This window comes from Cynocephalus volans, chromosome 4 (genome assembly GCF_027409185.1).
Source record: "Cynocephalus volans isolate mCynVol1 chromosome 4, mCynVol1.pri, whole genome shotgun sequence".
NCBI lineage: Eukaryota > Metazoa > Chordata > Mammalia > Dermoptera > Cynocephalidae > Cynocephalus > Cynocephalus volans.
This window is the reverse complement of record NC_084463.1, coordinates 123,098,089-123,170,177: the sequence shown is the minus strand read 5'-3', so window position 1 is coordinate 123,170,177 and position 72,089 is coordinate 123,098,089.

Sequence of the window (72,089 nt, the reverse complement as noted above, 5' to 3'; positions counted from 1 at the left end):
ATTGAATAGTCACCATGTTTCTAGCAGTGTGCTAGGTACTTTAAGTATGTAATTCTATTTAGTCTATGCAATAACTCTAAGAAGTTATTGTAAGTTATTTAGTCACTATGAGTCACTTTAAAGAGAAGATAGATTCCTTTCTTACAGAAGTATATTTTTTGAGCATCTTTTATGTTTGGTTCAGGGGCTACAGTATTAAAAAAATGACAACTTCCCTGCCTTTCTGAAACATTCATTTCAGTGAATAGACAAGTATCAGACAAACTATCAAATAATTGATGACATTAAAAACAATTTTAGTTGTCACCAGCACAGACATTATTAACACTAACAATAGTTATTTAACATTTATTATAATCTAGGCCCTCTGCTATGTCCTATAGTACAATACAATAATAGTTAATACAAGGGTACTTCAAAGTTCGTGAAAAAATAGAATTAGTAGTTGAAAGGAATCCATATAGCAAATGTCTGTATCAACATATGCCAACCAAAAGCCTTTAACTAATGTTAATCTGTGAAATTAATAAAAGGAATTTGCTTATTCTGTTGAGCAGCCTCAGTAAATAACCCACTTACTTCAAAAGTAATTTATTCCACATGAAAGCAGACTGCTTCATGGACCAGTTATATTCATGAAAGTCTCTGAAAATTTGGCCTTCCTTGGAATAAAATGCAGTTTATAATTACCAGTGCAAGTCAGTTTAGAGCATAATATTTCTGTTTGCAATATTTTTGAGGCACACACAAATGTGTATATGGAGAAAAACAGTTTAATACAGAAATGTTAAATTACAAAAACAAATTGTGTGTACTGATTTTCTGACCTTTTGAGGTGGTGTTTAAATGGCATTTAAAAATCTATAGCAAGAACACTTTTACATTAAAATTAATTATAAGTATATATGCATGTGGTGTGTAGAAGTAAATAGCAAAGAGATGTTTGTCACTTACTCACAATGTGCACTGCATGAATCTTACAGACTTTCACTGAACTTTTACTATCTACAGGCACTGAACTGGTAAAGGAGAAAGAAAGTGAAACTAACCAGGAACATTTCCTCCAGAATTTCAGTCTATGGGAAGAGGCATGGTTTTAAACAAATAAATCCAGAATATGAATCTATGGAATCTATGTTTAAATAAATAAATCTGAAGAGAGCAAAGGGTGTGTAAAACAAAAATTAGCTGTCTACACACACACACACACACACACACACACAGACACACACACAGACACATACACACAGAGACACACAGACACACAAAAAAGGTGCCTTTGAATGTGGATCTTGATTAATCACTAGAAATGCAGAATGGAATCTATATCCCTCTCTTCACCTTCTATTATTTCAATGCACATTTACCTTTAAGTACAGCCATGCAAACTTCCTTGCCTACTCCCTGTGCCTAGAGTGCCCTCTCCAATCTCCATTTTCCCTCCCTGAAGGGGTCTTATATATTCTTTTAAAGCTTAAGTTAATCTTACTTCCTTTAAATATTCCATAATTCTTCCTGTTCTCACATATCATTTTATCATCATTCTATTATAAATTTTCCTCAGTCCTACAATTATTTACTTATATGCTTTTTTCCTCTAATATTCCACGAAGTACAGAATATGTGTTTTAATCATCTTTGTTTCGTCCAAACCTAGCACAATGATTAAGATTTAGGTGGTGTTTAATAATTGTTCAACAAAGAAGGAAGAACAGAGTGAGTATAGACAGGACAAGTGATGTTTACAAGCCAGATGAGACACAGTCTATGGTATCCCATGCAAGCGGGAACACAGGCAAAACCAAAGTGATACAAATGACAAACAACTAACTGTAATTGAGAAAGTTTGGAATGAGAGCTCTGAAAAGAGTCCCAAAGAGGATGTGGGGCACTTGAGTGTGAAGGGCCTCTTGCTCTTTGCCAAGGCACTTGGGTGACCTACCTAGACACAGAGGATAAGTGGAAGGACAGAGGAATGTGGTGATCAGGTTTTTGTTTCGGAGAGTTAACCAGCCAGTGGTGTGGATAAAAAAGTTTATTTAGGAGTGGATGGAATTAGAAACATCAGCTCAAAGCAAAAGTTAACTAGAGAGAAACAACTTAGTAGAAAGATTCTTAGAAGATAAAATTTATAGAACATATGGAGGGGCTAATGGCTTAGAAATTTAATTCACTTGACTATAATGTGGTCCTATGAATGGTTATTTACACCTAGCAATTTCAACTGGGTATTTTTTATTCAAATAATTTGTATTCTATCAGCTGATACAGATATTTATTATGTAGATATGTTGTATATGTAATGTATCCAAAGAGGAAAGAATGTGGTAATTGTCCTCTGTGTTGTCCTCTGTGGAGTATGCATAAAGCAAATATACTTCACAGGGCCTGATTTTCCAAAGCCTTGCAGTTTCAAATATTGACCTTGCAAAGGACAGGACATTTTCCCCAGGCTATAGTCTCTGTTGTAAGATAAAGAATTGAAACACAGCAAGGTTGCTGGCTCAAAGACAGACAGGTTACTGATTGATATGTAAAGATACTGGGAAATTGCTGTAAGAAGAGAATGTTTGCTAAAATCAAGCTCTTGTTAGTGGATTGACTTAACTGCATTATAGAATGCCACTTTGCTTGTCTTACTGAATGTTACCAGCTTCTATTGTTAAGCTTGTTAAACTGTACTTAGCAAAAATCCCACCTATGTTCTCTTCCTGTAACTTCCTGGTCTGGAGAATAAATGTGGGAAGAGAATGGCAATTTGTGGTTAATTTCCCAAATGGAAGGAATGCCTCACTCTTGAGGGTCCCGGGAGATTAACTCCTTTTTGGGGCTTCTCACTGCTCAGAAGAGATGGGCTTTGAGTAATCTTTGGCAGCTCCATAACCCAGGGGAAAAGGGATGACAAATCCATGTGAAGCAAAGCAACAGCCCTCCACTTTACTCAATCCTTTCCTTTACCTGGGCCTAATTTTTCTGGAAGATGAGGTGGTTATTAGGGCATTGGTCCAGGAGTTAAGTTCAGCTTGTTTTTATTATTTTTTTGTTGGTTATGAATATTCATGAGATGCAGAGCTGGCTGTCATCCCTCATGCCCAAGATGTGAAGGCCAGATTCATACTGGCAGCATGCTCATTACCACACATTGCATTTGTACCCCGTGTCCCCGACCCAGTTATCTCCAACCTCCCTCCCCCTACCTTACCCCCACCCCACTAATTATTATGCTTTGAGATAAACATGGCTCATTTGTTACTTATTGCATATACACAACTTTTATTTCCATCAGAAAAAATATTTTCTTCTTGTGAGAATAGGCTATACTTTATGACTCTATCTCTAGTGCCAGGTATATAGTAGGTGTTCAGCAAATGTTTTTTCAATGACTAAAAAGCATACAGGGAGTAGGGTAAAAAGCAAAAAAGAAAAAAGAATGTGCACTGTTTTCTGATTTGTAGAATGCTAATTGCAAAAAATATGTATTAGCTTGATGCTCATTAAACAAATCTTCCAAATGTTCGCTGGAAGAAAACTACTGTAGTTTTGCTGTCTCCTATGTTCTTTTATAATTTGTGGATTTTTTTCAATATCTTTTAAAATAAAAGCATGAAACAAGATAATAGTAATCTTCAAAGTTTAATAGCTACATTACTCAAATCTTTATTGTTAACTTATTAATCACACAGAATTATAATATTAAAATACTTACAAAATAAAATAATATTTAGAATACTTACATTCTATCACAATCTAAATGTTCTTTTCTTCCTATTATTAATTCAGCAAATAGTTATTGAAGAGCTCTATCCCAGGCAAATATGAAAAGACACGTTTACTGTTCCTATGTGAGGACAAAAAGATGCAAATAAAGATATAATTTAAATACAAGGTCTTGCAGGGTAGGTAGTGTAAAACATAGGACCTGGCCCACTTAAAAGTGACCAAATGATTTAGACTCAAGTTACTGAAATAGAGCAAATGTAATTCAAACAACATATGCCATTTAAATACATAGGCACAAACACATGAACATATATGCATATTTTTAGCTCTCCCCCATCGTCATAACTACTGTAACCGAAGTCATGATCATTTATACAACTACTAATAAATTTAAGGTCATAATCAGAAGTTGCTTATATGAACACAACAAACAAGAAGCTAATTGTAATGCAAATATATTTCCATAATGGCTGAGAATAATATATAGCAACATGATCTCTAGGATTTATTTCTGTTGAAAGATCAATTCTAACAGTGTTTCTCCTAGACATCCTCTTTTAGCATACTAAATGGATTAAGCAAGGTTCATTAGCCAGGTTATATTACATACTTTAAAAAGAAAAAAAGAAAGGCAAAAATGTGCTTTTTGCATTTTTTAATAAAGTCTGATTTTAAACAGAACATTTATAAAACCAAATGCAAGTACATTTATGTTTTAGAATGTGCACATGTCTATCTATCCTAATCTATATTTTTTTCTACCCAATTAAATTAGGAGTGAAAGAATATAAGGATTTTTCTATTTTGGATTATTAATCACCCGTCCTATTAACTTAAAGATAATAAAATAATTCATAAAAATTGAAAGAAAAATCTATTTCTTATACTTCTAGCTTTTGAATTTAAGTAAGAAACATTTTTAAATTTATTTTATCTCAAAATTTTCTCATATTTGAACGATCAGTTTAAAATTATACATACATATTATAATGAAATATGTATATTCGTGTTTTCTCTCTCTAAATATGTATTTGTGTATACACACACACTCATACACACAAATGAAGAAAGAAAGAGAGTACTTCTCAAAGAGTGAGAAAGGGACAGAGGAGAGTATGGAAGAGAGAAGAAAGAGTAAAGAAGAGAGGAAAAAAGATTAATGCAGACTGGGAAAATTTTGGTTTTGGGAATTTTAGAACTAATCTTCTCATTTTACGGAGAAATCGAGACTCTGAGGTTAAATAGCTCGTCAATAGACATGCAGTGAATCCGTGGCAGGCCAGATGCAGGAAATCTTCGTGTCTAGTTTCCTATTCTCCTGCATTCATGGAGATCAAAGTTCCAGGTTCGTAGGTGTGCACTGGTTTATTTTTCTGGAATACTACTGTTTCATTAATTACTATCTGCCCAATCTATATTAATCAATTGTTTTAAGTCATTGACAGTAATATCAATTTGTCTTTATTTCCACAAAGACTAACATTTGCATAACTATAAGAAACACATTGACTTGAATTGAGAAAAAAAAATAATTGATTTTTGTAATTTTTTAAAGGCTTTATTCACCATTTTAAAACTATAAGAATGGTCATTTAAAAATGTATTATAAAAAATGTATTGTAAATTATTTATTCTGTCATTTAAAATGTTTCCTATTTTGGAATTCCCCTTTAGTGTTCAAATATCTCTTTATTTTAAGATTTATATCCCTTTTCCTGATGGCTCTTTTCATTTTATTTTGAACAGATATTAAGACAAGATATTGGGCGATCCTCACAAGAGAAAATTTTCAAGGTCTCCCTTCTTCCCGTCCTGGGTAAAACGATTATTACTGATTACGTTAATGTACAAGGGAAAACAAATGTGTATGGTACCCAACAGTAGTAATTCTCCTATCTCAAGGTTACATCTTTTTTCAGATTTGGATTATAGGAAGAAGAGTTAGACAGCCAGCTAATAAATGGTCTGCTTTTACATTTATTGTTCTGTGAATCCCAACGAACTCATAAAAATTCAAATTTTAAATTCTTGGGGCAATAGCTAAAATTAATGTTGATCAGTCTATTTGTTACTAATGCAGTTGCTGTATGGTGTTATTCAATTCAGAAAAGAACAAAAATGACAATAAAATAATTATAAATAAAACGAAGTGAAAAGTTGATTAAAATTTTCAACACATGTAACAAAATACAAGCTTTGTGACATTTACAGATACATCCCTGTAAAGCAAAAACATTCACATTTGGAAAAAAAAAAAGGTTACTAGTCTCTTTTTTATGTGTCCTTGGCAATTTGTCTTTTATTCTTACTTGAGTAAGAACTAATGATGGTAGTACATAGGGCACATACTAAGAGAAAAAGTAAACAATTTTGAGGAAGTATGGACAACTCAAACAATTCTAACAAGTCATTTAAAATTTACATTTTCTTTTTCTTACTCTTATTCTCTTTTTCCTCATACTTTCATGAAAGCCATATGTGCCAAATAGTAATAATACAATGAGCAGTTTTGTTATTAGAGCTTTATGGCCTCTTTAAAGACATTCACATAATATTTTGCATTGATAACAATTCCTCCATCATTAGCATGTCCAACTGCATAAAATTCATGTAAAATGACTCGCTATTAAGTACAAAATATTGACTACTACTCAGAAATATCACCTTTTGCATGTATGGCGCAATTATTGAATCTATTTTTCTAAAGCTGACTTTACTACCAGATGTAGGAATATATGAGAATCTTCATCCTATTTAGGAGAAGCCATAGCGGTGAACTGTACCTCTTTAAACTACTCTGACCAAAAATGACATTTCATAATAAGATCAACGTTACTTTCTGATACACTAGTGCATAGGTGTATAGAGTCCCTCACATACACAGCAAGAGGCTCTTAGTATTGTTTGTGTGTAAGACACACCACAATAGATTTAGTAATGTTATCAAGTCAGAAGACAAAAATTGAATGGGAATTTTTTCTTCTTAGTTATAAAATTTCCTATGGATGTTAAGAAATAAAAACTTTTAAATAATTTATTAACAAATATGATAGCATTGTTAGCTGGGTACGTACCATGTTTCAGGTTCTGTGCTAATTGCTGTAAATACATTATTTACTCCTGTAGAAAAGCTGGTGCAGATATTTCTTATTTTACTGGTGAGGAAGGTGAGGCTCAGAGAGGACTTGATCTGCCCACAGCCAACAGTTTAATGCCTTAGAAAGTAAGGAGTTTACATGAGACCTGAGTGCTTTTAACTTTTATGCTATTATGTTCATTCTTCTCTCTATATATATGATGTTTTTATTTGTCCTCCAAGGATTTTACAAAACATCTTCTTCAGAAAAGCACTAATTTTGGGAGGAAAAAGAAAAAAAGACAATCAGTAGAAGGTTTTATTCTCCAAGGACCATAAAATTTTTATAATATACATAAAGTTTCATCTGGAAATCAATGAAATGATCATCTATTGCTTTTCTTTAGAATCTCTTTAAAATAATGTTATTACAAAATTTTGAAAGTTTCACACTGAATTATATACCCATCCATACGTGCAAGTAGAATAATTTTGTTTTTTTGTAAACAAAAACTATAAAATCTTTATCTCAACTATGCACAATGTATAATAAAATATTTAAAACATTAACAATCAGTATATCTATCTATTGATTATATTTTCAAATGAGATCACTTCAGATCAACCTTTTAATAGTTGTGTGATTTTGTCACATTCCTTATTTTCCTAGAATTTCTATTTCCTCATGTGTAAAAGGAAGATAATTCTTACTTCAAAAGCTATTTCTGTGGAGGAGGCAAGGTCCATACATAATTTGTGCATGCATGCCTGTGTATGTGTGTGTGTGTATTTAGTTCTGTGCAATTTTATCACTTGTGCAGATTCATAAAATCCACAGTCAACATGTGTAACAGTTCTACAAGGATCTTCCATATTACCCTTTTAAAATTCTAGACACTTCTCTGCCTCCCTCTCCACCTCCCTAACTCCTGGCAAGTGCTAATCTTTTTTTAGAGCAGAAGTATTTTACAGATAGTCAACTCTGTATCCCACAAATATGCATAATCAATTTTGTTTCAATAAAAAAATAAAATAAATCTAAAAAACAGCAGAAGTATTTTTGGTAGCCTTTTCAGGTTACATTGCATATTCTTTGATACTCTACAAGTGGTAGTCAATCTCTCTCCCTCCCTCTTTTTTTTTTCTTTAGATCTCCAGACTTATTTAGCATAACTGAAACTTTGTACCCTTCAGCTAGCACTTTCTAATTTCCTCCTATCCCCAGCTCCTTATAACCATCATTCTACTGTCTGCTTCTATGTGTTTGACTATTTTAGATGGTACATATAAGTCAGATCATGCAGTATTTGTCTTTCTGTGCCTGGATTATTTAACTTAGCATAATGTACCCCAGGTTTATCCATGTTGTCACAAATGGCAGAATTTCCTTCTTTTTTATGAATAAAATATGCCATATTTTTAATTTATTTGTCCATCAATGGACATGTAGGCTGTTTACATATCTTGGCTATTGTGAACATTGCTGCAATAAACATGGAAGTGCAGATATCCACTACTGAGTAGTCCTTCAATGTGCAGATACAATACACCATAATTTGCTTGTTTATTCACCTGTTGGTGGACTGGGTTGTTTCCAGTTTGGGGCTTGTACAAATAAAGCTACTAAAAGAAAACAATAGAATGGGCAAGGTGTGCAGATAAATTAGGAGTTAAGTCTTAGATAGGTTAAGTTTTAAAAATTTATGAAATATGTAAGTGAACATGCCAATCAATTAACTTGTCTAAACTAAAATGGCATGGTCATATTGAAAATGCAAATTTGAGAATTATTGGCAAAGAATGGTAGTTAAAACAATAAGAGTGAATAAAATAATCACTCAAGGAGAGAATATAGCCAGAGTATCAAAGAGGTCCTCCTACAAAACATTTCCAAGAAACATGAACATTTAAATCTTAAATAGAAAAATCAAGACCTATAAAAAGATAGAAAAGGAGTAACCAGTGAGGTAAAAGAAAAAAAATAGTGTGTTTTGTGTCTTTGGAGCCATATAAAATATAAATTATATTTCTCAAGTTAAAAACAATAACTGGGATACTGATTTCAGTGTCATTAAATTTATACTTTATTTTGGGAGGTATTAATGTGTTTGTGATTTCCTACTGAACATATGAGTGTTTTAATATACATATACATAGTGAAATTGTTACTACACTCAAGCAAATTACCATATCCATCGTATCATAATTTACCGTTTTGTAGAAAAACCACTTCAAATCTAACTTTCTTAGCAAATTCCTAGTATACAATAGAGTATTATTATTACTTTTTTATTGAAACATAATTGATTATACATATTTGTGGGGTACAAAGTTGGCTATCAATAGCCGTATACAATATGTGGTCAAAACAGGATAGTTACCTTGTAATCATTCTTTGTGCCTATTAACCAATTGCTCATTACAGTACATAATCATTCTTTGTGTCCATTAACCAATTGATCATTAATTTTTCATTAACTCCCTTCCTTTTCCCTCACCCCCTCTTCCTTTCTGTTTCTAGTAACCGCAGTTCTGTTCTCTCCTTCTAAAAGTTCAACATATTATTGTGTTCCTTGTCTCTTTCTCTTTCCCTGTCTCTTTCCTTCTTTGTTTATTTATTAATTCTGCTCCCACTTTTGAGTGAGGACATGTGGTATTTCTCTTTCTGCACCTGGGTTGTTACACTTAATATAATTTTCTCCAAGCTCATCCATGTTGCTGCAAATGGCAAAATTTAATTATCTTTTATGGCTGAGTAGTATTCCATTGTGTATATATACTAGTCATGCTTATCCAGTCATCCATAGATGGATATTTAGGTTGGTTCCACAGCCAGGCTATTGTAAACAGAGATGTGATAAACCTGAGTGCAGGTATCACTTTCACATGATGATTTCCATTCCTTTTGGTATATACTTTGGGATTGCTGGAACATATGGTAGTTCTATCTGTAGCTGTTTAAGGAATCTCCATGCTGCTTTCCATAATGGCTGTACTAATTTACAGCTCCACCAACAGTGCTCAGGTGTTCCTCTTTCTCGACATCCTCACCAGTATTTGTTACTCTCTGTCTTTTTTATAATTACCAGTCTACCTGTGTGAGTTGATATATCACAGTGGTTTTGATTTGCATTTCCCTGATGATGAGTGATGTTGAACATTTTTTCATATATCTGTTGGCTATTTGTTTGTCCTCCTTTAAGAGATGTCTACTCAGCTATGTGGCCCATTTTTTAATCAGATTATTTGTTTTTTTTTTATTGTTAAGCTGTTTGAGTTCCTCATATATTCTGGATATTAATCCCTTGTTGGATGCATAGTTCACAAATATTTTCTCCCATTCTGTAGGTTGTCTTTTCACTGTATTGATTGTTACTTTTGCTGTGCAGAGGCTTTTTAGTTTAATACATTCCCATTTATTTATTTTTTCTTTTGTTGTCTGTGTTTTGGGTCTTATTCTTAATGTCTTTGCCAAGCTCTACATCCTGGAGTGTTTCCTGTATGTTTTCTTCAAAAGGTGTGAAGTTTTAAGTATTATATTTAAGTCTTTAATCCATTTTGAGTTAATTTTGATGTATGGAGAGAGGTACAGGTCCAGTTTTATTCTTCTACAGTTTTCCCAGCACCATTTATTGAAGAGGCTGTCTTTTCCTGATTGTATGTTCTTGATGCCCTTGTTGAAGATCCGTTGGCTATAAACACATAGGTTGATTTCTGGGTTCTCTATTCTGTTCCATTGGTCTGAGCATCTGTTTTTATGCCAGTATCATGCTGTTTTGGTTACTATAGTTTTGTAATATAATTTGAAGTCAGGAAGTGTAATGCCTCCAGCCTTACTTTTTTTGCTCAGGCCTGCTTTGTCTATTCAGGGTCTTTTGTTGTTCCATATAAATATTAGGACAGTTTTTCTTTTCTATTTCTGTGAAGAATGTCATTCGTATTTTGATGGTTATCACATTGAATCTTTTGCTATTTGGATACCCTTTATTTCTCCAATACTAGATTAAATAGGAGCTGTGAGAGAAGGCATCCTTGTCTTCTTCCTGTTCTTAAAGGAAAAGCTTTCGGCTTTTCCCCATTCAGGATGATATTGTTATGGGTTTGTTACATATGGCTTTTATTATATTGAGATTCCTTCCTTCTATACCTAATTTGTTGAGTGTCTTTATCATGAAGGATGTTGAATTTTTGTCAGATACTTTTTCTGTATCTATTGAGATGATCATATGGCTTTTGTTCTTGATTTTGTTGGTTAACTATAGTCACCATGCTGTACATTAGATCTCTGGACATGTTGACCAACATAACTGCAACTTTGTACTGTTTTACCTACATCTCTCCATTCCATCCACCCCCAATCCTGCATAAACATTGTTCTACTCTTTGTTTCTATGTATTTACTTAGTCTTTCCTTTTTTTAGTTTTCCATAAGAGAGATCATGCAGTATTTTTCTTTTTGTATCTGCCTTATTTTACTTAGAGTGATGTCCTCCAGGTTTGTCCATGTTGCAGGAAAAGGCAAGGTCTCTTTTTATAAGGTGAGTGGCATTCCACTGTATGTCTCCGTATCTGTTTATACACACACATACATTGTACATGTGGTATAAATATGCAGTATACCACAATTTCCTTATGCTTTCATCCCTCAACAGACATTAAAGATTCTCATATCTTGACTATTATGAATAATGCTGCAATGAATCTGAGAACTTAGGTATTACTAGGAGGTGCTAGTTCCATTTCCTTTGAGTATGTACCTAGAAGAGGATTTGCTGAATCATTTGGAAGTCCAATCATTTTTTAAAGGAATCTCCATACTGTTTTCTTTAATGGCTGAAACTGTTTTTGTGATATTAAATATTTTAATTTAGGAGTTTTATTTTTTATCCTGACTTCAGATCAAGCCCAAAGTTACTCAAAATGTTTTATATTTTTTAATGGTCTTGTTTTATTTTAAGTTAAATTTAACACTACTTATTGCATAGTTTTTCCCACTATAGTTTAAGGACAATTTCATTGCTTTCCATTACCAACTGATTTAAAGAAAAAAATTTTTGAAAATCCACCTAATTCCAAAGTCCTCTCTCTCTCTCAATCTCACTCTCTATGCTTCTCTATCTTTATCTCTCTTTTCCTATCTATGTTTCTAGTAATATAGACTGTTCCACTTTCTAAATGTTGAATCATATTATTATTTGTAGAACTAGGGCTAGGTCTGCAGGCCACAGACCCCTTGAGACCATTTACAAACCCTTCACATGCAGGTCTATGAGCTAGATAACTGGCAAAAAGGTCCCTGGAGCCTTGGTTGAAGCAGGAATAGACTTTATTCAGCACACACACATCTAGGAGCTAGGCAGTACAAAGAGAAACTCAGAAACTCTACTGCTACTGGCAAAGTCCAAAGAAAAACTGAACACCTGGCAGCAGAGTAAACATGCTCTATTTTTAGACATGAGCTCTCTGCCAGCCAGCCTGCTTCCCAAACTGAAGAACATACAATAGCAACAAAACTAAAAAGATACATTGGTGCACATGTGCACTAACTCCACCCACACACAGCTTTTTTACAAGAAATATGCTGCTCGACCCCCAACCAGACCTGAGCTGAGGGAGCCTGACTAAATTATCCTATTTTCCCCACATTATTAAATAAGGACAATACACTTTCTTCTTCTTGACTATTTAAACGGATTATTTTATGTTTTTCTTATAAAGTACTGGTTGACTAAAACAGAGATGACTGATAATGTTAATTGCAGGTATGCCTGTTTTATTCATGCTGTTAAAAAAAATAACATGAGTATTTTATCATTAAATATGGGGTATGCTGAGAACCTTTTCTTATGAAATTTATTCATAACATTCAACATTATTTATGTTTCAGCTGGTCATCTCTGTAGTAGATTGAATTATTTCTCCCAGTTAGACACTGCCCTTGTTATAAGAGCATATACGTCTCTGCTCATTATAATTTGATTTGTAGTGCCTCCCTGTGGAAGGACTTATAGCTCTGTTTTATCCACATAGCGATCTTGGTTGTACAATTTGCTCTGGTTTATAGAACAGGATCAAAAAACATTGTATATGATGTCCAGATAGAACCTTGGCCATTGCAAGATTCTGCCAAGATTCATTTTTTCCTACTGCCATGAGAACAGTGTATTCAAATTAGACTGCTTCATCAGCCTGAATTATCAAATGTAGAAAAAACAAGGGGCAGAGTTGAGCAGAGTTGAGCAGAGTGAAGCTGAGCCACAGCTAATCCACAATAAAATGGGATATGAGAAAGAAATAACTTTTTGTTGCCACAGAGATTTCACATTTGTTTGTTACTACAAAATATACCTTAGTAAAAGTTGGCTGCAAGTTCCACAATTACCATTGTCATTAAAAAATGTTTTTATAAAGAATCTTTTGTAAACTTTATCAAACCTTTTATGGTATATGTTTATATAATTGTATGATATTTCTTCTTTAATTTATTGATTGAATGAAAACTGGCGATAATAATTTAAATAGGTCAATTTATAAAAAGTGTTGGAATGCTCCTATACTATTCCTTGGCCATATTAAGAATTTCATTTTGAAATTTATCTGAAACTCCACTCTAAATCTCTCAGTACCAATTTCCTGAAGAAAGGCTGCTATCTTCCTATTTCCCTCCAAATTCCTGAAAAATAGAAATGTCTTGAAAACAAGAAGAACACTTCAAGAACATGTGTCTTAGTCATTACAAGGCTGACATAACAAAATGCCATAGACTGGGTGGCTTGAACAGCAGGTATTTATTTTCTCACTGTTCTGGAGGCTGGAAGTCTAAGAACAGTGTGCCAGCACAGTTGAGGTCTACAGAGGACTATCTTCCTGGCTTGCAGACAGTTGCCTTCTCACTGTGTCATTATGTGGTACAGAGAGTGAGAGATATCTGTCTTTTCCTCTTCTTATAAAGGTGCTAATACCATCAATTGGACCCCAATTTACCACCTCATCTAACCCTTATTACATCCCACAAAACCCATCTTCAAATACCATCACATTAGGGGTTAGGGATTCAACATATCAATTTTGGGGGAGCATAATTCAGTACATAGCAGTAAGAAAACAATGGTTATGATTAAAATGGAAAGTAGATAATATGGCTGTACTAGAAAATTATACAAGATTATCAAAGCAAAAGGTAAAAGCAGGTCCAGGAGTGTACTATTCATGGAGAAACTAGATAGATTCAGATGAGCTGGAATAAAATTAGGCAGGCATGTTCTCCCAAACCTTGAAGACAGGGCTGAAGAAAACTTCTAGAGACTGTGCACTTCTCCTTTCTTAATTTCTCTGAAAACAAACCAGAACTCATTACATTTGGTACTGTCCCTAAGAGTATACAATCAAGAATTTTGAAACAATTGAGGAAACTAACACATAAATAAATGAAAAAAAAATCTTAACAAAAGGTAAATCTGATACCTAAAGAAAAACTTAATTGAACAAGCAGTTTCAGATTTTAAAATAAGTACAATAACAGGACGAATAGCAGTACTGGTAGTAATAATAGTAGAGATGACTGACATTGACAGAGTCCTTATTAAGTGTTTAGAACTCTTCTAAGTCTTTTACAGGTATTAATTTTATCTATATTATTTAATCACTTCAGAGAAGTAAAAGGTATACCACACCCATTCAAACTGGCAATAATGACTTACCAAATTATTTATCTTTATCAAATTTACTTTTACCAAAATGTAAATGTAGTATATCACATTTATTGACTTGCATATGTTGAACCATTCTTGTATTCCTGGGATGAATCCCACTTGATCATAGTTTATAATTTTTTTGATGTGTGGCTGTATTCGGATTGCTAATATTTTGCTGAGGATTTTGGTATCTGTGTTCATCAGTTACATTGGTCTGTAGTTTTCTTTTTTGTTGTATCTCTGTCTGGTTTTGGTATCAAGGTAATGCTGGCCTCATAGAATAAGTTTGGGAGAGTGGCCTCTGTTTCAAATTTTTGGAACAGTCTGAAGATAATTGGTATTAATTCCTTTTTAAAGGTTTGGTAAAATTTAGCAATAAAGCCATCCACTCTTGGGTTTTTCTTTGTTGGGAGACTGCTGATTACTTCTTCAATCTCACTGCTTGTTATTGGTCTGTTCAGGTTTTGTACTTTTTCTTGGTTCAATCTTGGTAGTTTGGATGTGTCTAGACATTTATCCATTTCCTCCAGGTTTTCATATTTGTGGGCTTATAATTGTTTATTATAGTCTCTAATGATTCTTTGCATTTATGTGGTATTGAAAAGATACTTGGATGATTTTGATAGTTTTAAATTTGCTGGGACTTGATTTGTGACCTAACATGTGGTGGTCTATCCTAGAGAATGTCCCATGTGCTGATGAGAAGAACATATATTCTGTAGCTGTTGGATGAAATGTTCTCTAGATATCTGCCAGGTCCAATTGGCCTAAGGTGTACTTTAAATCCTGTCTTTCTCTACTGATTTGTTGTCTCAGTGGTCTGTCCAATGCTGAAAGAGAGGTGTTCAGGTCCCTCACTATTATCATATTGGGATCTACCTCTTTCTTTAGGTCTAATACTGTTTGCTTCATATATCTGAGTGCTCCAGCGTTTAGTGAATATATATTTGTGATTGTTATGTCTTCTAGGTGGAGAGATCCCTTTATCATAATATAGTGGCCTTTTTTGTCTCTTTCATGGTGTTTGGTTTAAAGTCTATTTTATCCATTATGAGAATAGCTACTTCTGCTCACTTTGGGTTTCTATTTGCGTGGTATATCTTTTTCCATCCTTTCACTTTTAGTTTGTGTGTGACTTTACAGGTGAAGCAAATCCCTAAAAGACATTATATACTTGGGTCTAACTTTTTAATCCAGTAATTCAGTCTGTGTCTTTTGAATGGGAAGTTTAACGCATTTACATTTAGGATTGTTATTGACAAGTATTGTCTTACTTCTGACATTTTATTGCTTTTTGTTTAGATATTTTAAATATCTTTTGTTCCTTTCAATGTTGCTGATTTTCTGAAATGGCAAGATTCAGTTTTTCTTTCTCTTTCCCATTTGAGTTTTTACAGTGGGTTTTACTGTGTTTTACTGTTGGGTTTTGTTCTGTTCGTATATTCATGACAGTGATTATCATTTTTTGGATTCCAGATGCAGGACTCCCTTGAAAATTTCTTGCAGGGCTACTTGTGTGGTGGTAACAGTAGTTTTTATTTGTCTGGGAAATATACTATTTCTCCCTCTTTTCTGAAGGACAATCTTGCCTAATAAAGTATTCTTGGCAGGCAATTTTTTTCTTTTAGTCTTTTGAATGTATCATCCCATTATCATCTGGCCATGTAGTTTCGGTTGGGAAGTCTGCTGTTAGTCTGATAGGGGCTCTCTTATAGGTGACCTGACACTTTTTCTTGCTGCTTTTAGAATTCTCTCTTTGTCTTTGAGCTTTACCAGTTTGAGTATAGTGTGTCTTGAAGAGGATCTTTTTGGATTCAATTTGTTTGGGAATTGTTGATTTTCCTGGGTCTGAAGGTCCAAGTCTCTCTCTACATCTGTGAATTTTTCCATTATTCTTTTCATTGAAAAGGTTTTCAATGTCTTTTCCTTTCTCCTCCCCTTCTGGAACAGCCATGATTTGGGTGTTTGTGCACTTAAGGTTGTCTGCTAGCTCTCTTAGATTTTCTTCATTTTATTAATTCTTTTTTTCTTTTTCTTTTTCTGTTGTTTTGTTTTCTTTCTTTCTTTCTTTCTTTCTTTCTTTCTTTCTTTCTTTCTTTCTTTCTTTCTTTCTTTCTTTCTTTCTTTCTGTCTGTCTGTCTGTCTGTCTGGGTTATTTTGAAAAAATCACCTTCAAGATCTGAAATTCTTTCTTCTGTTTGCTCTAACCTGCTGTTTAAGCTCTCAGTTGTGTGTTTGTTATTTCATTGAATGAATCCTTCAGTCCCAGGAGTTCTGCTACATTCTTTCCAACATATTAATCTTTTTGTAAATTTTCTCTTTTATATCCTGAACATTTATTCACATTTCATTGTGTTCTCTAATTGAGTCTTCTCTTATCTATTAGAGTCTTTTTTAAGATCATTGCTAAGAATTCCTTTTCAGTCACTTTAAGGGTTTCTCGCTCTATGGGGCCCGGTACTTGAGAATTACTATATTCGTTTGGTGGTGTCATATTTTCTCATTTATTTGTATTTCTAGTATTTCGCTTGCCTTCTGTTTGGGTGGGGAGAGGGCTCCCTAGGAGAAAACCTAAACTCATCACTCAACTCAACACAAGGACTAAATCATTACTTATTATTTACTCATACATGTTTAACATTTCCCTTACCCCAATATCTCCACTCTTCAGAGAAAACCATCATTTTGAAGTTTGTATATAACTCCTTTGCATTTTTTTTCTTTTTATACACACATCCCCTAAACAATATATTGTTTAGTTTTGCCTATTTTAAACTTAAAAAGGTAATCATATTAAATATTACCACAAGGTTCTTGCATTTCTTTACTTAGCATTATGCTCAAAGATTCATCATGTTGTTATATGTAGTAGTTGCTCATTCTGTATTGCTGTATAACATTCTATTGTGTGAATATAACATAATTTATTCATTTCTTCTATTGTCAACATGTGGTTGGTGTAGATAGTTTTAATATTATATTAATGCTGCTAGAAATATTATTGAACACATCTATGTACACATTTCCTAGGAGTTTAATTAAGGAATATTATCATGTATGTATTTTCAGTTTTACAAAATAGTGACAAATTGTTTTCCAAAGTGGGTGATAAATTTATACTATCAGCAACAATATCAGCAACAAACTCAGTCAAACAAAATCTATCCAACATTTACTATTTTCAGTTTGTTTAATAATTCCTATTGAGTGATTTAAAAATTGCATTTCATTATGCTCTCAATTTGCAATTCCCTAATTTCTAGTGAGATTGAGTATCTCATTTTGTGTTCCTACTTTTATGAAATGCTTATTTTTATATCTGCTTTTTTTGCCTTTTTCTTATAGACTTAAAATTTTACATTGTATATTTATGATATCACTCATTTGTAAGTGATAGATATTGCAAAAATGACTTCCTGTTTATAGCTTAGATTTATAGTTGCTTTAAGGTATCTTTTAAGGAACAGTGTTTTTAATTTTAATGTAGTCACATACATCAATAATTTTTGTTAGCACATTTTTTATCTTTGCTCATTACTGTAAATTTTAATATCAAATTGTCAAGTTTCCCCAAAATTCTGTTGACATTTTTATTCACATAGCATTCAATCTATAAATCACTTTGAGGAGAGCTGATAGTAATGATTATATTGGTCAGGTTAAGCTAAGTTTTACTACAGAAATATGGATGATAACACAACAAAATTTTCTTTCTCTGTTACAGGCTTAGATACCTCTTCAAGACTGCTGACCTCTGTCCAGAATTCAGAACTCCAGGCTGCATTTGTCCTTGTGACACCTCAACCTCAAGATGGAGTTTCAAGGTTCACCAGAGTAAGGAAAAAATAAAAGAATAGAAATTGAGTACCAGCACTTAAGCATTTAATTCCTAAAATAACACATGTTACTTCTTGCCTTTTATAATATCTTTAATATAAGATAATGTAATAACATTATGTGCATCTATCCAACTTTGAAAGGAAAAGGATAAAGTAGTACTCTGTATTTCCAGGAGCCAGAGGACAAAAGGAAATATTAATGAGTACTACTACCATCTAACAGGATGATATTAAAATATACTATAACTAAATAAGATTTATGACCATTAATTTTGGTTCCTTTAATGTCATTCAGTAAGTTAAAGCAGAATTTCTGCAGGTTTGGGGTAGGCACTATTATTCTTATAAAGCTCCCCAAATTATTGAAATATGTAGTGAGAATTAACAAATATTAAGTTTGTTATGTAAGGGGTACATAAGTAAGGAATGGCAGTATGAAGAGCTTTAAGAATCCTTATTACAGCAAAACAACCCTAATTGGTAAAAATTAAAACAACAAAAACAACCAATATTTAAAGTCTCTGGAAATTGTTCCGAGGGCATTTATTCAAACAAAATACTAAATCTAGGAAGGAGCAGGGAGTTTGTGATACTTGTGCCATGACATGTTCTCCTCCTCCCAGGTTCAGTGTAATGTAAATTTTACTCTGGGCAGGAGGTACCACGACGTTGGAACTCCGTCTCCTCCCAGTTACTCGTCAAGAGCTGTGGTATGTCCTCAGGAGGCACAGACTGTCATCATTACTCATCCTCCTTTTCTTGTTTTAGAGGTTAAATTCCAGGCAAGTAAGAGTAAGAACTGAGGGGCTCCCTTTTTTTACTCTGTCTCTACTGGTATGTTGAAGGATCCATCCCAACAGGCTGAGAATACTGGGGCCCCAATTGCCCATGCCCAAGCTCCCTGATAGTGTGGACTTTCTACACCATACAAAGCAAGTCAAGAACACCAGAGGTTGCTGTTCTACCCCGCACCCTAATTTGTAAAGTAAAAGTGTTAGTCTGAGAGAAGAGGGTCATTGCTTGGGCTCCCAAATCCAGAATAGTCACCAAGGAAAAGAGGCAGACCATAAGAACAGAGATTCACAGCTTTCTCCAAAGAAACTGATTGTTTTGCCACACAGTGTGAGAAGTTTAAGTCCAAGAGCACTCTCTGAAATAATGGAGGTTTTGCTGGTAAGCAACTATGAGAAGACTGGCTAATTCATGAGAGCAATAAGCTAGAGCCAACTAATTCACCAAGAGAAACAGGGAAAGAAACAATTAAGAAGAACTCAGCTAAAAAAAACCCAAAAACTAAAAGTTGGCCTCAAAAATTATCCCTGCCAACAGCCCAAATTTAATATGATCAGAATATTGAACAAATTATGACCCAGGATATTGTCAAAACAATAGAGCAAGTAGCTGGCAATGATGGAGGCTAACAACTGAGTATAAATACTTGGAAAGGCAGACAACATAGAGATCAAGAAAAGAGACAGGCTGGCTAGTTAGCTCAGTTGGCTAGAACATTGTGCTGATAAAACCATGGTCAATGTTTTAGATCCCCATACTGGCCAGCCCCACCCCCCACCCTCACCCCCACCAAACAAAAGAAAAAGTGACAAAGAGAGCCCTGATACAAGCACTGTCCTCCCACGATGACTCTGCACATACCCAAGACTGCACCCTCTGAGCAGCAACATCAGAGGCTACACAATGTATGAGGATTAGACTTCACTGAAATAGCCCAGCAAAGTCACTAAACAAATCATCAAGCAAGCAGCAAAAACAAGCCCTGAGGAGGTGGGTATCAGTATCCAGGGTTGTTAAAATATAGTATAAAAAAGTCCAGTGTGACTGATTTACAGAAAGAAAACGGGGAACAGAAATCAACGTCACATCAAATAGAGATCAGAGATGAAGCCTTCTGTTGAAGTGATGAAGCCACAAGTTCTAAGAATCATCAGCTGTTTAACTACTTCATTAAGGACAGTTGCCCTGTAAAATCACTGGGAGCCACAGAGGTGCTTGCATACATGGAAAATATATCTTTGCTACATTTGTTATTCTTTGGTTATTTATTTAATGCTGCCGAAAAGCCCATCCTAATTACTTTAAAATTCATTAAAACACAACAGGGAAAAAAACAAAAATATTTGATAACTAAAAGTAGAAAATTTCTCAATTTATTTTGTATTGTTTACACAAATGCATAGAAATAAGGATTATGAACATCATGTATATTTAAACACACAGGATAGAATTTAGATTGATTTTCTGCTTAATATTATTAAATTTGAGATTTTTGTTTGTTTGCTTGCTTTATTTAATTATTTCTGCACTAGTCTTTAGATTTTTCTATATACAGGATCATGTCATCTGCAAATAGGATCAGCTTGACTTTGTTTTTTCCAATCTGGATGCTGTTTCTTCTTTCTCTTGCCTGATTGCTCTGGCTAGTACTTTCAATGCTGTGTTAAATGAGAGCAATGAGTGGTCATCCTTGTCTTATTCCTGCTCTTAAGGGAAAAGCATTCAGGATGATATTGGCGGTGGGTTTGTCATATATGACTTGCTTTTATCGTGTTGAGGTACTTTCCTTATATACCAAATTTGCTGAGAGTCTTTAGGGATGTTGAATTTGGTCAAATGCTTTTTCTGCATTTATCCTAATAATCATACAGTTTTTGTCCTTGATTTTCTTGATGTTGAACCATTCTTGAGACTCTGAGATGAATCCCATTGATCATGGTGTATAATATTTGATGTGTTGCTGTATTCTGACTGCTAATATTTTGTTGAGGAATTTTGTATCTATGTTCATCAGAGATTTTTACCTTGTTTTCCTTTTTCGTTGTATCTTTATCTGGTTTTGGTATCAGGGTGTTTTTGCCTCACAGAATGAGTTTGGGAGAATGGCCTCTGTTTTAATCTTTTGGAATAGTTTGAAGAGAATTGATATTAATTCCTCATTAAATGTCTGTTAGAATTCACCAGTAAATCCATCTAGTCTTGACATTTTCTTTTTTGGCAGACTACTGCTTACTGCTTCAATCTCATTACTTGTTATTGGTCTGTTCAGATTTTATATTTCTTCTTGGTTCATTTGTGGTGTTTACATGTGTCCAAAAATTTGTCCATTTCCTCCAGTTTTTGAAATTTGTTGGTGTATAGTTTTTTATAATAGTCTCTAATGATTGCTGTATTTCTGTGGTATTTGTTGTAATATCTCCTTTTTCATTTCTGGTTTTTGTTATTTGGAATTTCTTGCTTCTTTTCTTAGTTAGCCTAATGGCTTGTCTATTTTGTTTATCTTCTCAGAAAACCAACTTTTTGTTTCATTGATCTTTTGTATTGTTTTTTGTGGGTCTCTATTTCATTCAGATCTACTCTGATCTCAATTATTTCTTTCAATCTACCAATTTCGAGATTGGATTGTTCTTGTTTTCTAGTTCTTTAAGGTGCAGTGTTAGGTTGTTTGAAAATTTTCTATCCTTTTGATGTAAGCATTTATTACAATAAATTTCCCTCAGTACTGCTTTTGCAGTATTGCACACGTTTTCATATGATGTGTCTTTATTTTTGTTAGCTTCATAAAAATTTTTATTTCCTGTTTAATTTCTTCTTGGACCCATTGGTTGTTCAGGAGCCTGTTTTTTAATTTCCAAGTATTTGTATAGTTTCCTGAGTTTCTCTTGTTATTGATTTCTAGTTTTAATCTGTTGTGGTCTTATAAGATACTCGAAATGATTTCAATTTTCTTTTAATTTGTTGAGACTTCCTTTGTGACCTGGCATTTGGTTTGTCCTTGAGAATGTTCCACGTGCTGATGAAAAGAAGATATATTCCGTAGTTGTTGGATGCAATGTTCTATAGATATCTGCCAGGTCTAGTTGGTCTAAAGTGCATTTTAAATCTAAATCAATACCACATTGAGATATCATCTCATGCCAGTTAGACTGGCCAATAACAAAAAGACAAAGAATAACAAATGCTAAATAGGATTTGGGGAAAGGAGAACCCTCCTACACTGTTGGTGGGACTGTAAATTAGTGCAGCCATTATGGATAACAGCATGGTGTTCTCTCAAACAACCACAGATAGAACTGCCATATGATCTGGCAATGCTGCTGCTGCTGGGTATATACCCAAAGGAATGGAAATCATCTTGTTGAAAGGATACCTGCACTCACATGTTTATTGTAGCTCTAGTTACAATGGCTGAGAATTGGAACCAACCTAAATGTTCATCAATGGATGATTGGATAAGGAAAATGTAGTATACATATACACAATGGAATACTACTCTGCCATAAAAAAGAATGAAATTTGGACATGTACAGCAACATGGATGAAGTTAGAGAAAATTATGTTAAGTGAAATAGACCAGGCACAGAAAGAGAAATACCACATGTCCTCACTCATAGGTGGGATCTGAAAAAAATAAAAAAAAAAAGAAAGGTACAACTATTATAATAATTCCTTGAATTTTCAAAAGAAGAGAATGGAACTAAGGACACCAGAGATGGAAAAGGGAGAGGAAAAGAGGGTATAGGGAGAAATTGGTAAAGATCCACAAAAAAATGTTTACATTGTGTAACGATAAAATAAAAAATTAAATAAATCATATGCGCAGTTAAATAAAAAGTTATTTACCTGTGTCTGAGTGACATTCACAGGACACATGAAGTGTCAGTTTGCTGTCCCGTCTATCATCTGTAGGATTACCATAAGTTATGCCTATGATTTCATTTAGTATTCAATTAATTTCTGCATTCATTTGCTATTGCACTTATTATTTGATTGCTTTGTTCATTCACTCATCATTCATTCAACAGTCTTGATTGATCACCACCTGTGTGTCAAATGCTATTGAAGGTGCTGAGAATACAAATACAGCAGTAAAATAACTACCACTTATCGATCCCCTTCTTTATACATGGTATCATTTCAGCGCAATCATCGCACATTATAATATCAACCAGATTATTATTGTGGTTTTTTTGTGTAAAGAAATCAAGGCTCAGGTAGTTAAGTAACTTGCATAAATACAGATAGCCAATGAGCAGCAGAAGTAGGATTTAAATGCATACCTAAAACTGAATTTTATGCATTTTTCTTATGCTTATGATGATATACAACCCAAATTTCAGAGGACATAACTAGATTACACCTGCTGTTCTGGGGTAATTAATAGTAGTGTTCTCTTTGGTAATCAAAACTGGGTTGGCTAGAATATAGAATATGTGGCCATCCGATTTATGTTACACTGGCTATCACAGTCATTTCTCATAGGGTAGGAAAAAGAGTGCTGGTGAGTTTAGAGATATTCTAAACAGTGATTTAATGTGAAAATGAATAGCAAGCTCAAGAGAGCTTCCCCTCTCATCTTTTATCTTTGCAGTAAACTATGTTTACTAAAAACCATTTTATTAAAATTCCAAGGAAAGTTTCCTGTACAAAAATTCATTGGCAATCAAATACTATTCACAAAGTCACATACTGTGCAATCTGCTGTTGAAAATGGAGTCCATAGTGTTAAATCAATTTGCAACTTTCTTCATCTTGTTATGCACTGAATTATGCAAGACTTCCCAGATGCTTAGATCATCTGGGTAATCAGATAAGTATAGGATATTGACTGTAAAAAGGAATATCCTTGCTTAATGTGCAGAATCAGTCCCTGAACACTACGCTCATTGAATTTATGACCCAACAAATGGATCAAGAATGCAGCAAAGTGAAATTTTTTTGGTGATTATATACATTACTCAGAGGGTCAGTTTGTTAGATTATACATCAATTCCAAAGCACCATTCTGAGATTAATTAGTGTTTCATGGTAAAAAACTGAGATTTACATAGTTGTGGTACTGAGATATTGGAAGCTATTTTATTTTGAGGTAAATTCAATAGTTAATCCTTCCTCTTAGAAGACACACAATGAGGTTAATATTCCAGGAAAGAAAGTATTTTATTCTAGGTACTTTTATTATAATGTAAAGATTTCTAATCCTTTTCCCTTAAAGAAAACAAAAATGCAAAGTATTGTTTAATTATTAAGGTGAGATCATGTTATTCCAGGTAGTATTTTAAATGATGACTTAACCTGTTGAAAACTGGTGAATTACCTTTACTATTTGCAATTAAAATATTTATGTTCAAAGATAGTATAATCAGAGATAAGTAATAAATCTTTTAAGTATATTCATAGTGTATTTATACACACACACACATATTTTTACTGTATGATTCCATTTTATAAAGGACAAAACAGGCAGAAGTACATATTCCATTAGAAGTTAGTATCTGATTGCCTTTGGTGGGGACCAAGAAGTCGTGTTTAGAAGAGAGTATGTGGGAGTCCTAGGTGCTGGTCACATTCTAATTCTTGATCTGGGTACATAGGTGTGCCTCCCTAGTGAAAACTCACCGAGCTTAATACATGATATGTGCTTGTTTCTTCATGTAAACTATATTTCAATAAAATGTTTTAAAAGTAAATGTAAAGTATAAAGGTGCCCAGGCCCCATCAAAGATAACGCTATATTCTTAAGTCTATATTTGATATAATTATGCCAGTTCTCTCTAGACTTAATCTGAAGACACATATGAAAGAATTTCCTTCTAGAATTTATATTTTACTTTCCTTAATACTAATTATTTTCTAAGAACTATTATTAAAGCTATTTTACAAATGCACATTGAGTTACAGAAAAAATTCTCCAGGTTGCAATTATTAAGTATCGGAGGCACAATGTGAACCCAGATTAAGTTTGAATTAATGCTCTTAGAGCATTAATTTCCATCTACTTTCTGCTTCTCATATGAGAGAGAAGATATAGAAGACATTCAATATGTCCTCAAGACACTTTTATTCTGGTTAAGCTGATAGACCATCCATATCAAATATTATATTTAAAGCAAATGTGATCTGCTTCAAAAAAATCAATGGAAATAAAATACTACAAAGAATCATAGCAAAGACATACAACGTCTGGATGGGAGAGAGTTATTCATTCAAAAACTTTTCTTCTGTTTCCTCCTATGTGCCAGGAAATTCAGATTTTAGAAATATAGCAATATTCACATGAAGCTACGTAATGCTGTATATAAACCTATTAATAAAAAAGATAACTTTAGGTAATGATAATTATTACAAAGATATGGGACAGGGTGATCTGACATAAAGTGACTATGGGAAACAGCAGGGAATGAGCAGCTTACTGTAAGAAGAGGGATAGGAAAAGGCCTTTTTGGAAGTGTATTGAAGCAAAGAATGAATGATGCGCACAACTGAGGGAAGAGCATTCTAGACAAAGGGAAGAGAAGTTCAAAGATACTTATGGAGAAAATTCAGCTTATTTCATAACAGAAGGAGATTGTAGCATAGTTTAACTGCAGCAATAGGAATATAGATGAGGGCAGAAAGATGGTATGCTGAGCGGTTTTTCGAAGACTTTACCAGCCATTCTAAGTTGAGATACCAATCCATGTGAAATGAAAGGATAGCAAGCTGGAGAAAGACTTAACCTGATTATTAAAAGTCTGGTAAGTTGTTAAGTGGGGAATGGAATAGGAGCGTGTGTCAGAGAGTAGTGTCACAAGGGATGCTATTAATGCATAGGAGGAGAAAGATGATCATAATTTGGACATGTGTGGTAATGGAGATGGAAAGAATTGGATGGATGTGAAATAATTTGTGGTATATTTTGGCATAAAAAATCTACAGGATTTGCTGATGGATTTGATGTGGAGGGAGAAAAAGGAAAGAACACTCAAAGATGATGCTTGGGACTTTACCATGAGCCTTTAGTGGAGACTTTTGGAAGCTTTATGAAAGACTTAGTATTTATTTTGAACCTAGAAATAGAAAAAGGACTTAGGTGGCCAAAATAGGGTGCAGATATTTCAACAGGAGGGATATATGATCTAAAGTCTTCTGGGCAAGAAGGTGAGGGCATAGTTTGAAAATTAAGCAAGACATTTTGCCATTAATTTGGCATTATAAAATGCCTTAGGAGGTGGTAAATTTATTCACTACTTTCCTGGTACTAAAGGTTAAGTTCCTAGGGACTTACAGAGAGTTTCTAGTCTTCAAAATAGTCACAATCCATTTTGCTCCATTGCTCAGATATCTGCTCATTAACATTAATAATTATAATAGCTAATATTTTTTAACTCATAAGTCACCAATTACTGTAGTAGCTCATTATGGCAATAAGTAAACAGGCTTGGAAAATTAATAACCCAAGGTACATGATACAACTGATATTTTGCAGTTACAATCCAAGTTTTTTCTTACTGTATTTAAAAAGAACAAGATACAGCCTAGTGTTTGGAAGTGACTCTGGCAACAGAACTGAGAAAATTGGAACATCCTTGAGAAAAGACTGGTGAAAACAATTCTAGTTAAGAAATTGTTTGCATATATAAAAGAAAATGAGGAGTTGACGATACCAAGGAGGAACAATGTTAAGAAAACATATGTGCCAGGGACAAGAAATGAAGCTTGTACAAAAACCAGGTTTCGGATTATGTACTAATTAACATATATAATACAGTCAAGCAGGGTTTGAGATTACACACTAATTAACAACACATAATAGAATCATGACCCCAAACAGACCCTACTTAACCTTCTATATTCTTCAGTTTCACAGAAGGTGATCTCTAATCTCCAAACTGAAATGGATGATTGTGGCTAATGTACCATTTTAACTTTTATTTTAGGCTGAGGACTTGTAGGAATATATTCTCTGCCTTTACATATGGCTTTACAAATGAGGAGAAACTCCTCCATTAACAATGACAAATAAGTGCATTACCAAGAAGTCCTCTGAATTTCAGGTTGACCACCCCTCCAATGAGCTGGAGCTTCTATTCACACTTTAGACCATTTCCCTGAGCTGTATTAATGTTGTAGGAGGTCAGGGGCTGAAACACTCTGCTGGGTAGCTTTGCCATGCAGTAGAGAAGGAGAGATCTCTCACACTCTGGTTAATAACTTAATATAATCATTTCTGTATGTGTCATTAAGGGAAAAAAAGACCCTGAAAATTGATGGCTTTCCTGCAGAATAAACCTGCTACTGCTTATATATACACAAAACCAGTTACCAAGAATATGTTTAATTAATAGGAATGGTGATGTATAAAAATAATCCCACAAAATAAAATCAAAAATACCTTTCTCAAAATTTCTCAAAATATTTGCTAATCAGAAACAACATTAACACACACACACACACATGCACAAAAACTATTTTTTATAATTATTTTTGTGTTAGTTTTAGAAAGATTGATATCTTGGGGTTGTGAAACCTGATTTGGGGGGCTAAATAGGTTTATCATGAGTTAAGTAACCATTGTAAATTCTTTATACTTTTTGTGCCTTGACTTTATTTTTTTTTTAATTTTCTAATGGTATAATTAAGTAAAAATCAGCTCTGCTGGTTATCAGACCTCTCTAACTGGATTTAAACAAACGTTTTAAATTGGACAGGGCTAGGGCCAACAGCAAATTATGTATCTAAGAGGACACAACCAAAATGAGAAACAAATCTTCTGAGTAACTACTGTTTTTTCTTACAAATGACATTTCCAGCACCGTGTCATGCCTTCTCTCCTGAGCAATGATTACTGAACTGGCCCTGTGTTTTCACAGTATTCAATCCAGAGCTAATTTCCTCTTCCCTCGTCCCTGCTTTATAGCAAATTAATTCTGCTCTCTCTCCTGCTTTTACTCTTCCTCCCTCCCTCCCTTTCTCTTTTCCTTCTTTCCCTGCTGTCTTGTTTTCTTTTTCACTATGGATTTATTTCTGGTTGCCATCGGTCACTGGGATTTAAAATAATTTATTCTAGCTCTTTCATTTGTATTGATAGGGATAAAAATAAATAAAAATAAAAATCTAGCAACCAGTAGGCTTTGAAAGGTGATATAGAGTAATATTTTACTTTCTTATTCTGACCAGATTAGATGAGAGAGTGATAAACAAACAGTGATTGGTTCTTAACAATATCCATGCTTTGAAATTATATTTATCTCATCAAATACCATATATACTTATTTCCTTCTTGCTATCTGTTTCATTTTTTTATTCCCTAGTTTTTGCTATACATTTTTGAATGTATAGATTCAAAGAGGACTGTAATATTTCTAAAGGCAAAATTGTATGTCTACATTAAATAGCCAAGAGGACATTAACTGGGTTTAATTATAGTAGCAAATCATCCATGTCATGTAAATTTAGATTAAAAAATTAGATAATATTATATAACATAATAAGACTGCAGGCACACAGCAAAATAGAGTTGTAAAGTGACCTTTATAGAATATTTCAAATAGACATATTATTGTATAATCAAAGTAAATGCAAAAGTAGAGAACTATATAACTATATTCCAGAATTTAATGTGTTTCTTATAGACATTTAACTGTTCCGTGGTAAACAAGTTCCTTTATGTCCTTCAACTCTGTGATGGACACTCCCCCATTTCTTTTTCTTTGTCTACACTAAGACCGGACTGTCTCCTTAGATACAGCTTTGCTTGAAGGCTCTCTGGCCAGGACACTCCCTTACTGCAAAGATCTCACTAGGGGCTTTATTCTTTCAGACTTCATAAAAAACAAGATCTAAATGTTGGACATCCAACTGCTCTTAGTAAATAGCACTTCCATGTTTGTAGTTTATGACATAAAGAGCAGAGCTGGGATGTGAATCCAGGTCTGCCTCAATCTGGAGTTCAACTTTTTAACCAGGACATATGGCCCCTTAGGCAGTTTTCATGGACTTATGACTTGAGCATTTGCACTGGCCCTGATGCTCAGAAGGCCCAGCACTTGCTTCAATGTTCTGGTAAGACCATGTTGAAATTCTTAATCGTTTTTGAACAAGGGCTTATATTTTCATTTTGCACTAGGCACCACAATTTATATATCTGATCCTACCATTAGGTGATGGTATAATGACACCAAAATGATTATGTTGCCTCACACTGTCATATACCACATTTCTGCTCTTATCCACATGTTGTTCTTTCAGCCTTTTAAAGTCTACACTACCTTACTTGCCCCCACTGCTCCTCTGTGGAATGTATAAAACTAAATAAAACAGACCAAAGAATGATAGAAAAAAATCAATGAAACAAAAAGTCAGTTTTTTAAGAGGATAAACAAAATAAATAAGCCATTGCCCAGACTAACTAAAAGACACAAATAAAAAAATTCAGAAATGAAAAAGGAGACATTACAACTGATACCACAGAAATACAAAGAATCATTAGAGACTATTATGAACAACTATACACCAACAAATTTGAAAACCTGGAGGAAATGGATAGATTTCTGGACACATTCAAACTACCAAGACTGAACCAAGAAGAAATACAAAACCTGAACAGACCAATAACAAACAATGAGATCAAAGAATAATCAACAGTCTCCCAATAAAGAAAGGCCCAGGGCCAGATGGCTTCACTGCTGAATTCTACCAAACATTTAAAAAGGAATTGACACCAATCCTTCACAAACTATTCCAAAAAATTGAAACAGAGGCTATTCTCCCAAACTCATTCTATGAGGCCAGCATCACCCTGTTACCAAAACCAGACAAAGGCACAACAAAAAAAGAAAGCTAAGGGCAAATATCCTTGATGAAAATAGATTTAAAAATCCTCAGTAAGATATTAGCAAACAATAGAATACAACAGCACATCCAAAAGATTATACAACATGATCAAGTGGGATTCATCCCAGGGATGCAAAGATGGTTCAACACATGCAAATCAGTAAACGCAATACACCACATCAACAAAAGCAAGGACAGAAACCATATGATTAACTCGAAAGATGTAGAAAAAGCATTTGAGAAAATTTAGAATCTCTTCATGATAAAGTCCCTCAACAAATTATGAGTAAAAGGGGCAAAGGAGATGAATAGACATATTTCAATGGAAAATGTACAAATGGCCAACAAGTGCATGAAAAAATGCTCAACATCATTAGTCATCAGAGAAATGCAAATAACTACACTGAGATACCACTTCACCTGGTTAGATTAGCTATAATCAAAAAGATGGTAAATAACAAATGCTGGTGAGGGTGTGGGAAAAAGGAACACTCCTACACTGTTGGTGGGACTGTAAATTAGTACTACCACTATGGAAAACAGTATGGAGGTTTCTCAAACAACTACAGATAGATCTTCCATATGATCCAGCAATCCCACTTCTGGGTATATACCAAGAGGAATGGAAATCATCATGTTGAAGGGATACCTGAACTCCCATGTTCATCACAACTCTGTTTACAATAGCCAAGACATGGAACCAACCTAAATGTCCATCGATGGATGATTGGATAAGGAACCTGTGGTATATATACACCATGGAATACTATTCTGCCATAAAGAGAATGAAATACTCACATTTGCATCAACATGGATGAGCCTGGAGAAACTTATGTTGGGTGAAATAAGCAAAGCACAGAGGCATAAATACTGAATGTACTCACTCATATGTGGGAGCTAAGAGAGAGAAAAGGAAGGAAAGAAAGACCACAGTGGTGCATTGGACTTGCTGAGGGAGAGAACATTCTATGGGCTACAAAGTGGATTTGGGGGGAAGAGGGGCGGGGGAGGGAGGTTGGGGATAATTGGGTGGGGGACACGGGGCACAGATGCAACTTGTGGTAATAGGTATACAGCCAGTATGAATCTGGCTCCCACATCATGGGGACAAGTGGTGACAATCAGCTTTGTTTCTCATGAATATTCATAACCAATAATATATATATATATATATATATATATATATATATATATATATACTTCTCAGTGGTTATATGGAATAACTCATTGATTTTGGAGTCAAAATTGAAAATAGTTTGAAAGAAAATCTAAAAGAAATATAAGGGATTGCATTAAACCCATGGCTATCTAGCAAGGTCAAGAATTGAGTATATTAAATGTTTTATTTGCCAGTTACCATAAATGTTGTTGTTAAAACGATTCTAAAAGAACTTTCCAAATATCAAATTATACATATTATATAAGTGCAGTTCTTTGTATATCAAGTATACTTCAATAAAGCTGTTTAAAACATAACTGTAACACAATAAAGGAGGAAAAAAAAGGAAAATATCTCAACACAATAAAATCCATATATGACAAACCCACCACTAACATCAGCCTGAATAGGGAAAGACTGAAAGCTTTTCATTTAAGAAGAAAACAAGAATGCCAATTCTCACCACCCCTATTCTACATAGTATGGCATGTATGGATAATTTATTCCAGAAATCCTTTTAGTTAGGTAAGTTCTGAAGCGTCATGCACATGCTTAGCTGATCATACGTCTATTACTTTGGGAGAAAAGCTTATTTCTGTGTTCCAGCCACCTTCTCTCAACTGCATAAAGCTTGTATCATATTTATCTTTGTATCCTGAGTGCCTGTCATATTGACTACCATAAATAGCACTAAATTCATTTTATAAAACCAGATGTGAACTATTTCACTTATGTGGAGCAGAGCTGTGATTCTTCCTGAGTTCTGGTTTGCAACTTACCTTGGAAATTTTAAAGTTCCCCAAGTTAATGACAACAGCCAATCTTTAAAGACATTTTTTACATGTGATTCAGTGATAATAAAAACAATTACGTAGATACTTTGGTTGTTGTTTTGCTGTATCAGATCACTTTGCTGCTTAATGAATTACTGTTGTTTGTAAAGTTTTCAAAGCCATTTCAATGGGTCATTGTACATTTCCTCGTATTTAAATACATTTTGAGCATGTTTGAGCAGTTTCCATTTTTTCCATTCATTGTTATTGGATTTTGTTAGTAATTTTGGGGAGGTCTTCTTGAATTGTAACAATGTAGATGTTACTTTATTAAATAGTATGAATTTTTTTTTACTAATTCTTGCATTTAAAAAATATTTGCTAATTTTTCAGGACAAAGTAAATCAAAATTTCAACTTTTAATAGTAATTAAAGTCATATTAATTTATTTCAAGCTTAAAAATTTTTAATGGTTTCATAATATTTAGTAAATTAAGTACAAAAGTATATGTTTAGCATTTAATTCCCTTCTCTTGCCTCAAATACCTTCCCGAAAGTCTTTGGTTATTATATCCTACTCTGTGATTTGTGTAGATGTGTAGATGTACACACACACACACACACACACACACACACACACACACAAATAATAAATACTTCAAAATAATAATACTTCATAAATACTTCATAAAATTTTAGTAAGCTGTATTTTCAATATCTTTCAAGTGTCTATCAAGGTTACCTGATTACCTGGTAACATTAAATCCTATTACTCTTCCCTCACCATTGCCGGAAGAGCTTCCTCCCAGATGCATGGAGAAAGTGGCCAGTGTAGTTTTAGTGAAAAGAGAATTGACTTTGGGTTGCCAGCTTACAGAGCTGAGCTCCTCTGTCAGGGACTGAATAGGAGCTTTTCCCTTTAACCTGTTAAGTGCTGCTCCTGTGGTGTTTACATCTACTTCAGATCCCACTTTGAGATTATATCATTGTTCCACATGCTGAGAGTATTATTTATTCACCTACCAGCTATCATTTACTTCTTTGATACTGTCTTTTTAATTTTTTTAAATAGTAAGAGGAAAATCATATTAATGATAAAGAACATTTTATGTCCAGTGAAAATGTTTAGTAATTGCAGTAGAAAATACTTTATCTTTGGTGATACTTTGTGAAGAAACTACTTAAAAAAAAAAAAAAAAGGTAATGGTGACTTGGGATTAAGAATATTGTTTTCTTTACTCAGCACAGAGTTGTGTAGGTCATCCGGCCATCACAATTCTGAAATCATTTTTGACAAACATTGGACATTTCTTGATTAGGTCTCAAATACACATTTAATCTTTTTAGAAGGACTTTTGTTTAACTGAATAATACTCTAAAGCACTATTTTAGATCTTTCTGAAACTTTAAGAAAAAATTTTATGGTTACATGGCCTGCTATATCAATAAAGTTTTTCAGTGGTCTGAAGACTAGGAAATTTATTTTTAGCTCGTACATTTGTAGCTCCTTATGAAATTAGCTGTACTCATTTTCTGGAAAGTGACATGGCTTTCATGTTTTTAAATAAAATAGTTCTGTTGATTAAAAATATTCATATAAAATCAAGGTATTATATGGTTGTCAATAAAAAAGACAAACAAAACATAATTTTCTATTTGTATATTTGGAATTTTTTATAACTTGATATTAGATTTTGAATTTTTGTATCTGCCAATCAAATGTAAAAAGACTAAAAGCAGGGTATAAGTTCTAAACATTAAAATCATGTGTTTGTCCTAAGGTCTTGATGATGATTTAGGTGCTGGGCTCAGAGAACTTCCTTTTCTAGATGAACTATGGCAGGTTCATGAAAGTGGAACACAGATACAAAAAAGGAAAGTCAGTATATAAAATGGCTGTTTTATGAAATACACTCTCCCAAACTTTTAATATCCATTTGCTATCTCCTTGTTTACATCTTTTGGCTTTAGCCACATATGTAGTCACAATCTGCTCTCTCTGTCAGACTTTGTCATTTCTTATTCGCTATCTCACTCATTATCCAGATGTTACCAGAAGTTCAAATTCACTCTTTCTTGAAACCAGTGTTAGTATCTGATGGAGCTTGGATGTGTTGTCCCCTCCAAAACTCATGTGGAAATTTGATCTCCAATGTGGCAGTGTTGGAAACTGATTGAGTCATGGGGGCGGATCCCTCGTGAATTAATTAATACTCACCCTGGGGGAGGGGAGATTAATGAGTGAGTTCTCTCTCTATTAGTTCCCACGAGAACTAGTTGCTTAAAAAGACCCTGGCACCTTCTCTCTCTCTCTCATTTCCTCTCTCACCATGTGATCTTCCTGTACCTGCCGGCTGCCTGCCACTTTTCTGCCATGATTAGAAGCATCCTGAGGCCCATGCCAGATGCAGCTGTCCCAGAATCGTAAGCCAAATAAACCTCTTTCCATTATAAATTACCCAGTCTCAGGTATTTCTGTTATAGCAACACAAAACAGACTAAAACAGTATCTTTATGTCATTATACCATTTTGAACTGCAAGTCATTCCTGATTTTGGTCTTAGCCATCTATCTCAGTGGTAAGAGCATTCACCAACGTTACTTCACAGATCAGGTAAAATAAAACAGGGCATTGTAGGGCCACCTATTCATTCTACTCACAGAAGCACATGAGAACTTTATTGCCTGGTGACATTTTCATGATCTGAAGTATCTGTCACTACTTATGACATTACCCCCTAAGCTCAAAATCATCCTGGAGACTTGGGCTCCCCACAAGTAGTTTTGTTCTGCACAGCTGATTTCCAAATTAATTGTCCATGACAAGGCTGCCTTGCTCAAGGCAATGCTATCATTATAGTTTTTCAGCTGAATGAAAGAACACAGGGCTTCATTGACAGATTTTTTCCAAAGAGGTGATTTTGCAGATACTTAGAGTCAACTATATTTTTGTCTTTATTTTGTCCATTTTATGAGGAATGCTGAAGCCTTCAATCAAATTCATTGCCTATACATATTAGGGGCCACACAGTTACTTAATTAATAGTTATCGTTATCTGACTAAAATTTTGATAAAATTTTATTGGAAAGGTAGAGAAACCTAATTATCCTGTGGGTCATTTTAAAGTGATACTTACAAGTAAAACAAGATCTGACCAGTTCTTATTTTGACACAGGTCTTTAAAATTGGATTCTCAGGAATAGTAACAGTGTTTTAGGAAAATATCTAATTTTGTCTTTTATATAGGTAATATGAGTTCTGGAGGCTGGAAAGTCCAAGATTAAGGTGCCAGCTAATTCAGTTCCTGTTGACTGTCTTCTTCCTGCCTTCAGATAGCCACCTTTTTTCTTTGTCTTTACATGACAAATGTAATGTCTTTACATTTGAAGGAGGCAATTCAGTACATAGCAGAAACTATGCAATAGACAGCTATAAGCTTGCTCCATGATGAAACAATCATCACATCAGCAATTAAACTGTTCTGAGTTTGTAGAAGACTGATTAAACTGTCTTTTCTTAATAATTTTCAGGATCACAGTGAACAATGACTACTCAAATGGAGTGTCCGTAGAAAGCGGGACTGAGAACAGCAGAATTTATGTTACTCCAAGCAAAGGCACAATCTTCAAACTATGCATATTGAAATTTTGAGTATCTTTAAAACCTTGAAAATGTAAGAACAAAATGACAAATTATTTTGTTATATGCTCCCGCAGTCTATTCTCCATGAGAATCCAGAATTATCCTTTTACAATTTAAGTATTATGACAGCTCTTTTCTAAACTCTCCAGATGGTAGTCATCATCTATTGGTAAAGCTGCAAATTCTTCTCCGTAACTTACGAAGTTCATGTGATCTGGTCCCATCTATGTTTTTGCTCTCATTTCTCTCCTCCACTCCTCCGTCAATGCACTAGAACTCCTCTGCTCTCCTTACTGGTCCTCAAACACAGTAACCATATTACAAACCAGGGTCCTTTCCCTTTATACTTTCTCCACTGGAAAGGCTCTTTTTGGAGGAATTTTAATGTCTCCTACCTTCCTTTATATTTAGATTTCCATTCAAAAGTCAGCTCACTAGAGGCCTCTCTGCCCACCTTATTGTTTTTTAAGAAAAGTACTTCTTCCCATTGCTTTTAGTCCCTTTTCTGATTTTTTTCAAGTACTCCTTTCTTACTACCTGCCATATTATCTATTTATTTAATGTCTAATGCTCCACTAGAATATATACTCCACTAGAATATAAGCTTCAAAATAAAGAAATTTATTTTATTTACTTCTATAATCCCAATGCCCAACAAAGTAACTGGGATGGAGTGGGTTCTCATATACATTACATTATTTAACTCAGTTCTTCTCTTTGCCCTTTATGTCCAGCCTTTGCCATAGGTTTTACAGTTTCTCCATCAGACATGGAATATGTTGTCCATCCCCACTGTGATGTTGACTGTGGCCATGTGACTAGTTGTTGCAAGTGAAATTTAGATGGAAGTGACAGTGACAGTGTGCCAAACCTAAAGCTTACCAAAGCATCCTATGATTGCTTCCTACCCTCAGTCCTCATCTCACATGGACTTCCACCATTGCTGTAAGAACATGCTCTGGGTATCTTGCTAGTCCAGAAAAAAATGAGAGATACATGAAATGCAGATACAGATGAAAATTGAATTGCAACTCGTAGCCAAGTCCCAGAGAGCCCAGCCAAGATAAGTTGACCCTGTGAAAACCACAGATGCATCAGAGAATTAAAAAAAAAAAAAATGTAAGTATTGAATTTTTAGAAGTTTCTTACAAAGCATTATTGTGGCAATAACTGAATAAAACAGTAATCAGTAAATGTTTTAAATCCAATAAAGCACATTCTCAAAACATCCTAAAAGCTTAATAATCTCTGCTTTATGAGCATTTTTCACATAGTTCAACTAATGCTATAAATATATAATTTGAGGAGCTCTAAGGAAACATGGTATAAGTGGTATCTGGGGAAAAACTATTATTGTAAGTATACAAGTAGTTTTTTTTTTTTTTAATTTCACAATTTGTGAATAAATTAATCCTCCTAAAGGAGAAAACAAAGATAATTCCATGATATTTATTGGAAATAGATCTTCGTTGGTAAACTACTTTTAGAGCAATGACACCCTATGCAAGGGAGGCAGTGCCTATAGAGTAATGTGCTTATCAGATAGGGGATGAGAAGGTTCTCCAAAGACAGGAATCACATCAAGTTAGTGGTTCTCAAATTCTACTGTGCATCAGAGTCACCTGGAGTACTTGATGAAAACACAGATTATCTGGACCAGCCCCCTGAGTTTCTGATTCTGCAAGTCTGGGATGGGGCCTGAGAATGTGCTTTTCTAATAAGTTCTCAGGTGATGTCAATGCAATGCAGCGGGCTTAGGAACCACACTCTGGTAAACACTGATCTCTGTTGTATGCTCATTGAAATACAATAGCCTAAAACATTTTTTGCTGAAATCTAAAAATGAAATCAATGATAATCCCAGTTATTTAAAGTTTATAAATATATTTATACTTTCTTTATATTTTCATCTTTTTCCTTAATTATTAACTGCCGTGTTTCTGGATCACTCTGCCAATATTTTTTCAACATGACAAATTTTGCACTATAAAATTCTTAAAGTAAGCTGTGTTATTGACATGAAATTAATGCATAGGCTCTCGTCACAATGGAAGAATGGAACAGTAAAGATTTAAGTTAAAAATTATAAAATAGTAATATAAAGCCTTGGCCTGAGCTAAGAAATATTTTATTTATATGAGGACTTCAAATTTACTAGCTTGCATGCTTCTGTCAGTGTGATGTTCTATCGTAAAATCCCAAATCACTTAATTTTACGAGGAAGGAAGGAAGGAAGGAAGGAAGGAAGGAAGGAAGGAAGGAAGGAAGGAAGGAAGGAAGGAAGGAAGGAAGGAAGGAAGGAAGGAAGGAAGGAAGGAAGGAAGGAAGGAAGGAAGGAAGGAAGGAAGGAAATAGAGAAGGGGGGGGAGAAAAGGAGGGAGAGAGAGAGAGAGCAAAGAAAACAAGTACTTCTGCTTCCTTCCAAAATGGAGTAACAGGAACTCCTTTAACCTCCCATGTGAAACAATCAGAAAACAGACAAAATGTATGAAACACTTATTTTTAGGGCACTGGACATCAGGCAGTGAAGGAAAGTGATCACTCAAAGATACAAATAGATGCTTAAACCCCGATGATTGCCCCAGCTTACTGACGTGAATAAGTTCCCAGGCCACAGCATATAGAAGGGAAGCCCAGGTGGAACAGGTTAAGTGAATTGAGCAGATGCAGCTGAGAGTCCAGGAAGACCGAGGTCACTGAAGCGTGCAGGCAGCACAGACCTCATGAGCATGTAACCTGTGCAGCCACCCAGGGCTCTATACCTCAGAAGGGCCCTTTACTTGCTTTAATCTTCTGCTACTACTATATTTTAAATGCTTAGTAATTTTGAAACCAATAGGCATTTTTATTTTGCATGGAGCCGCACACATTATCTCTCTGCTGCTCTGTGCAGGGCAGAGTTCCAGAGATGAGGATTCTGCACAGAGGATCTACAAAAGGATCCTTTTTTAATGAAACTGATTTAAATTCTTTATGCATGTAAGGAATTTACTTAAGACTGGGGAAAGAACCAACTGAAAGGATTAGATGTAACAGGATTAGAAAACGGCCATTATCTCCAGCAGGCCCTAACTGTAAGAAATGTTAAAGGCAGCCATCCAGGAAGATGGGAAATAACACCAGGTGAAATGTGAATGTTCCCAAAGGAATGAGGTGCACCAGAAATGGCAACCGCATGGGAAATTTATTTAAGAACGTTTTCTTATTGTTCGAGTTCCTTTAAAATGTAATCGACTGTTAAAACAAAAAAATATATAATGATGTATTGTGGGGTTTATAACATATGCATAATAAAATGTATGAGCACAAGGGAATAAAATTCACAAGAGGAAAAATGAAAGCCTAGTGTCATAAGGTTCTTATACTCTACATGAAGTGCTATAATATCACTTGAAAGTGGATTGTATTTCATAAGTTATTATCAGCATCATCTTATAAACTTTCAACACCCCCCCCCCCGAAGCTTATTGCCTTCCAAGTCACTGGGATACTATGTTATCATGCTACCATTGCTACTGAATCCTTCTATGATACCCTTGATGTTATTGCTATAGAGGATGGTTTTACTGTTTAATGTGAATGAAGTCATTGCTTAAATTCAACAACCTTGAATTTTTATTTTGTCTGTTTCAAAATCTAAGAATTAAATTTTTTATATGAATTTCACAAAAGACTGTTGGGTCATATTTTTTCTATTTTTTTTTTTTTTTTGGCTATATCTGTTAAACACAGTTATGCAAGTCCACTATAATATTACCTAGACAAAATAAATTTCAATATGAATATATTATATAGTAGGAGACAAACCATTATTTTATTATTACTGTAAACTCTTCACAGAACGTGCAAGTAGAGAGTTCAGGTTTAGATATTATAGTACAACACTAATTATAAACTCCTTCTATAAGTGAGAAAATAGAGGCATTATGAGGGTACGTAATTTTATAAGATCACAAACTTAATAAATGGCTAAACTAGGAATTGAAATCCTAGTCACTTTAAGTCTAGAATTTGTGTTCTTAACCATTTGGAAACATGGCCTTTCTTGACCTTATTTACACATCATCTTTACCAATCAGCTTGTAGGTACTATAAAACAGTAGCTGATTCTGAAGAATTGTAATCAAAATCCACAAAATACATACTGTCCTTGTTTATGCAGATATAATGATCTATGATTATTATAAAAGCCTATATAACCCCCCAATACATGCAGACCTCTCTGATGAATAAAATCTAAATTTTCCTGCAGCAAGAATGAAAATTTCAGTCAGATAACACAAATACTGTACAGTTTCTGTAGTGTCATAACTCCCAGAGGCATCTCCATCAAGGAACAGAGTTAGGAATTGACTTTAGCCACTAGGTTGTTTCTTAGGTGAATTGCAGTATTCTAGTTCAGAGCACTCTCTCTCTCTCCTCACATCCACATACAAACTCACAAATACACACACCGAAGTAATTCTAAATATCAAGATCACTGCTCAGTTGAAATCTTGAGACCATAGCAGTGACAATGAAAAACAGACATGTGGGTGTTTTTCAGAATGGTGGCCTGAAATTCCATTATAGCAAACAATTATGATTATATGATTAATGGGAAAAGACAAGACCCCTCATTGAAACTAATTGCTGCACAGATAAAGAATAAGAAAGATATTACTTTACTATTTTAAGTCAGATAATAAAGCATTCAGGGGCTTATAATAAATTCCATATCTGTCAGTAGTGAGATGTGCCTTCTCCCACCCAACTTTCAAAATAACAAATGCCATTGGAGGATGTGTGAGTAGTAGGCAGAAATAGGAACTACTCTGCTGTGTACGAGAAGCCAGAATGTCATTAGAGCATTAGTTTCAGAGCATGAATTTTTAAGGCCAAAACAGACAAATTTTATTTATTCAAAGGAGCGGAGCTAATGTGGAAGTAGAGTCAAAACTATAATAAAAAAAAAAGGCACTGAAAAAATGAGAACTTCAGTCTGAAGACTTCTCACTGGGAGAAGAGTTTGCATGGATAGTGAAGGACTGGGTTCTGAAGGTAGTCAAGCAATCACTTCAAAACCATTGATGCAAGACATTTTATATGGTAAAAGCTGCAGGCAAAAGCTGAATCTGAGAATCTTTATGATCCTCTTGTAACCTTTGCTTTTATAATGTTGTCAAGGTAAAATTGTTTTATGAAGTGGCAATTGGTTACATTTTAAAGAGTCACCTAAAGCTCTCATTTGAGAGCTAGGTTATACTCTTCACATTTGGAAAATGGTCAATAGCTGATTTTCAGCCAAACCGTAAAATCAAGCTGCATTTTGGATTCCAGAATCATTTCTGTAGCTATTAAGGTCCTGATTTTCATGCTTGAAGAGAAAAGCAAACATATGTAGTGATGTAGTTGCAGACAGAATAAAAGCCAAAGGAATATTCAAAGTTGCAAGACCAGTAACATGAGTGGTGAGAGAGTGCGGAGAGCAATAGAAGGTCGCATGATGTAGTGGCATTTTCTTATTGAATTTGTCATATAGTTCAAGGTGTATTCCTTAGTCTTGTTCACACACACACACACACACACACAGTTTCATTATACCTAGATAGTAGAAAGTCAAAATACTAGTGATAGTAATCCCTGGTTAGCAAAAAATTACAGTGAAGTCACTAAGGGTTAGATATTAAAAACCTTGATTTCGGGCCGGCCCCGTGGCTCACTCGGGAGAGTGCGGCGCTGGGAGCACAGCAGCGCTCCCACCGCGGGTTTGGATCCTATATAGGGATGGCCGGTGCGCTCACTGGCTGAGCGCGGTGTGGATGACACCACACCAAGGGTTGTGATCCCCTTACCGGTCACAAAAAAGGAAAAAAAAAAAAAAAAAAAACTTGATTTCTAAACAAGACACTTCCTTCTGTGGATACTTTGTTTCTTTAAACATATTAATTCAGATAGAAGTTTTACCTGACTTAGAAAACTTTCCACCTCATTCCATTATGTATTGATTTCACTCTCAGAGACCAACTGTACTTCTCTTAAATGAAACATTCTTCCAGGTTCCACTGTAAGCCATCTTTTCTCTACAGAGAAGAAAATAAAACCAATTCCAGAGACATAGTAGTACAAATGAGATAAGTCAAGTATATAACTACTGCATCATTTTTGTCTTCAGGGAAGTCCAATCAATCTCACCATCTTTGCTTATTTACATAGAGAAGAAAGTTGAGTATTCTCTTCTCTAATATGTTTAAAATAAATTTGTGATAAAAATGAAAAGAAGATTTTAGACCTTTCACTCCTACCTCCACTCCCATCTGGGAACCGCTTCTAAAATAATAGGCCGAGGTGACCGGATTACATTACCAGTGTGAATAAAGACATGAAAACCTCTCCACTTTTGAATGGCAGACTGAAAAGAATAAATTGAGCACTTGTCTTTCTGCTTAGTCTCTGCATTCTTAACGTTGAAGAAGCAGAACATTTATTTCTCTTCCTCATTACTCCAACAAAAAATTGCTTTTTTAAATACATTTAAAATTTTATAACATGTTTTGCCTTAGGTTTCCTGAGCTAAGCTGAACAATTCAGAGTAAAATTTAAGATTGAATTACATTTTATATAGCATGTTAATAAGAGCTTATTTTAGACCTACTGTGTGCTAGACACAATGCTAAGCAAGAGATTCACAAAAGAGCTCACAAATTAGTGAAAGAAACAGCTATGAACCAATGCAATGACATCAGGGGAAACAATTGTAAGACAAGGCAGGAAAAGTGACATGGAAGAAACATTCACTGGAGCTGAGGCTTGAATAACAATGGAGTTGGAAGCAGAGAAATAGGGCCTCTGGCCCAGGGTCCAACATATGTACAGGCACAGATGAATGAAAGAAAATAACAAGCTTAATTTTACCTTGACAACTTTATGAGAACAAATGCTACAAAAGGATCATAAAGATTCTCCAATTCGGCTTTTGCCTGCAGCTTTCACAATATAAAATGTCTTGCTTCAATTGCCTGACTACCTTCAGAACCCAATCCTTCACTGTCCCTGCAAGCTCTTTCTCCCAGTTAACAGAAGTCTTTAGACTGAATGGCTCATTTTTTTTCAATGTGTAATTTATTATATACATATAGTTTTGACTACTCCTAGACTAACTCCACTCCTTTGAATAGATTAAATTTGTTTGTTTTGGTTCTATGTAATGGAGTCTGTTATAATACACACTTTTTAAGGTTAAAGATTAATTATAAAATTTATATAAAACAATTAGCTCAGACCGGTGCATTTGTGGTTTTACAAAATGGTAGCTATTATTATTTATTACCGGCTATATAATGTGTTCTTGTAGAAAGGATCTATTTTTATTCCATCGTTGAACAAGTATTTCATTAGAGTAACACTGTTGGGAATTTATTGGCAAATTAAAAGTTATATGGTCTCTACCCTTATTGAGCTTAGATATTACCCTTACCATTTCTCTGTCTGTGCTCAAATATATTGTCCTTTTATATTTTTCTTTCTTTATTCTTTTTTTTTAAATTATATATTATGCAGACTTAGCAGTTGCACAGTGGGGAATAGAAATTTGATTGCCCTTTCTAAGATGTCAGAGGGAAGAATGATGAACAAACAGGCTTTTTTTGGAAGAGAAAATGTAAAATGATAGTTAACTTTGAACTCATTACCAGAAATGCCAGGTATCATGTGTTCAGCTATAGAATATGACCAGTGTAAATGTTAAAAATCAAACATAAGTATTACTTATAATGCTCAAAGTTGGGCAAAATACTCCATGATAATCAATAAGGAATAACTTAAATAAATATGGTATGTGTATACAATCATATATTATGAGGATTGAATGATACCCACACTTAACTATTATGGATTCTTGATCAACTGCTTAAATTTGATTACTGGCTCCAGGGTGTAATAACTGCATTACATAAGAAATCAATAAACTCTCTAGTTTTTGGTTCCTCATCCTGAATAAATAGCATCTTATTCACAAGGTAGAAGAGAAAAAGTAAAAGTCCTATGCTGGGCACAGCATTCTACACAATACAGAATATCTGTAGAAGGCAATTAGTTGACCTCTATGCCACACATAGAAGGCCATCAATCAGTGCTTTGTATCATTCCAGGTTATATTATAATACAAGGTTTCTTCACTCTGTTGTCTAAATAGGTTCTGAGGAGCACAGAAATGTCTCTAAATAAGGGAATATTCTGCCTAAACTCCTTTCTCAATTTTTGTATAAATTAATTCTAATTTCAATTTTCTGCCTTCCTCTTATTATATAATAATGTTAAGAATAAATCTCTGGCTGTATATTTTTATCCATATATTTTTCAGTGTGTTTACTAGAATCACCAAAATCTTTTGACTTAAGAGTATAGTAATGCCTCCTAACAGAATGGATGCTATGCAAAATTCTAATTTTTTAAAATACTGAGAACTTTGAGCCATCCTAAATCATTAAAGGTAAATATTTGTTTGAGAAAAAAAGATGTAGGGAATCATATTTCTTAATAGTTTTATGATCTGAAACCAAACACAACACACGTATAGACTTCTTACTGAAATTATAGAAAGATGAGACTAAGAATTATCTGACAGGAAGGGAATGTTTTATAGATATTATTACTCATTTGAAATTAGTAAAATATTTTGTTAGTCTGCTCAGGCCACTATAACAAAATAGCACAGATTGCATAGCTTAAACAACAGCAATTTAGTTCTCACAGACCTGGAGATCGAAAGTACAAGGTTGAGTTTTGGCAGGATTCAGTTTCTGTTGAGGGTTCTCTTTCTTGCTTGCAGATAGCTGCCTTCTTGTTGTGTCCTCACATGGCAGAGTGAGAGAGAAAGCTCTGATGTCTTTTCCTCTTTTACAAGGGCTCCAACTCTATCAGATTACAGCCCTACCCTCATGACTTCACTTAACCTTAATTATGGCTTTATGGACCCTATCTCCAAATGCAACCACATTTGGGGATTAGGATTTCAACATATAAATATTGTAGGGACACAATTCAGTCCACAGAAAATGCTATTAGTATTCCTTTGTTTTTCTGCACTGTTTTTATCATTTTTATTTTAGTGAAAATACTTAAAATTTTGGTAGGGAGAATAGTAACTCCCTTCATGATTTTCACATCCCAGTCTCTGGACCCGTGAATACATTACCTTAAATGGTAAATGGCAATTTGCAGATATTAAGGTTAAGGACCTTGAGATGGAGATATTGTTCTGGATTATCCAAGTGGGGCCAATCTAACCATTTGATTACTGGAACGCAGAGATTTTCTGTCTGTAGTCAGTCAGAGGGAGATGTAACTGTGGAACAATGGCCAGAGAGATACGATATGTAAATTTTAAAGATGGAGAAAGGGAGCCACAAGTCAAGAAATCTGTGAGGCCTCCAACTTCAACCTCCTCCATGAGTTTAATATCAAGAAGACTTCCCCAGAGGAGTCATCCTGTCATTGTAATATAAAAAGAGTATATAAGTATGTTTACGCTTTATGATTTTCATTTATTTTCCCGTGATGCCTCAACAACTTTGAACATTCAACAAAGTATTATAGAGTTTGGGGTTTTCCCCCCATATCCAAAATCACAAAGAACAAATATCTAGAATTAAAAAAAAAAAAAATCACATTGGGTCAAGAGAAAAGGTGAAAGAGAATATGGGTTATCATTTAAAATACAGTGTTTAAAAGATAAGGAAATGCCATATTTTAAATTGTAGAAGAGCTTTGACTTTATTCCTATTCCAGGCAATGAGAAATTTAGAATCTATAACAGTACCTTGAGTTTAATTGCTACTACCCTTAATAAAAGGCTGAAACTCAAACAGAAAAAATCAAAAAGTAAAACAAGTAAAGCTAAGACAATATTTTTAACTCGGGTCAACAAATTCCATAAGCTCAATTATATAATAAATTTAGGTAAAAACTATTTCAGTATCTTGGTAAAGGTTGTTTTCTTAAAATAAGGAAGATAAATGTGAAAAAGTAAATAAGATTGTTTGCTTAATTCTAACAGAAACCTTGGATTCAGTAAAATATGACTTGTGGCAAAGGGTTATCAAATGCGCAGTTTGATATATAATGACATTTTATGGTTTATTTTTTCTGCAATCCAAGATTGATTCATTGTTAAATGTCAAAACGTAAGTAGATATTAACACGGACATGTAAAATAAACACATTCAGTCCTCTAATGTTTAGGTTGATTATGTAGAAAACTTACTTTCTTCAGCCTCTATGCATAATGAAAGGGTAGACACAAAGACTTCCAGTGTACCAGTGTTTGATAAAAAGCCTTTTGGCTGACAACATTTACCTCATTTGAAGAAAAAACTTCTTTATCTTTCCAATAACCTCAGTTGATAATGACTTCATCTCCAATTCTGCAGTATAGTACAAGTATTGCTTATACATAAAAATTCTTATGTACAAAATTATATAATAAAAGTAATTTTTGCTAGTCAAATTTAATCCATGCATGCTCCAAGTTTTTTTAAACTGCTTAAAATAATGAAAGTAAAGTACATTAGATGAGCATTAGATGGAGAATGAGATGATTTCATGCAAAAATTTGTTAATAGTATTTAATAAGAACAATTTAATCATGAAGAATAAACAGAAGACAGAAAATATAAGTAAGGAAGTTAGGGAGAAGAGTTCTATGGAAAAAGGTCTCAACAGCTAGAGCCAAATAGGCAAGTGGTCCATTACACTCCATCAATACTCAATTTAGTACATTAAAAAAAATCATGTGAGTATAATTTATATCATTTGCTCATCTGCCGGTAAGTTGTCAAAATATGATTTAATTTTCTCATACACTTTTGCACAGGCATGATGGTGAGGGGCCTCTATGATTCACCAGTGCTGAGCAAGCCATCAGAAAGGCCTATGTCTCCCCGTCTTCTTACCCTTTCCCCCAAAGCATAAATAAAGGTGGTAAACGAGAGAACATAATTCAAATGTTTTAAAAAACACATTTCTCTAGTTTTTTTTTCTGTTCGTTTGTTTGTTTCCCCCCTTAAATGATCTTGGAGCCAAATTTTGACTAGAAAACAACAAACTAGGAAATCTTGATTCAAAATTTGAAATTAAAAAGGAATCGAACTTAATTTAACTCACAATATTTAAGAATGAATAGGCACAATTATCTTAAAAACTGATACCGTGATTCTGTATGTTATGCAAATATGGAAAAAAAACCAATGTAATCTGTGTTAGTAAATCAAATTTAGTACTGAAATATGTAACATAAAACAAACAAAGATAGTATTTAAACAATATAGCAGCCCTCAGGAAAACTAGCTTAAAATACAGTAGGCAAGAACTATTGTAGAGAGAAAAGAACAAAGTAGAATTACAAACGTATGAAGTTGTAATTGGAAGAACATTAGAGACCTACTTCAGAAACTTTTTTTGGTAGGTGAAGAAATGATGCCTAACAATTATTGGCTAATTATCATATGATGGGCATTGTTCTAGGCCTAATAATTATAGTGTTGCCCTTAAACTTCACACAATGAGATAGGTCCTGTAATTATACCTACTTTGAAAATGATGATAATGAAATACAATTTGATTACCTAATGTCCAATATCAACAAGAGATTTAATCCATTCATTCTGATTTCAGCATTTTTTTATTTAACCATTCAGGAGGTTAAAGTTACTAAGTGACCTGTCCAAATAAAAAAAAAAATTACTTCAGTAATGTATATGGAAACATTTCTATCCCCAAATGAATAGAAAACTAGTATTTCCCTTTTTAAGGAATTAAAATAAACAATTTATTTTAAAAATGACTAATACCTTGATCTCTAAATCCTGCAATTTAAATTATATTTTGTGTGCCAAAGGCTTTCAATAATCACTATCTGAAGGAAATTCTAGCCATTCTTATTGCTGAAAGGCATATTTCATTATTATTAATTTAATAGAAACACTCTCTAGTGAAGGCATTCAATACTACATAGTATTAACCTTTCTGAGAGGAAATGAAAAGCCACATAAAAATCAATTTAATTCACATAAGGTCATATCCAAGCTTCTTTTGCTAAATATGTATTTTTAAAAATTATATCACCTAGCATTTTATAACTCAGAACTGTCTTTATTACCCAGTATTTATTTTTCCTTAGATTGGAAAGACACCTGATTTATGAAAGCCTGTGTTTTTAGTTATAAACTCTTGTTAATATCTCTTGTCCTTTATTAAATCAAGATTAGGGAAAACAATTAATATGGTCCTGCCATGTGCCAGGTACTTTTCATATAATAATGTTTTTTTCTCTCCCTTGAAAGGCTGCAAGTTTGGGTCAATAGTATTATATTAAAGACCAACTGTCATTTAGTGACATTACAAGGATTGGAAGCAAATATTTCTTGGCTCTAAAGCCTTTGTTAATTGCACCACATAAAATGGCCTGGATTAGTTTGAGCCTAAAATTATGGAAGTACCATACTGTTAAATTTTGTTCTAAAATGTTAAAGCTAAATAAAATAAAATAAAAATTAAATTAAATTAAATTAAATCTTTCCATAATCTTGAAAAAGAGAGGTATATAGATGACATGCTAAAATATAATTTGGTTTATGTGATTATTTCTTTCTCTGTGTCAAATTATAGGATTTACCATGTATATATCAAATATGCCCTTTGGGCTTTTTTGTTAAAATTATTTTCTTAATTTCATTCTTATCTATTATCATTTCTTTAGGAGAAGAATTTGCAATCTTTCCTATGGACATTTTCCTTCCCTTTCTTATTGCAGTCTAATTGAAATACAATAAAATGCATGGATTTTAAGTATGCAGTGAAATGTAACTGTGTAACAATCACTAAATCAAAACAAGAGCAACAAAACATTTCTATCACCCCAGAAAGCTCCCTTACACCTCTTCCTGGTTAATTCTCATTGCAACCACCATTCTGATTTTTGTCATCATAAATTAATTTTATATGTTCTAGAATTTCATATAAACATGTATTTTAACTGGCTTCATCTGCTAACCATAAATGTTTGAGATTCTTCATGCTGTTGTGCACTATACTCATTTTTATTATGGAGTATTATTGCATAGAATAAATATATCTCAACTGTTTTTTCATTTACCTATTGATGAGCATTTTGGTTGTTTTCAATTTGGGTTGTTTTCATAATAAATGAATAAAACTGCTATGAACATTTTGGTAGAAGTCTTTTGATGGTCATATACATTTATCCCCCTCCCCCCTTCCTTTTTCCCACCTCTAGTAACTATAGGTCTGTTCTCTCCTTCTGAAACTTCAGTGTTTTGTTGTGATATTTCTTAGCTCCCACTTATGAATGCAAATGTCAGAATTTTATTCTGTTTTATGGCTGAGTAGTATTCCATTGTGTATAAATACCACATTTTCCTTATCCAGTCATCTGATGATGGACATTTAGGTTGGTTCCATATCTCAGCTATTGTAAATAGAGCTGTGATGAACATGGGAGTGCAGGTATCCTTTTGACATAATGATGTCCATTCCTTTGGGTATATACCCAGAAGTGGGATTGCTGGATCATATGATAGTTCTACCTGTGGTTGTTTGAGAAAACTCTATACTGTTTTCTATAATGGCTGTACTAACTTACAGTCCCACCAATCGTGTAGAAGAGTTTCTTTTTCTCCACATCCTTGCCAGCATTTGCTATTCTCAATCATTTTTATGACAGCCAGTCTAACTGAGGTGAAATGATATCTCAATGGGGATTTGCATTTCCCTGATGAGAAGTGGTGTTGAGCATTTTTTGTCCCCCTGTTTTCTTCTAAGTTTTATAGTTTTAGGTCTCACATTTAAGTATTTAATGCATTTTGAATTGAATTTTGTGTATAGTTTGAAATAAAGGTCCAATTTCCTTCTCTTGATTGCAGATAGCCAATTTTGCTTGCATCATTTGTTGAAAGGGATCTCCTATTTCCCTTGTATATTCTTGGAACCCTTGCCAAAGATCAGTTGACTACATATTGTGTGGGTTTACTTCTGGGCTCTGTATTCTGTTCCAATAATCTATATGATTTTTTTTTCTGAATCAGGACCATACTGTTTTGATTACTATAGTTGTGTGAACTATTTTGAAGTCAGGAAGTATGCTGACTCCAGCTATTTTCTTTGTTCTTTTTCAAAATTTTTTTGTTTTTTTGTGTCCCCTTTGATGCCATGTAAACTTTAGAAATGTGTTTTCTAGTCTGTAAAAAAAAAATGCCATTCTGATTTTAATAGTAATTGAATTGAATCTATAGATCTCTTTGAGCACTATGGACATTTTAATAATAATAACACTTCCAATCCATAAACATGGGATGCCTTCCATTTATTTGTGTCTGCATTAATTTCTTGTATTAGTGTTGTATCATTTTCCATTTACAAGTCTTTTACTACCTTAGCTAGGAGTATTCCTAAGCATTTTATTATTTTTGATGCTACCATAAATGGGATTTTTAAAAATTTCCTTTTCAGATATTTCATTGGGTTTTGTTTGTTTTCAGTATAAAAATGTAACTGAAGCTATCCTACTAAATTGTTATGAGAATTTTGGTCACCAGCTTCTATAGTTTGGGTACTTAATGTGGATATAGTATACAATATAGTGCCCAACTCTGCTCTCTTTTACTGGGCCAGCACATCTTTTCCACAGATGTGTGGTGAATTTGGGCTGATAAAGGCTTTTCAGTACCCTCCTTTACTGGAGAATCTTATTTGGCTATTAAGGGAACGGTCAGCTAGGAAGATATATATAGCCCATGGCCAGTGAATATCTGATGAGGGTACAAGAGTCTTCCACCCATGTCTCAAGGGTAGATGTGTGGAATATCTGCACTGTTGGGTGGTTTATGTTTTTAAAAAAAAAAACAAAAAAAACTTCACTGTTGATCAGGTCATGATTCATTTTTGCCAGAGACCACAGCTTGCCTTGTGAGATTATTTAACCAACTTGCATTAAATAGCCAAGTTTGTATGCACATTGAACACGTGGACATGGATGTATAATGATTGAAGCTATAATAATAATGCAGTCATATTTCTAAGATGCCTCACTATAAGAAATATTGCATTATAAGGACTATTATTTTCATGTGAAAATGTGGGGGAGCACATGAAATGCAAAAGTCTGAAGAGAAATAATATTTTCCTACCAAAAATATTTGCAATAAGTTGGGATTTTTTAAATAACTTTCAACAAATAGCAATAAGTTGAAACATCATTTAACAAATATTCATTAGCTATTTTAATATTTCATTAAATGTTGAAAACCTTTCTTTTCTTATCACTTCTGCTGTCTCCAATCCTGTCATGCTTTAATTCTTAAACATTCCTATCATCTTTATACTTCTATTACAGTTGTTCTGATAAGCAGACATAAAGCCAATCTAACAAAGCAACAGAAAATCTCTATCCCCTGTGCCTGCTATTCAAATTTACCATAAACTAGTAACTCTGGATTTCATATTTTAATCTATGATAATTTATTCAATAAATAAAAAAATGTTTCTTTATATATTGTTATCTTGAGGGAATAAGTTAACATATTTATAATAAACCATAATAAATACTAATGAGCACTTACAGTTTTTTTAAGTATAAAGTTAAAGTAAAAAAAGAAAATACGTCTTCTACATAAATATTAAGAATATGTGCAAGCCAAAAGTCAAAGGTAGTGTAAAGATCAACAAAAAATTTGATAATTCTTCTAATAAATAAATATGTAAAACATAGAGTAAAATCGGAAATGAAGAAATACTTTAGGCAAATCATTTAAAATACACTAAAAAAAATAGAAAAATATGGAAAGAATATGACCAGGAACTTTAGAAAACCCCACCAACACAGATACATATTGATAATCATTATCTTTAATGTTAAAAAGTGATGTAAATAAAAACAAAATATCAGTTTCCCTACCTGATTTATATACACTCACAGAAATACATATGAGGGTACTTTAAAAAGTTCACGGAAAGATTTGTGTTATCTTTTAATTCTATTTTCCCACGAGCTTTGTAAAAGTACCTTCGCACATTCGCACGTTCACGTGTGTGTGTGTGTGTGTGTGTGTGTGTGTGTGTGTGTGTGTGTGTGTGTGTGAGATTCAGCTTGCACTTTTGTCTTTAAAAATGTTGAGTCTGGCTGTTACAAGGTGAATGGCTAGAAAAGGCATGACTGAAATCAGTAAGGCCAGTTAGATGCAGAAATTTTATTGGATTAGAATAAGGTGTGGAAACAAACATAAACCAGTGAGTGAATCAGGTATATTGTAAAAGTTCATTCAGTAGAACTTGTTATTAAGTTGTAGAAAGGGAATGAGGATGAGTGGTCAAAGATGACTCCAACTTTTGGTGTTGCCACCTACTGAGAGAGGAGAAACTGAGAAAAAACAGATTATATAATTTGTACATTTAATATTTTCCAAGTGTTTCCACAAGAAACGTACATGCTTATTAATCACAAAAATAAATAATAAATATTAACGACAAAATTGAAATGTTAAAGACAACCTTTCTTATCATTTATGAGTTGATTTTCCTCTCATTCTCCACATACATACGCACACACTTACTTGCTAATAAGAACATATCTCTTTGAATGAAAATATAGTTAGGACATGTTCACTCATTCGTTGTCATAGAATTTCATTTTAGGAAACATATTTTTAAATTATCCATTTAGTTAGGAATTACACATTGAGCCATAACATTTTAAAATCCGATTTTGAGTTTATAGTGAAAACTAAGTAGAAGCAATTCTCCTAAAATGTGTAATAAATATAAAGTCTATTAAATTCATATTCTTTATTAAAGAGGCCACACTGTTATGAGCTACATATGATTATATCCAAGAATATAAAGATAGCAACTGATATCTTACACATCAGCATATTAACAATTAAAGTGAAGTATAGTTATTTTTTCAAACACAATCTTAAACTATGAATTTACATTAGTGCTAATTTGTGTTTCATTTCTGTGTGTCTTTGTTTATTCAGTCAAAAGAAACTTTTAGGGCCTCAGTTTCTTCATTTGTTCTACATTATGCATTCTTAATGGTGATGATGTCACCGACAGGGGGGTAAAATTGTTTCTTGGGGGGAGCAAAAGAAATCCTCTTCTTTTTTTGAATAAAGCACAGATACACATACAGTATACAAACTGATATACTGTGTGTCTATGGTGTTAAATTTTGCTGGTGTACAGTTAGAAAATAATGTGTTTATAATGGCTCCTTAGGAGGGAGATAAATAAAATAGAGAGTAGAGAAACACTGTTCCAGATGATATATAAAATCTCCTCTTTCTCTTGTTTGTTTTGTTTGTGTCTCTCAATGTTTTTATGAAGATTTTTATAGTACCTAAAAGTCTTGTTTAATTATCAATTTCCTTTTTTTCAGGACCAGCTTTCTGTGTAGGAACAGATAGAAACCTGTCTTTGTGAGGACTTACTTCCTAGACACTTTTATCATGAATACCTTCTACTTGGAGTGATACAAACTTGACCATCCCATATTCAGTGTTATATCCCTTTAGTTTAGTTTTTCAACCACCTACATCTAAATACAACCAAGAGCAGTTGATGTTATCCTAAAGGGACTGAAAATAAAACAAAATCAAGAACAGATTATCATGGGGGTTAGGAGGAAATGTGAACGTTAACAACCATAGCCAATGGAGCAATGGTAAGTGAATTTACTTTTGTAAATGTTATTGATCTTGGGCTGTATCCTGATATAGCTATCTTTTCTGGAAAGATCTTCAAGGATAAATTAAGAGCAGCTTATAAGGGAGTCGTCATGTCTTGTCCCAATCAATATACTAATACAATTTTTAAGCCGAGCCCAGAAATGTAAAACAGTTAAACCAAGAAGACAGGAGAAAAAGCTCAGTTATTCTCTTTCCTAGTCTACGTTAGTGGCTTCTAAAGTAGAAAACGAGGGGAAAATGTTATACCTTCTATACATAACCATTTTAAATTGAAAATAAAGAATTTTTTTTTATCTATAAGCATTTTTTTATAAAAAGTAAAGACTGAAATTTAGCTTAGTGCTTATGGCATTATTAAAATATTGTATTACTGGAAGTTCCAGATATCAGTTCCCCTGCCTCTTCTGTTTTGTCCTAATAATGTGGAATGAACACTGTTCTACACTTCTGTTCAGGTAGAAAGACGATTTTGTGTCTATAACTTTTATTTCATAAACATCATACAAGCTGGCAATTTCAAGGCAAAATTGTCATTAAAAATATAATTGGAAAACCCTTTCAATAACTGGGTCACCCCTGACTTATATGTATTTAATATAATAACTATTCTATTAGGAAACAAAGTTGTGGTTAGTAACTTCATCCTAAATTGTCAGAGAAGAGAATTGTTATCTGGCAGATGTGGGATGGCATGTGTGAGACAAATTGAAAGTGTCCGTTTGATTCTTAGGAAGATGCTTCCTCCCATGAGCCACGGATTATGGTTAATTTTAGGAACCGCCATCCGCCCTAACAGTCTTATAGTTAAAACTGAGTCTGAGTGATGGATAATACTGTGTAGACAGTATTATTTTGGCAGGTGATAATCATGCCTAGAGTTTGTATAGAATTCCACAGTGAGACTATTGTTCTCACTATTTGAGTTGAACTTGAATTGAAAAAAGAAATTGAATAAATATCTATTTTCAAGTTATCACAGAACTATTTTAAGCAGTGGTTTCTTTTTTTAAAAAGAATATTTGTTAAATGCAAAATAATGTAAATTCATTGTGAACAGCCAAGACAATATAGATATTTGTATTTTTGTTTGAATTCTGTAGTTCCTTCCCTAAGGTGACCATTGTTAATGAATCTCCTTCCAGACTTTTTTTTTTTTTTGCTATATACACATCCACACAACACAGCACACACCTTTTTTTTTTTTTTAAAGGCATCATACTACATATTGTTCTGTGACATATTTTTTCACATTATATATGTTGACCTAAAAAGAAACTGAGACTAAATACATATAGCAAGAATTTATTGAGCCGATATGATAATTACGACCAGGGAGACACATAGGTCAGGTTGCCCTGAGAAATGTGTTCCTAAGAGAGCAAGCAAAGTTTAGTATTTTATAATCACGAGAAGAAAAAAGGGTCAAAGGAGAGAGAGAGAAATACAGTCCCGCCTAATGACTTTAGCGGTTTTCTATTGGTTGTACTTGACATATAGATTCAGATTGTTACTAAGTTACATCCTACATGCAGGACTCTAGGGTAAGGGTAAACATTCTAGGTTATTTTATGGCTTTCTGGTGCAATTAAGTCTGCTACTAAGTAGAAATGGTCTTATGATAACGTTTTCCAGGTCAGGTTGACATGATTATTAGAATCTCAGATCTCCCAAGACACTCTAATTTAGCTGAACTAGGTCAGAGCAGGTTTTTTTTGTTGTTTGTTATCATGTGTTGTACAAAATGCTTTCATATTTGTACATATAAATCCACATCATTTGCTTTATTTGGTGCTTGATATTTTCCAAAGATCAGGCTGTATTCTTCCTGTGACCTAAGAGTGAGAGGGATGCCTAGCAAGCAGTGCTGTGGCCTCCCATCCTGACTTTAACTGGAAAAGTTCTGCCTTTAGCTGGAGTTCCAGCCAGGACTCTAACAAAAAAAAAAAAAAAAAAAAAAAAAAAATCTACTATTAAAAATAGTTTGTAAACCTTAACATACTTAAATAATATTACTCATCAGAATATTGACATTTAAAAATGGTTTTAGACATTTCATATGTCTGTGTGAATAAATTTCTTCTCACTTAATTTTTACCAAGCCTCTAAATGTATTTATTAATAAGAGAAAGTAAAATCATCAACACCTCCTCTATTTTCTTTCTACCTAGACTCTAGGTCACTCCTTCACCTCCTTTGTCTCTGTTCAGTATTACCTTCCAATAACTACCTTGATTCAGCAAACTTAAAAAGATGACTCCCCATGATTTTCCAGACCCCTTTATTCTTTTTTTCCACTCTCTTCTTCCATGGTAATCATAACCATACAACATACTATCTTATGTATTATATTAAGTATATTCTTATTATAATACAACTCTACAAGGACAGGAGTTTTGTGTGTTTATTTTATTTATTTATGTTTATAAAAAGCACCAGCAAGAGCACCTGATATAGAATAGGTATCTATATCATTTATAATTTACTCAACAATATATTATTAAATACATAATTGGATAAATGATTAAATAAAAGGTGAGCTTCCCCACTGTTTCTTCTTTGACACTGGGTATATGCTAAAACAAGATTAAAAAGTATTTTAGTGGTTTATGGGGATGAAAGCTGTATCCTAGTCTTGGGGTTGTGTCACTGTTTTCACCAATTTCAGAGCTTTTTGGATGTACACTTCACAACTCTATTCAGAAGGGGCATGTACACGCAGCCGGTATTAGCAAACCACTTCACAAAAGTCAAAACAGGACTATGTTAGTGTGCTGACTGCCTGCTTCCCTGTGAAGGCCAGCTAGAGCTCTGGTTAACCATAAGTATGAGGGTCAAGGGCCGGCCCCGTGGCACACTCGGGAGAGTGCGGCGCTGGGAGTGCAGCAACGCTCCCGCCGCAGGTTCGGATCCTATATAGGACTGGCCGGTGCACTCACTGGCTGAGTGCCCGTCACGAAAAAGACAAAAAAAAAAAAGTATGAGGGTCAAATCTAAAAGTATAAGACATGACAAAATGTAGGGAATGTAGAGAGTAAAACTCCTTCTGTCTCCATATACCCTGCCTTAGTTTGTAAAACAGAGATTTACATCCTCTTGAAAATATTGAGAAAGTAACTTTATATTTACCTTTTCCCTGTCTATTTATTCTTCCTAACTGATTGGCAACATTTAGAAAATTGTCTTTGCAAACATACACTCTGTCATCTCTCTGGACTTCTCTTTGGGGATCTGCCTTTCTTCAGGCTGCGCACGTTCTTCCCTTGTCTCTGGGATGAGCCCACCATGGGATGCCTTCCACCTGCAGTGGGGGCTGCAGATTCTGCAGGTGCTCAGCAAGTCAGTGGGAGCATGATTCCCATGCAGTACAGACACTGCAAAATGCAGATGGTGTAATCAGGTCCAAGCTGGGTTCTCCACCCCAACTTTAATAGCAAATAGATTGACTCCTGTTTTATTCCTCTGTATGCTTTTAAATTAGCATCCCTCTGAATCCCAGAACTCTCTCTTCTAAGAATAAAAAAATCATATATATAATAAAAAGCAGCCATATATATTTTTCATATGAAATACAACTAAACATCTTCAAGATTTATTATATTTCTGGATTTCCATAATGAACCAGTTTCAGTTGGGAGGCAAGTTGTTACCCATTTTTAAGAGGAGGAAATTGAGACAGAGTGAAAATTTTTGACTAAATTTACATTGCGGCTAAAGTTTTCAGCGAAGACTAGAACACAGGCTTTCTAATGAAATTCTAGAGTCCAGGATAACTGAAAACCATTAAAATGCATTTAGTTACCTGAATTGAGGACAATGGTGGCATTAGTACTGAAAATGTGAACATTTGCAGTCAATTCCACAGAGGGTGGCTGTCAAGATTTTTGACACTTTTGCTGTTATCCAGCACTCTCTTGCTGCTAGCAATATCAAGGCTCTGTGTCTCTACATACCAAATCCACTCATGCAAATATATCCCTTAAAGAGAGGAAACCTCTATCCATTATATTATTATATTAGTAAGAAATATAGAGAAAATGAAGTAGAAAAGCATGAGCTAATCACCTATTCTGCTTTCTGGGTAGAAAGGAGATTTTCATAGTATTAATGAGGTTTAAACTCTGGTTTTGTTATTTTTTGGCTTTTTGTTTAATATTTGTTGTCATCTTCACCACATGAGAAATTGGAAATTGCCTCATGAAACACCTATCTACTCTGGTTAAAACGCTTCCATGAGTAGCTGTCTGGATGTGTTATCTCTTGTTAATGGTCTGCTGCTCAAATCAATATTCAGAAAGGTCAGGATAGTGGCTGTTTCTATGGCAGGCAATGCTGAAAGCTGACATAATAGAGGAAATGGAGTTCATCACATATCTCTGATACAGGAATCCTCTGTGATGCTCTTGAATTCAGTTAAGATAATTGGTACCAATTATACAACCAAACAAACAAAACACATGTTAATTATTGGTCTGAAATTGGCGAAAACTGCACAGCAATATCACATTTACTTTGATAAATTAGTAGAACAGAGCAATATTTTGAAAAGACTAGCAATTTTTTCATTTTGCTTGAGAACTTTTGTCTTCATGGCTCAATGGTTATAAAAGTGTAGTTGTCAAGGCAATTATGAAAGCATCTTCTAACTAAGTAGTGCAGTTTCAAATGTGTGAAAGCAAATAAAAAATTTAACTGAGTTACACCTACACCATGGATAAAAGTGACTGCTGTTTGCAGCATCAGATCACCATTGTGTAATAATAGTTGCATCTGTGTGAACGGACCACACAAATAATACATGCTCACCTCTCTGCCTTTTATCTGCTATGCTTTCTACTGGAAATAGTGTATACCACCTTACTTCCAACACTCTCTTTTCTCTAGCAAAATCCTATTGATCCCAGGAAGCCAGCTTAAATAAAACATCAGGTGAAATGATTGCTACAGAGAAAATATAATAGCAACATTAGTTTTTTTTTTTAAATGCACCTTTAATGTCTAAAATTTCATGCTAAAATGATAGCTTTTACCTACTGATATATGCATATCAGAATAAGTATTTGTTTAGTTGTGACAGATACAAAATATTAGATTTATTGCATTTAGATGTCATAAAATTAGGAGTTTATATTGATCAGCAGCATACAGAAAAATGATAATAAATCTAATAACCATTGAGATAATTTGAAAAAGGTACAGTATCTATGCTGTAGTTTGCAAAAATTAACCAAATTAAACATCAAAATCAGTATGCAAAAGAGATATCTGTACTCTTCTGTTCAGTTCAGCATTATTCACAACAGCCAAGTTGTGGAATCAATCTAAGTGCCCATCAATGGATGAACGGATAAAGAAACATGGCATATATACACAATGAAATACTATTCACCCTTAAAAAAGCAGAAAATCCTGTCATTTATGACCACATGCATGAAACTGGAGGGCATTATATGCCGTGAAATAAGCCAGGCACAGAAAGACAAATACCTCAAAGAACTTGAGTGTTGTCCCACAGTTTAAAATGGAAGTAATACCAGCTTAGAACACACGTGAAAATGACCAGAATATTTATCCTTTATACTCAGAGCATCCAGAGGTAGAATTACTTGAAGTACATAATCTGTATTCATTTCTATGAAGCTGGTGATTTATATTTCCCGTCATCCCCTTTAAGAACTGTAGGAAAATTGTTTCAACTTTTATCAACAGCAGAACATCAGAACATTAGCTTAAGTGTCATTGTTCATTTCAACATCTGCTGCATAGTTAACTGGTCCTTGTTCATCTCGTTCTCACCTTGACTTTTACTCACTAAAGTCAGTCTCTGTCACTTAATGGCTGATTGAAATGGCACAGAGCAAAGAGTCTGAAGAGAGAAATTATAGGAAATTCTTGTCCCACTCACAGCTACAGTTGCAGATTGAAGAACTGGGTCATACTAGCAATTCTATTCTAGCAAATTATGCATAGATGACCCATTCTTCATATTTACTATATTTACTCATTTAAACTCAGAAAAAGGAAGGAATTTGCATATCATATCTTCCAAGTTTCTATTCACTTCAGAAGTTTCTGTGATGTTTTTTCTGTTGGGTTTTCTCAGCTTTTGTTTGGATGATTCCAGGGGCAGAGAATTCATTACAGACAGCTACCTCTTTCTTTGAAAGTCTTAACTTTAATAAAATTATTTTATTTACTGAGTCAAAGTATGTATTATGTCCTATTCCTATTTTGGCGATTTTAGACTCAGAAACATTGTGACTACATATTATGTATATATCCCACTAACTTTTTTCAAATTTATTGTAAGAGATACTTCAAAAACCTTGTGGGAAAATAGAATTAAAAGATGAAACAAATCATTCCATGAACTTTTTGAGGTGCCTTTGTATGTTAGAGCCATTAAGATTGTGGGCCCTGTAGCTGGAGTACTTTAGTTTTAATCTTGGTTTATTTACTAGTTATTTACTAGCTGTGATTATGTAAACAGATGCAGAGAAAACATTTGACAATATTCAACATTGATTCATGATAAAAGCTATCAACACCACAAGAATAAAATAGAACTTCCTCAATTTGGTAAATGGCATTTTCAGAAAAAAACTATAGCTAATGTACCTAATAGTGAAAGACAATAGTTTTCTCTAAGTTCAGAGATAACATAAGGATGTCTACTATAGCAACTTCTGTTGCTAATCCAACACTGTTGGATTCTAGACCTACATGTAAAAGCTAAACTATAAAAATTCTAGAAAAAAAAATCATTTGAGAATATCTTTACAAATTATAAGTAAGCCAAGATTTCACAAATGGAAAATAGAAAATATTAAAAATGCATGTCTTAAAAAGATAAATGGTAATTAATTCAGAATTTTGCAAAAGTAAAACATTTGCTAATAAAATGCTACCACTAAGAAAATAAATAGCCAAGTCACAGGATGGGAGAAATTATTCACAAACATACATCTAAAGAAAGACTTATCTGCTCCCCAGTAAAAAAAAAATGATAAATGATACAATAAAAGTGGGAAACAAATTTGAACACTGCAGAAAAAAAAGATATATGAATAGCCAATAAACATGTGGTTTCATGCTCAACATTAGTTATCAGAGAAGTGCAAGGTAAAATCATATCTACTTGCATGACTAAAATGAAAAATATTGATGACACCAAATGTTGGAGGTGATGCAGAGCAAGAGAGCCAAATACAACCCACGGGCCAAATCTATCTGCTGCTTTTTAGAGTTTTATCAGAACACCGCAATGCGCATTCATTTCTGAACTGTCTGTGGATGCTTTCACACTGCAATAGCAGAATTAAGTACAATCAGCCTTCTTTATCCACAGGTTCTGCACTAGATGCTGTAGATCCCAAGGATCCTGAAGGCCAACTTTTCATATCTGGGTTCCACCAGGCCAAGTGCAGGATTGAGCACTGGAGATTTTTGTATCCACAGATGGTTCTGGAACCAATCCCCCACAGATACAGAGGGATGACTGTAATACTTGCAGAGACTCTGTGGCCCAAAAAGACTAATATACTTACTAACTAGCCCCGTACAGAAAAATTTTACTGACCTCTGGTGTAATATTATCAGAACTATCATACATTGCCAATTGGCAAGAAAAATAGTACAACATTTTTAAGAACTATAATTTCTTAAAAAACTATGTATCTGTCCTATGACTCAGCAATCCCCTCCTTCCCCAACTATATATTCAAGAAAGATGAAACTATATATCTACATTAAACTTTGTGCAAGATGTTCATTGATTCATAGTAGCCAAAAACTACAAACAGTTCAGGTGTCCATCAGTGGAATATTGCATAAAGAACTGTGATATATTTATACAATAGAATACTGCTTAGCAGAGAAAAGAATAAACTCCTGCAATATATTGCAATCTCAAAAACCTAACGCTGTATGAAAGAAGGCAGATACGAAAGAGTACGCACATTTATATGAATTCTAGAAAAGCAAATAAAGATATGGTGATAAAATTTGCATCATTCGTTGTTTTGGTGTGGAGAGTGATTACCTTGCAAAAGGTATAAGGTAACTAACTGTCTGGGATAATAGAAATATTCCCCCCATCTTGTTAGTGGTGCAGATTGCACAAGCCTAAACAGTTTTGAAAACTAAATTTATACTTAAACACGATCTCTTATATTTTATACCTAAAACTTAATTTAGTCATATGGCTATTCTAGTCAGATTAAGAATAATGTTTTCTTCGCTGAATATCTGAATGTCTAGTTTAAACTTTATCACTATAAGAAGAGAGAGAATGAATTTAGAAGTTCAGATAGTAGTTTATGTCACAATGATGAGTATCTGTCAGAAAGAGTCCAGATGCTGGTACGATAGAGGACCATGTGGAAAATTCAAGTTATTAGTAATTATCCAGTTTTTGGGTTAGACAATGGGTTTATAAGAGTTTGGTAGAATATAAATTAAAAATAAAATAAAATATAATAGTAATTTACAAAAGGTCTGAAAAGACAATGTAAATGTAAGATTAAGAGGAAACATATCACATAGAAATAAATATATTCAGTAGCATACTGAAATGTTTAAGTAAATCCAAAGATGTTTACATGTAAGTTAAAACATAATAATATACTTTCTCTTATCTTTCATATTTTCAACAATTAAGAAATTAGTAATGCCCAGTAATAAAAGCCAGGAAGAGTCCGTTGTAAGCTGACAGATTTCAAGAGGAAACAGCTCTGTATTCAACAGGAACACATTGGAATGGGACTGAAGCTGTGGGCTTACTTGAAATTATGTCAGTCAGTTTATTCACTCTTGGGATGTACTTCCCTTTGATTACTTTTAAACCTTTGGTTCATTTTTATCACAATTTACAATCTTATCTTAGCTGTCATTGTGGTTAATTAAAGCAAAGGTCTGTGATCACCTTCAGGACAAATCCATACAGAGTGCTGTGGCAGGGACTTCAGGAAGCCAACTGTATTGAAAAGAGCCAAGGCCTGTGGAGAGAGTGGGCAATGACTATTTGGAGGAGAGGACCCCATGTTCAGGAAAAGTTTGTGAAAACAGGAGCATCTTCCAGTTAATCCAAGATTTACTTAGCAAGTGACTGTGGGAACAAATAAGTAAACAGAGAAACATGACTCCTCAAAGTAAAGGAGAATGAAAAACTTGAATGATTTTATTTGATATGTTAACATAAGCTTTGCCTTTTATTGACAGAGTTTGGGGCAATCAGGTTCAAATTATTAAAGGAATGATTTAACAGTGATTCATTTTTAAATTATCATTCAAATGCAAAAAAAAAAAAAAAGCAGATGTTCAGCAACTAAAGCACAAACAAACAAAAAAAGACAATATCTTTCTAAATTAAAATGCCATAAAATGGAAAAAGATTTTCAATGAGTGAGGGATGGCATTATGCTTCACATCTGAGCCAATTTGTCTGTTTCACCACTGCCATGGGTTTGTGGACTGAGGGATTTAGTTAGTATACCCTGCATTTGTTCCGGAAGAGGAATGAAAGCCTGCTGACCACTGAAACCTTGTTTGAAATCTCTTGTGTGCACAGAACTGTGATGTCAATGGGGTGTCACATCCTAAGTGTCTGTTTTCACCGACTACACTTGACTAGTTTACTTGCCTGGGCTTTACTAACAAATCAAATTCCTGTATTGGATCTTCTTGCAGCAGCTGTAAATGAGCTTTTTCAAAATAACTTAAAAGTACTCCCTTCTATATTGAGCAGGCTAACCATTATGAAAATTGACCTTTGGTTGCTCATTCATCTAATATTTATTGAGCATTTGTTTTTGACTATGTTAGAAAAATGGTTCATGTTTTTTTTTCTTAATATCTTGAGAAGCAGTATAAGCATTAAGCTTATTTTATAGAACAGAAATATGACTAAATGACTGGCAAGCCTCCACTCCTTGCCCTTACAACCAGGGCAGAAATCTCTACTATAGACAAACACTTCCCTCCTTCCTGATGCACTACCATAGGCTGTCACTTACTGAACATTTAGCAAAGTTGGCCAGAAAACCACCCTAGTCCAACAAGTCTGCTGATCTGACTTTTGGGATGATATCTTGGGCTGTGACAGCACAGACAAAACTGACACCTATCACTTTTTATTTATTTATTTATTTTTAGCTAAGTAGTGGAAAGGTAGCATTTGTGATTATGTGTATACATACACACATATAAATGTGTACACGTATAAATGTGTACACATATTTACACATACATATGTATCTGCATTACAATTTTCCGAGCTCCTTCATGCCTGTAAGTACATTTTATTATCACTTCATTAAAGATTCTGTTCACATGCCACTTCCTCAGAGAAGGCTTTCCTGATCACCTTAGAGGAAAGAGCATTCTTTACCTAATGGCCTTGCTTCATTTTTCTTCATAGTGCTTCTCATCTGCATTCACTCATTTATTTTATTGTCTGTCTTTTCCATTAAACTGTGTTCCACATAAAGGTGGATATTTTTCACTGTCTTTTATACCATTAAATCTCCAATACCTAGGATCATGTTTGACACAGATTCAACAATGCTTAATAAACATTTGTTATATAAAATATATTGTGAGCAGCACAGCTGTTATGATTTTGATTGTTATGGTTTCCTTCTAATTTGGTCTTGAGGTCTCTCTGTCAAGAGTGGCCATAACACGAGATAGCCACTTTCTAGGAGATCCCTGACTGGGGGAAAGTTAGGTTCAGATGACACATGATGAGGAGCTGAAACCAAAATGCATGAGACAGAAGAAATTTATTATGTACAGATCCCATAGCAGTAAGGGGTGCTGACAAAGGGACAAAGGGAAGTCTGGAGGCAACAGGGAGCTCAACCAGCAGGTAGGAGCTTGAGAGAAGATCTGTGCAACTATGCCTTTATTATGGTCCATGGGAGTTATCTCTTAGGCTTTCTGTGGGTCTTGTGGATTGGCTAGTATAAAGAAAACATTCACAAAAAGGTAACTTGTTTTTGTGACTCTGATGTTAAACATTTGGTTTTATCCTGATCAACAGCTGTGGAATGTGTTGGTCTTTGGATCTCTGGGATGAGGAAAAAGCAAGCTGTATCACAAACAATCCCATAAGGGGAAGTTTTAATGAGGCCAAAGGTGACAGGGTATGAGTGGGTTTCAAACAACTTATATCAGGCCTAAAAATGGATGCCAAAGCAAGAATTATGTTAAACAAATGTGTGACAATGGCTCAACCCCTATTTTGTTCATGGTAAAGAAAATTCAAAACTTTACTTTCTTAAGGTACACAGTAAGAAAGTGATATCATCTCTACCTTTGCTGCTTTTCTTGGAACCTCCCAAGCTTAATGTTTCCTACTTGTTGGTTGCTTTTACTCGTGTAAATAGTGTTAGTAAGGAATCAAGCCAGAGAAAGTTCAGTAGAACTTGATATTTAGAAACACTGCTGAATATACACAGAAATGGAAAAAAGATTAAGTAGTGTTACCTTGAAAAGGAAAATAACACTTGTATGGTCAGCCAGAATACGAATAATATAGATAAACAACATATGCACATTCCCTTGGTTCATTAACTTCACTAAAAAACTTATTAACTTAGGATTGTACTAAAGCAGAAAATGTTGAGGCTTTGCTTTATGTCTCTCTGCTTAGCACCTGTCATATTCTACTTCCAAATCATTAGTCTGTGGTTTAATTGCATAGCACCTGCCAACATCACAAACCATTTAATTGCCACTGTAATTAATTTTCCCTTAATAGGGATAAGTAAAAATAGATACATTTCTAACTTTCTACTACCTTCTTCTGTCTTTCCATGTTTGTTAGACCTTTTTTCCTACTTTATGATAATTACGGATACTATTTAAAGAGAAGTTCTCAGATGTCGACATTAGATCTGCTACCTCCTATAATCACAGATGGATACAGGAATGCAAGGAGATATATATAAAATCTATACAGAATGGAATATATCAATTTTATTGTTAAATAGTATTCGTGATAATGCCTGATGTCTTTTTAATTGACTCAAAATATTTAAAAACATGTGGACAGTGTCCTTAGATGAGTTTAATTTTCTGGTACTATCATAACTTTCAAGAATTCAGTTAGAAGCATGTAGCTAATTAAAATTTTCTTAGATAATATTTCAAAGCAGTAACCTTGAGATAAGCTAGAGCAGCACAGAGAGATAGTTAACATGCTTTGATATGGATTTGAGGTAAAAAAGAGCTACAGTCAAGGAAAGCAGAGAATGGAGTCAAATTCTAGGCCTATATAGGTGCTGTCTCTGCAGGAAGAAAAGGCTGAGGGTGCTTAGAAATAAGAGTTGCTAAAACTAAATTTTATTTATTTTCTAGCTGTGATATATGATAATGTATTTCTTCTGTTGATTTAAACTGTTGAGACAGCCATCTGTCTAGCTCACAAACTTGGAATAGAAAAGAGACAGTTGTTTAAGAAGTCAAACACAAAGCAAGTATCAAGGCTGTATCAGAAGTGAGAAATTAGAGAAAAATATACACCCCTTCAAAATGTCAAGATATATTAGAAATATTGTTCAGTTTTCCATTATTTAAGTGAAAAGGTCTTTCCACTTAAATGCAATGTAAGGATAATTAAATTAAAAATAAAGAATGTGGGTGAGCCAAACAGTCTGAAAGAACTGAGGCTATCAGGTAAATGACTTCAAGTGAACATTCAGGATAGAATCTTCTCCTTAATTGGTTTCTCTTTGTCTTTATCTCACTCATTCTAAATTATAGGGTTTCTAAATCTGCACATAATTTTCCAAACTGGCTTCTTTGGTGAGTGGTTTTCATTTAATCTACTAGACAACAGAGCATCAATAAAACTTTTGAGACACAGAAAATCACATATAATACTGGAATTTACATTTAGGTTACTGCAAATTCCAGAGTAAAACCAGAAAATATCTTTCTAAATATTTGGATTATAGAAAAATAAAAGAATTAATAAGACATTTGAGAGACTAATTCATTTTTTTACTTTCTAGTACAGTGAAAAGACATATACCACAGTCCTTTTCACAAAGATAAAACATTTTATATTGAAAGGAATGACATGATTATAAAAAGAGCTAATGGTTCCTTCAGTATGAAGAGTAAGTTTTCCAGGACTGTTTCCCATGCTAGAGGATTTTTGGTGAATTTAGGACAGTGGTGAGGAGAAATGCCCCAGATCTCCCACTCCACGGTGGGAGAAAAGACAGTTGTTCTTCATCTTTCTGAGGTGATGTTCTGTAAATAAGAGGGAAGGAGGAAGAAATGATAAGAGAATTAGTGATTGAGAAAATTAGTGATACCCAGAGATATATGCAAGGGTACTTCAGAAAGTTTGTGGGAAAAATAGAGTTAAAGGATAATATGAACGTCTCCATGAACATTTTGAAGTACCCTTGTTAATTTCCCTTCTTTAACACTCTAATAATATATGAGTACACTGATATAGATTTGAATGACATTTTTTTAATATTTGGACTTTAAAAGTCAGCAAAAATTTCCATGTGGGAGCACAATAATTGATTCATATAAAGTCCTACCAAAGGTCTGGCTTATACCTTCAGTTCCCCTTTCCAGATCAGAGTTTTAAATTAGTGACAAATTTTATAGTTAACCTGATTAAATGGTTTCTTAACATAACAGAGACCATCTCTATTTCTTATATCTATAGCAAACTGCTACTGAGCAGTCTCTTCCTATTATTAGCTAGACATTTCTCTTTCTGGACTGCATTTCACTTGCTCAAGCTATAAAATACCACATCCAATTCACAGTCCCACAGTTGACTGGTTTGGTCTCAGGTTTAGCTCCTAAGTACAATGACAACCTCTCACTTTGGGTATCCAAAACTTATTCCATCTCTTTTTCTCTTGATGGTGTACATCTCCACCCCAATTACAGATTCTTTCAAATGTATCTTCCTAAAACATATTTTTGCTGATAGAGATCTAAGTTTAGTTTGAATTAATGATGAAATTTTGTAATATATATTATGTATATGTACAGGGAAAAAATAATCAGCTAGGAAGTTAATAAACACATGTAATTCCTTCATTTTAAGGTACTCCCTAGGTTCCTTCCAAAACAAATATATAACCACATGGCTTATATTTTAAGTTGTACAATTCCAAGCATATCCTAACAATCTAGTTAGGTATCCAGACAGCAATTTCTAGGATAATGCAGCAATACACACATAAAGATGGAAACATAGTTTTATTTATAGAAATTATGAGTCTGGAGGTGATAGGTAGATAATAAATCTCTCCTACCATGTTAGTCCCTAGGGACAGCAATGTTATGACAAGGTGACTGTATGTACTTGAACACTATTCACCCTTTTGAGAATGAACACTGTACCATATGTTGGAGTTGTCTCTCAGATTCTGAAAAACTTACTCAAAAGAGGAATATTGGAATATTCAAGATAAAGAACATAAAAAGTAAAAAAATGTTCTATCAAAACATCTATATTTATTTCTTAAGACTAATAGCTCTAAGTCATGAGATCGTTTAGCCTTTAAATAACAACAGTAGGGGTATGAACCACGGCAGTAATTTTCACTTAAAATGCCAGCAACATGCAGTGCTAATGCCAATTACCATAGCAGTGGTCATGGAAACCTTTCACTTTAAAATTACAGCACCATCTGCTACAAAAAGTGTGAGCATGATTTGCCGCTTCAGTGTTCACACCCTCTCACTCTTTAAACACAGAAGGATCTGGAAAATTACACTGAAGATTTAAAACTTATGCTAGGCTTTGAGGAATCTACTGTTCCTAGCAGATTTGGAACAGATGCAGCCTCAGAAACTACGGGGCAAAAAAAAAAAAGAAAGAAAGAAAAAGAAAAAAAATAACTTTTTTTCAATTAACCACAGTATTGTGATGATAAAGGGAACATGGTTCCAGACCATGATTCTGAGACTAGCAGATATGTACCAAATCATGTTTCTGCATTTCCATTCTAAAGATTGGGCAGTGTGTATCTATCCTTGTAGTGAGGTTTGGGGAAATAATTGGAGGAATTATGTCTTCTTAGGTAGCAATAAGACTATAAATAAAAACTGCAATTTCTAATAAATGAAATTACTTAGAAGGGTGAAAAGTGCTGAGCTCATTAAGTATGCCTACCTATTTCTGCCATTTCCTTGTCAATTCTGTGAATTTGTGGATTGATGATTCCTGGTAATTATGGCTTTCTGAGAAGGGGCGGTTCCAGAATTTATTAGCTAAATCTTGCAAAACACCAAGATGAGAATGCAATTGAATGCCTGCTTGAAAGGAGAAAGGAAATCAAATAAATTAAAAATTCATAAATGGTAAAAAGAAATATCACAAAATTCAGAAAAAAACATATTTTGTTGCCTCCTATACCTCTATAATACATTTACATACACTATTTGACTGCATAATTTTGATTACTTCCTTGGTGACAAAAGTAATACAATATTGTTTTCTGTAGATCTTGCAGAGTAATTTAGTCTTTTCTCTCACACTGTTTGTTGAAAAATAATTTTATTATTGATTATATAAAAAAGTTTCTAATGCTTGCATTTGGTACTATGAAGTAACTTCAGATTGTTTTCAAATTTGGGAATATTTCTATTAAGTTTCTTTTATATGTGAGCTATAAATCTGAATACCTTTTCCAAAGAGTAAGTTCCGATTATCTATGTTTCAAACCATATCTCTACTATATTATTCACTTACCTCCAATGCTAATCACCATGGAAAATGCTCATACTATGACACACCCTTTGGCCCACACCTTTATGTCAGTTTTCCCGTGAGTGCCAGGTGAAGGGTGAGGAAAATCCCAGAAGTCATTTCTATACAATGACGAATAATAAAAATTCATCTATACAGATATTACTGCAGCACCAAAATTATATCTTAATTGAAGATAGGTTCTTATCTGCTGTTAATAATAAGGAACAATAAGGCTGAGAAAAATTAATACTTTGCTTAATTTCTTAGTGAATGTTACAAAGCTGAGAATTTTATTGAGGAATCTGGTTCCTAAACCTATGATAATTCTTTCTGCCTTAAATGAAATTTGTGTATGGTAATGACAAGTGTCTTGGTCAATTTGGGCAGCCATAACAAAATACAATAGTCTGAGCGGTTTAAACAACCAAAATTTATTTTCTCACAGAGATGGAGACTGGGAGTCCAAGATCAAGGTTCTAGCAGAATCAGTGTCTGGTGAGGGCTCTCTCCTTGGGTTGCAGAAGGACACCTTCTTGTTCTGTCTTCATGTGAATTTTTCCTTTGTGCTTGTGCAGAGAGAGAGAGAGTGTTCCAGTGTCTCTTCCTCTTCCTGGAAGAGCACTTATCCTACCATAATGGCTCCATCATCATGACCTCATCAAATGCTAATTATCTTACAAAGGCTCTATTTCCAAATAATATCATACTTTGCTTCAATGTATGAATTTTGGGGTGGGGAAGCACAATTCAGCCCATAACACCAAGCAAATCCATGTCTTCAGATCTATGTAAAATATATCCTTTCTGGGCTCCTAAAAATATGACTTATAACTGGACTTTTTTTCCCTCATACTGTGCTCTTTATTTTTTAAAAGGACATTTTGTTACTTGGGCAAGCCCCAAATATCAACTTTGGGGAAGATGCATTCAACAGGAAGACATGTCTATTTTACTTCACACCATAGGGATTTTAAATCATGGGCTGAGATAAATAAGACATTTCACTTGGAGAGAATATTTGTAAGGTGAAAACAGAACACAGAATTTTGGGTAGGGGAAAATAAGGGAGGTTAAAAGCCACTGATGAGGGAAGATATGGTACTCAGAGAGCAGGCGAGAAGAGAAATACAGGGGACTGATGAAGGGAGGTCTACAGATGGCTGGTAACAGTCACAGATATTTAGAGAAGAGTACCCTAAAAATGATAACAAATGTAATATATTGACATAAAATGATAGACAGTGCTGAAAAAAATTTTCTTTCAGACTACTTGAGAATTGCAGCTAAGAGGAAGAGACAGAATAAAGCATACATTTCCCAAGAGTAAGTAAGCGATGCACGTAAAATAAAGAGCATGGCAGCATCAGTGATCAAAGAAGCAGGTGAAGACAAGGAATATCAAGGGTGGAGCAGAGCTGCAGCTTTCCTGATATGTGTAATGTCTGCTGAACTCTCACTCACAGGACTTTTGCTCCTAGAAGTAAGCGCCAGAACCATTGTTGACTGGTAACCTGTGGTACTGCTGGAGAAACAGAGGCCCAGTGTCTTCCCTGTCCATTGAATTGTATGGACTTTTAGTTGCATTCAAGTTTAGCTTGTGCTTGGTCTAATTAAACCATAAAACACGCACACACAGCATGCATCATTTTTAGAAATGAAAGGGGGAGTTTTATTGATTGAAATTGATCTTACCAGCTAGTTATTATGACTCCACAGGCAAACTCTACGAGGATGAAGACAGGGTATATACCCTATACATAAACTCTGATCATCTTGTGTTTCCTCCGTTCCCTCCAAGCTATAGAACTTATTGAAGGATAAGTTCTGCAACCCTTCACCAGCACCTAAAAGCCTTGAAGAAGAGTATATTAGAATAAATTAGGCCAATAAACAAGAAATGGGCAATATCTTGTCCTACATCATGCTATTTGTGATACGTGTGATATATGGTTCATGTGCATTTTCTTGAAAGCTTCTACAAATCCTCTCAGGAAGTAGGGAGGATATAAATATGGTGTAATATATAGGCCTGTGTGAGAATCAGAGACTCCATATCACAGCTTTATATTCACTTGCTATGTGACATTTGATTATTACTTTATGTCTCTGAGTTCCTAAAATCCAGAACTGAAATAGGACATTGAACATGGAACATAGACATGTTATCAATGATATAAAATGTATTTAGACAGGTAACAGAACAACCTTCTGTAAAGTCATAGCAATTTGAAAAGTTCCTCTTCTCACTGCCCACTGCCCCCTCTAGGTCTCCCAGCTTCTATTATTTCATGTATTTCCTGCTCCCTGTCTCCCAGGAGGACCAAATTTAGCATGGACTTTTTTCTACAATAAACAGAGTTTATGAGGGAAACTTGTGATATTTTTGTATTGCCTTCGCTCCATTTTTTGTAGCTTTTTTCGGTCATTGAGCATATGGATCATGACTGCCTACCTGGAGAAATAGAAATCTATGTTTGTATGCCGGTCAAAGGTCTTTAGGGGAATCTATTTCCATTTCTTGTGTAGCTACTTAAATAAAGGTTCTTATCATCACCACTGGCAATCCTGTCACACAACATTAAAATATGTTGTACAGTATTTAATCATTAGAAAGTAGTAGACATATGCCTAGGAAACCATGAATAAAATTTATAGTTATGAAGAGTCTGTAATACACCATATCTTGGGCATTATGTTTTTTCCCACAAAATACTGAATCCGATCTATACTCAGAAAATATCTGAAGATGAATCCTATTATTTTGGTTCTTCAAATACAGCTTAAATTTACAACTCTTTTTTTATCTTGATGTTTCTAATTCAGCACAAATTTGTTGAAATCTAATATGCTCAGACATTATAACAGACACTAAAGATACAGAAATGAATAAAATAGATTATTTAATTTAAATGAATAGCTGGAAACTGATACATGAAAAGGCAGGAAGAGATATAAACAGAAATTCACCAGAAATAACTAGAGCAAAAATACAGTAAAAGGTGAAACTAAAATCAGAAAAGAGGGGGTGAATTAACTCTACTTGGGAGAAATAAGGAAGTATCTTCAAAAAGGAACACGTCTTGTATAATAGTGAATAGACAATA